The sequence below is a fragment of the Arvicanthis niloticus genome, chromosome 5 (genome assembly GCF_011762505.2).
Source record: "Arvicanthis niloticus isolate mArvNil1 chromosome 5, mArvNil1.pat.X, whole genome shotgun sequence".
In the NCBI taxonomy this organism is placed as follows: Eukaryota; Metazoa; Chordata; class Mammalia; order Rodentia; family Muridae; genus Arvicanthis; species Arvicanthis niloticus.
In genome coordinates this window covers 42,189,502-42,261,590 of record NC_047662.1, presented here as the reverse complement: position 1 = coordinate 42,261,590, position 72,089 = coordinate 42,189,502, and the positions used below count along the sequence as shown (strand labels likewise).

Genomic DNA, 72,089 nt, shown 5'->3' with positions numbered 1-72,089 from the left:
GCATACCAGAACCAGGGTGTGTTAGCCGGCATCAGGCCAAAAGGCCTGGAAAAGAGAAGCAGGCAAGAAAGCCTGGGCAACAGAAGCAGGCCAAAGAGCCTGGCCATAGAAAAGAGTACTCAAGAGGAACAAGGGCTACTGCAGAGTCCATTAAGCTTAAGGAGAGAGAGTGGAATTCGGGGGGCCCCCTGCACCCCACTAAGGAGCTTGCGCCCACAGATCTTAGCAGCTCCGAGGAAGAAAGCATAGAGCAGGAGGCGGGTGCCTATACAAAAAACAACCATGCTGAGATAAGACTAAGAAAGCCAGTGGCTCGCTCAGGCTCCAGGGTCCCCTGCCGTGCTTCTCTGCTCGGGCTGTGGAAACAGAGACGCTGCGACGGGGCCTGGGTCAGACCGGTTGCAGGGGCGTCTGCGCTCTGCTACGTGTGGCGGCTTGCAGCCCGGCAGAGCAAGAGAGCGTGGCGCGAAAGGCAGACAGAGGAGGGAGATAGTCTGCCCTGGGAAGCGCGGCGGGCACACAGGGAGTGCCCCGCGAGCTCAGAGCAAGCAATGCCAGTGATAGAACAGATGATCTTTGAAAATGCCACAGCTGAATGCCGTGCAGCCATTGTCCCTCGTAGGAACAAGAGGCTACAAGATTGGCTAAGGGCCTGCTGTGGCCCGGGAAGGGAAGCTGTTTGTGCTTATTCCACAGGTGAAAACAATTCAATTTGGGTCCCTACGCGGCTGGTGCAGATTGTGAAGAATGAAGCTAGGTTGCAAGATTACAGCTCTGAGTCTCCTGATACTGAAGTTCCATTTGGCGATAAGTATACCACTGTGGGCCATAGTCAGATCTTGAACTGTTCTCTTGCCAGTACATTCAAATGCTGAAGTACTGCCTATTGTTTTCAGCTATTGAGAGTTACTTGGTTGCCCTGACCTCAGGCGCATCTGCCAACAGCCTGGGTCATAAATGCTACAAGTTTTCCATTAGATTTTACACTTTATTTTGTGGCAGCAAAACTTTATAACATAAAGGTAATCCACTTGGTGTTGATTTGAGAGAAAATAATTGCTTACATCGTTAAAGATTGGTTTTTTTGATTTGCCTATGTTTATAGAGAAAAGATACAACACGTGTCTTTTAAAGTTTACAGTTTAAATTTAAGGTTTTAAGTTAAAACCAAAACCACACAATTCGGTGTAGCCAAGCCTCAGAGAGCAGGCAGAGGGAGGTTAAGTGTATTTACATTTGAATTAAGACAATGCAGACTGCAGCTGTAGAAGCTCAGGTGTTAAGCTCCTTTTGTTCTGGGTCTTCAGACCAGGCCCTAGAAATGTGCTTAAGGGAATTTGTCTTTTGTCCTCACTGTTTCTTGTGTGAGGAGGGGTAAACCTAAAACCCAAAGACTTTACAACAGTCTGTGGGCTAAAAGTTATGATTATGCTACAGAGATTAAAATTATGCCTGCTTCCCTCCATGAGTATAACTGTACCTGCTGATAAAATATGGTTCAAATTGTTTTAATTCCTTTAACAATTATTAGAGAATAAAGTTGGCTTTTATCTGATACTTTCATTGGACTAAAAAAGATTGGTTATTAAATTAATCCAAAATAAAGTTCAAATTTAAGATTTATACAACATAACTTGCCTACTCCAGCTGCCATTTCAGTAAATGCTTATATAAAAGATGTTTTATATCATCCCTTTACCTTTCTGGTAAAGGTGAGAAATTTACAGTTAGTAAATTTATTCATAATTTTTAAGAGCCCATGAAGCGATATTTGTTAAAAATAATTGCTTCAGAAAATGGTTAATTGTTTTACATTTTATATATATGTAGATATTGTTGTTGCTTTAATACAAAAAATTAAGAGGTTAAATCTTTTGGTGTGTATTATTCATTGTGTGATACTTTATTAGTAGATTTCTCTAAAGAAATTTTTTCTGCAAGCCATTGCTCCAATATAACGAGCTTTAAAAATTTTTAGAGTACTTGTTACTCAAAAAAAAGGATTCAAAGACAGTGTCTTTCAATATTTGAGACCTCAGTTATATCCTAATCAGATGGGGCTAGAGAAATGGCTCAGCCATTAAAGGCTGGACTTAATTTAAAATATAAAGGCTGAACTCCCAGCAACCACATGGTGGCTCACAACCATTTGTGGTGGGGATCTAACGCCGTCTTCTGGCTTGTGAGTGTACATGCAAAAAGAAAATGGTTTACTTTTAATCTTGATTTGCTCTTAGTGATTTTTAAAAGTTGTTAAGAGATATTATTTGGCTAAAACCTCATCTTAAGCTTACCATAGGAGGATTTAAACCTTTGATATTTTCAAAGGGATGCAAGTCCTAAATTAAATCATATGTGTATTTTCTTGAGTTTACCCTGCTTCAACACAATTAAATTATGGGTTGTAGCCACTGTTTAAAATGCTAAAAAAAAGGGTGTATCTGCCTTTGTCTTGTTGAATGGTGTGCTTCATGAAGTGCAGAATGTTTCGGCTACAAGATCTAATATCTCTAGCAATTTGAATAACATTAAAATTAATAAGGTGTTTAGGAATACATCTGCACAACCGGTGTCGGTGTGTGTGGACCCTCCATTTTTCTTTATGTTATCCAACTTTCAGAATAATTCTGATATCTTGGATTGTAAGAATGTTACATGCCTTTTGGCACAATGCTGGAATGGATCACTAGACATAGCCATGGTTAATCAAGTACAGCAGCTACTGTTGTTAATCAAAACTCAGAAAAGACCTCTAAGGCTTTAACCATTTTACAGAAAGGGATGCATATCAGACATCCTGTTGGTCAATCAGAGAGTTGATTTGCTCCAAGCCCATGTGGAGCAGCTCACGGATGTGGTTCAAATGAGCTGCGTGTCAGCAACCCCACATCCAGGTATTACACCTCTGAGATTTGTGAATGATACATTTACTCAAAGCCATAATCTTTCTGCTTATTTAAAAGGGAAGTGGAAAGGGGAGTTGGACCTGGTGCAGCAGCAATCGCAGATCCAGAGTTCGAGCCTTGATGGAGCGCGGATGGACCCTGTTTCCCCTGGCGATTTTACTTCTTGAATTTCTTCTGCCTTTTCTTTCTTTCTTTCTAAAAGGGGGGATAGGCCTGTTTGATGCAGCCCTATGTTGTGGATTAGTGTTCATGATGGTTGGTCTGTAAGCTCAGAGCCCAATAAAAACATGACAAGGCCGCTATTGCCCAAGCACTCGCAGTCTTGGAGCAAGCATCTCCCCCTGAAAATTGACTATCTAGGCTAAGAAAGTAGCCAATGACTGAGACCCTCAGTCGATGCACCCCAAGGGTTCAGCCCATTGCACTGGGTCGATGAGAGGTCTAAGTCCAGCCAGCCCTTGCCTAAATAATTGTGGTACCTGAATAGTAGGTTGACAGCCCTTGCACTCCTGGGAGCTATACTCCATTGCACAGGGACGAGTGTCAATTCCTCTTTACATCCCCTTAGCCCTTGCACCCAGAGGACTTGTTTCCATTGCACCTGGAAGGGTAAGGGAGAATCTTCGGGCTATAAGCTCTTGATCACTTATTCCCCCAAGATGGAGTTTGCTTGATCGGGCTTGAGTTCAAATCTTGATTGGTGCTGCACTTAATAGGCAAAAGGCTGTTTCATATTAATAATTTAAACAGGGAGAGATGTTGGGAGCCGTAGTGAGTATGTCAGTATGCGCCATTCCAAGATGGCGCTGGCATTGTGTCTTCCCAGTAGTAAACAAGTAACTGCACAGCTGCAAAGGCAGAAAGCCCGCCAAAGTCACTGGCCAATCCCGAGGCGTAATATTGGGTGGTGAGCGAACAGCCAATCAGAAGTGAACATGTCACTCTAGGGTGTATTTAAGCGGGGCCTCTTCCTGTCTTCAGCCCTTCCGCGTCTTTTCACGTCTGTGATACAGAGTAAAGCCTAGTCTGTGGTAACTACCCGAATTCTGCCTCTCGTGTCTCTTTTCCACGGGCGTAAGGGGACATGAGAGGCGCGCGCAACAGAGTTCTGTAAACCTTCATGTCACAGCTAATTGAACTAGGAAAAGAAACAGGAACAAATTGATGATCAAGGAAAACATTCCTTCTAGGCTAGGAATGAAACCAATATCTGGTAACTAAAGGTGCAGGGGATGGTTCCAATGTTTGGATGGGGAATTTGCATGTGAATGCTGGACTTCCAGGTTCCCATAGGCGGGCTAAGAGAGGCAGGAAGAAAAAGAGAATTTGTCATGTTTCCAAGGGAAAGAGAGCCACCAACCATGTGCAATCTCAGATGGAGTGGCCATTGGCTGCTTCCCTGACGGGGCCTGGGGTAGCAGGCAGGAGGTTAGAAACACAACTAAACTGAGGACAGATTCTGAGGTGTTGAGCTGGAAGTGAAGGTAAGGGCACATTAGCTGCGGGAGGCTTAGAGTGCCAGGCCACTGAGCTGGAAAGCATATTAAAAATGAGCTAACGTGTATGTGTCGTTCATCGCAGATCTAAGGGGACCTGGGTGGGGCTGGTACTGAGGTCTGGCCAGAGCTTAAAGCGGGGTAGTAGAAACTACTTGTTACACTCGTGGAACTAGTAATGAAAGAGTTAAAAATTTTTAAACCTTCCACAGATGGAGTCAAGAGTGCAGATCAGCTTGTTCTGCATTCTGGGTCCTAGGAAACTAGCTATCCACAAGACAAAATAGATGATAGATTGAATAGAGTTCAGAGCTGGGAGTTCAAGACAGCGTGACCAAGCGCTATGGGTACCAGGAACTAAAAACTGACCATAAGATAGATTGAATAGGGTTTGAGCTGAGAGTTCAAGTTAGCATGCCTGTGCACCCTGGATACCAGGAGAGTTTGAGTTGTGCACCCTGGATACTAGGAGAGTTTCAGTTGGGAGTTCTCAGCGTGCCTGTACATCCTAGATACCAGAAACTTGGCTGATTACGTACAGGCTTTTAGAGAATAGCCTGTTCCTTGTACCCTGTCACAAACTGAATAATGGGCTGGGACTTTCCACAGGTGCTCTCCAATAGCCCTCCCTTACTCCCCCTGGATTGTGGTTCCCCCCGCCCCCCCCCCTCGTTGTGATTTTGGGCTTTAAATTCTGTCTCCAAAGCCCTGGGGTCAGACCCCACTGCCCCTGCTTAGGCTACAGGTCTTGACCTCAGTATACTGATTAAAATATGCCTCTTGCTGATTACATCAAGTTTGGTGTCTTGCAGTTATTGGGGTAGCCTCAAATTCTCGAGGCTTGGGTGAGGTCCTCCCTTCATGGAGGCCTTACAGTAACAGATAATCATTGTTTAGTCAGGGACTAGTTTTAATGGAAAGATACAAATAATTCTGCTCTAACTTCTTAAGTCTTATCAATTTATGGCATGAACTGTTGACTTAAACTTACTATGAACTTATAGAATGTAAAAATGCTTAGAAAACCATGTGATCAATTATCCTCAGAACGTATAAAAACTAAGAACTATATTAAAGCAACAGTGCAGCTTTCTTCAGGTTCATCCAGTATGTGTGTCTCTGTATGTGTGCCTTTCTTTCCTTCTTCCTTTTCTCTCTGGCTCAGGAAGAGTTAAGGAACTCCAAGCTTCTTGCCTAGCCAGTGAGAGGCCCAAGTCAAACAGAAAGAACCAGGGTTTTAAGACAAAGTAATTAAGTTTCTTTTCCCTTGCTGCTATCAGCAAGAGGTAAATCGGCAGAAGCCAACAGCTTTTTGTTGGAGTATATCTCCAGCTCCAATAAACTCATGCAAAAGCACGTAACTCAGTTACAATTTTTATAAGCTGCACACCTAGATTGGGCAGATTTACCACTACACTACTCTGTTCCCCAGCTATGAGATCCCTTGCTACTTGTATCTTCTCCAGGCCACAAGCTTCTGCTCCATCTTCCTTCTACCTCTTCTTCCTTCACCTTCCTCCTCTCTAGTTCCCTTCTCTTCCCACTCTAAAACCTGGGTGGAAGGTATAGCAGGACTTCCGGGTCCCTGCAGGCAAGAGAACAGAAGCAGGAGAGAGAGGGAGAGTTCACCATGCTTCTGAGGGAGAAAAGGTGACCAGCCCTGTGAGATCTCACAGGCCACTACTAACAGGCTGGAGGCTGGGGCTGTTGAGCTGGGACTGAAGGTGGCAGAGCAACTGAAGTTGAGTGCAGATTTAGGGTGCTGAACTGGGAATTCTGGGAAGGGTACCCTAGCTTCAGGAGTTTAATAATGCCCAGTAATTGAGGCAATAAGGCAAGTTGAAATTGAGCAATGTGTGTGTCTGTACTTTTTATCCCGTGGATTCAAGGGAATCTGGATGGGGGCTGGAAGCACTGTCAATTCTGGAATTTAGGCGGGGTATCGAAAGCTACATGCAACAGCTTTTGGCCACAGAATAGCAAAGAGTTAAAGAAAGAATTGGCTTATGGCCCCCAGATCAGTAAAAAAGAGTTACAAGGCCAGAGGTCATTAGCCTTTGGCCTTCATCCACTGTGTCATGCCTTAGTACCTGAATGCTGGGGTGGGGGTGAGGTGAGAAGGGTGGCATATGTCTTAAGGGAGTGAGGCAGAGTGGTACAAGAAGACACCTCAGCATTGCCCGCTACATGTGCACAGCACCCATACACTAGACATACACCAAAAACAACTTTGAAAGAAGTTTTATTTCATTTTATGTGTTTGAGTGGTTTATCTACTGAAAGAGTTAAAGATGGAGTCAAAATGCAGATCAGCTTGTTCTGTGCTTCGGGTCCTAGGAAACTATCTATCCACAAGATAGATATGATGAGAGATCAGGGTAGCGTGACCAAGTGCTGTGGGTACCAAGAACTAGAAATGGATTAGATAGAGTTTGAGAAGAGTTCAGGTCAACGAGCCCGTGTACCCTGGATACCAGAGAAAAATTGAATAGGGTCTTAAGAGAACAAAAAGATATTCCCCCTGACCATTTGTTGAACCTGTCACGGGAACTGAACACTAGACAGGTACTTTCTATAGATACTTAATCATAACTCCCCTCTCGTCCCCCCTGGGCTGTGGCTTTTCCTTCCTCTGTCCAGAAGGGGTCGTACTTCATTGCTTGCCTCTGTGTAGGACAGGCTAGAAGTGCAACCTCAACGCGTTGATCTGAAATATACCTCTTGCAGTTACATCAAGTTTGGTGTCTTTGCAGTTATTGGGGTGGCCGCGAGTTTCCAGGAACAGGGAAGGAGTTCCTTCCTTCCTGTCAGGCCTTACACTACATTTATCTGTATATTAGTGTACTTGTCCAGAAGAGGGCATCAGATCCCTTGGAACTGGAGATACAGACAGTTATGAGTTGCCATGTGGGTGCCAGGACTTGAGCTCCAGACCTCCCCAAATATATACATGGAGAAAGATCCCATCAATCTGGAGACAAGAGGTCTGACACAGTAAGATCCTGTCTCAAAAACAACAAAAAGATAAACCTATGTGGGGCAATAAAAAACAAAATGTCGCCAGCAGTGGTGGCATGCCTTTAATCCCAGCACTTGGGAGGCAGAGTCGGGCAGATTTCTGAGTTCGAGGTGAGCCTGGTCTACAGAGTGAGTTCCAGGACAGCCAGGACTACACAGAGAAACCCTGTCATGAAAAACCAAAAAAAAAAAAAAAAAAAAAAAAACAGGAAAACAAAAAACAAAACAAAAAAACAAAAACCCCAAAATGTTATTCAATCAATTACTGGACAGATAATATCATGTTAGGAAATATGATTTTAAGAATTATATAGACAAAAAAAAAATGTTCTGCGGGCCTGAGGATGAAGTCAGAGGTAAAACTCGTCCAGTCTATGTAACGCTCTGTGTCCCATACTCAGCCCTGAAAGGAAAATGATATGAGTAGGATCCACATGTGCTGGCACATGCCTGTAATCCCAGGATTAGGTAAGAATATTGTCATGAGTTAAAATCCAGCCTGGGCTACTTAGTGACTTTGAAGCCAGCTTAGGCTATCTAGTTATATAGCTATACACAATCTAAAACTAAACAAGAAATGTTGTAACAGCTGGGCTTGGTGGCATGCATTGACACACCTAGTTTGTTTTTTGTTTTAAGATAGCATCTCACATAACCCAGGCTTGCCTTACATTATATAGCCAAGGATAACCCGGAATTTCCATTCCTCCTGCTTCTACCTCTCCAATAGAGAGAGATTACAGTAATACACACTCAGATTTTCATTCATTCATTTTTTTTATCTATTTATTTGTTTGTTTTTTGTTTTCAAAACAGGGATTCTCTGTGTAGCTATAGCCCTGGCTGTTTTGGAACTTACTCTGTAGACCAGGCTGGCCTTGAACTCAGATCTGCCTGCCTCTGCCTCCTAAATGCTGGGATTAAAGGCATGGATGACCACTGCCTGGCTTGTTTTCTTGGTTTTTTTTTTTTGGGGGGGGGGGGGGATCTGTTGTTGAGTCAGGGTCTCCTTATGTAGCTCTGGCTGTCCTAGAACTCAGTATGGTAGATCAAGCTTGTCTTGAATTCACAGAGAGCTAGCTGCCTGCCTCTTCCCCCAAGTGCTGGAATTAAAGGCATATGCTAACATGTTTGGCATGTTTTTATTTTTAATTATGTATATACATGTTTCTGCCTGGGGTGTATGCATGTAAGTGCAGGTGCCATAAGAGGTCAGAAGAGGGTGCTGGACCACCTGAAGCTGGAATTATAGACTCCCATGAACTGCCTGCAGTGGTGCTGAGAATAATTTCTCTCCAAGAGCAGCCCAAACTTCTGTTGCTGTTTTTTATACATCTCACTGTGTAGCCCCAACTAGTCTTCAATTCAATTAGCAGACTAGACTCGCCTCCAATTCATAAAGATCCAAAACAGTACACATTCTGCCCAATGGTGGTGGCACATACCTTATATCCCAGTATCTAGGAGGCAGAGGCAGGCAGATCTCTTGAGTTTGAAGCTAGTCTGGTATACAAAGTGGGTTCCAAGACATCCAGGACTACACAGAATAACCTGTCTTAAAAATGAGAGAGAAAAGAGAAAAAAGAAAACACTAGTATACATTCTTAACTGCTGATTTCTCTAGCCAGACAGAGCTTTTCTGAATATTAATTTTCTCCTGCTGTACAGGATCTGAGCATCAAACACAGGTTGTCAGGCTTAAAGGCTTTTATTAACTGAGCTGTAACTCCATCCTTGATAATGAACATGTTTTAGTAATTCAGTGATATGCAAACAGTAATGATTCTTTGGCTTGTACTGGGTGCAGGCCTGTGATCCCAGCTACTTGGGAAGCTGAGGCAGAGGGAATTACAAGTTCAGGATCTGCCTTGGGTACAGAGTGAGTTCAAGGCCAACTCGGACAACTTAGTAAGACTCCTGAGACAGTTTCTTTGTGTATGTAGTCTTGGCTGTCCTGGAACTAGCTCTGTAGACCAGGCTGGTCTCAAACTCAAAGAGATCTACCCGTCTCTGCCTCCTGAATGCTGGTATTATAGGCATGCACCACCACTGCCTGGTGAAAAAACTTTAAAAGGATTGGGGTATAGCTAAGTGGTAGATCCCTTTGAACTTCTGATCCTCCTGCATCTACTTCCCAATGCTAGTATTATATGAGCCACCACTGAGTTTTGTTTCCTTTCTTTTAAAAATTGAGAGTGGAGAGTGCCGCATTCTGTAGCACAGGCTGTCCTTGAACACTTGAGTCAAACTACAGCCTCCTAAATGCCAGGATTAAAACTGTGAGCACTCTGCCAGGCTGACTTGTCCTTAGATTCTGTTTATGTGTGTGGGTGTTTTGTTTGTATGGACATCTGTACACCACATGCATGCAGTGGCCATGGAGGCCAGAGACGTATTAGATAGATCCTTGGAGCTCAGAGTTGTGAGACCCCATGTGGGTGTTGGGAATAGAATCCTAGTCCTTTGGAGAAGCCAGTGCTCTTAATCACTGAGCCACTTCTTCAGCTCGAGATCCCAACAGTACCCGAGTAGGAAGGGGGTGCTGCTTTACTGCTGTATCCACTGTTAGCAGCAAACCAAAGTATAATTTTCTCCAGGAATTCTTTTTTTCATTTTTTAAAAGTTTTTTCAAAGTAGGGTTTCTCTAGCCCTGGCTGTCTTTTGAACTTGATTTGTAGATGGTCTCAAACTCAGAGATCAGCCTGCCTCTGCCTCTGGAGTGCTGGGATTAAAGGCGTGCAGTATCGCCCAGCAGGAATTCTTTTTGGACTAAGTGTCCAGTTAGAATTAGGTGTGGTCTTTGTCTTTGATCCCTGTGATAAGCACTATGGACTATTGAAGAGCATTGTTGAATATTATTATTTATTCTTTTACATTAAAATTAAATTCCCTAAAGGCTCTTAAAGCATGTCTGGTGTTCCCTCTACCATTGAGTGATGAATCTAGACCTTTTTATTTAAGGTGGGAAGAGGTCTCACTACATCACACACACTGGCCTTGGACTGGAGCCTCCTGTTTCAGTCTCCCAAAGTGCTGGGATTACAGGTGTGTATGGACTGGCAAGCCTGGTTCTAGCGTAAGTATTTCACTAAGACATGATGTTCTGGGAGACAGACTTCTGCAGATTTCTGAGAGCACAATGAGTTACTAAGGAACATAGAGCATGACTTAATACTAAATCTCAAAGTATCTGAAGTGAAAGTAGACCACACTTTACATACATAAAATTTGTAACATTTATTTAGGCAAAAAAAAATCTCAATCTGTACATACAACATTAATACTTAAATGATGTTCCATCTGAATATACAGCATGATTTACGTGCAGAATACTCCTGTTTACCAGGCCATAACTAGAATACCTTCAGCCCAGACAATCCAGAATTGTATCTGAAACGCACACACATTCAACTTTCTGATAGGTTTTGCATTTCCTGGAAAGAGTTAAATCCCATCAGAATTCAAGCAAAAGACAGCTTCTCACATGCATAAGTCCAGACTTTGACAGAGGAATCCTAAACATCAGAGATTTTGTTTTTAATTTAGTAAATTTTGGATTTTTTCAGACAGGATCTTTTCTGTAGCCCAAGATGGCCTGGACCTCATTTAGTAGCTCAAGCTAGCCTCCCGACTCACAGTCCTTCCACTCTGCCTCTGATGGAGATGTTAAACGTTGATTAAGTTTGTTATGTGTCCTTATCTATTTAACATGAAGGATGAGCATACATGGTGCACACACGGAGCTCAGAGGACAACTGTGAAAGCCAGTTCTCCCCTTCTGCCATGAGGACTCTTACCATAGAAACTGAACTCAGGCTTTGCAGCAAGCACCTTTACCTACTGAGCCAGCTCACTGGCCCACAAGTCAGTGACTTAAAAAAAAAAAGCTTCTGCATGTTATCTGAGAATTCAAATTTTCACATAACACTGATTTTTTTTAGAGGAAAAATGCTATAAAAGATTTCCCTTTATGAAAGTGCCCTAACTTTTCATAAATTAAAAAACATTTTGCTCCAAAGTTGATTAAAGTAAGGTTAAAAGAGCCTGGTGTATTGGTACATGCCTTTAATCCCAGCATTCAGGAGGCAGAGGCAGGCCTGGTCTACATAGCAAGTTCCAAGACAGCAAGAGCTACACACATTTGATTCATATATTTGAGTCTTACTCTGACTCAATAATGAACAAACAAACAAACAACCTTAAAACTCAATTTTTTTTTCCATAAAGTAAGCTCGAAGTCAAGTGTTTACCGTTAATGAAATAGATTTAGGATTTGCCACAAAACAATTTTGACAAATTAAAATAAATATATATATATTCTTCCCCCTAATCGCCAAGACAGGGTTTCTCTTTGCAGCCCAGGCTGTCCTAGAACTCTGTAGACCAGGCTGTCCTCTAACTCAAAGATCCACCTGCCTCTGCTTCCTGAGTGCTGGGATTAAACCATGCACCAGGACATTCAGCTACAATTATATTTTTGAGGCTGGATCATATTATTTTGCCCAGTCTCATTTTAAACTTGTGACTCACTTAAGTCCTCAAATGATCCTCCTGCTTCAGCCTCCTTTGTAGCTGGGAATGTAGGGGGGGTAGCCCAAGATGGTGCAGAAGTCAGGTTCTCCCTGGCCCAACACTGGCACGTTAGGGTTACAAGCATAAGCTACCACACAGCTGGCATACTTGTCATTGGTCTGACTATCACCTAGGCTATGTGTCCTAAAGAGGTACCCTATCAGTACAGTAGTAAGAAACTGCACTCAGTTTTGCATAATTAATTTCTTTTAAAAGTAGAGCAGTGGAAAGGAGGGAGAAAGTTCTTTCTTAGATTATTAGTCATCAGTGTCGGGTTAAGTCTTGGAAACAAACAACTGCATTTCCCACAGTGTGCCACATCACGCCAAGTCCATGAAATGCTAGGGAACACAAGCCATGATGAGCCTAAAACCCAATGCAAACGTCTCCACCATACTCTTATTCCCATCACTGGTGGGTTCTACATCATTACTAAAATGAACACTTTGTGAGTTAACACTGAAAATTAAAACTGTGTCAACACAAAGCAAATGACAAAGACTAAACATCCAATATCTGTGAGATAAACAAAATCATCTGAAATCACTACACTGGGTTTAAGTAGGAAAACAGTTTGCAAACCTCTCTGGAAGCAGTCTCAGAGCAGATCTGACCCAAACAATCTCTCCACATAAATATGTAGATAAAACTGGAAAAGCCCACATCAGCTGAGAGTAGGTATTTAATCTATGTCTGTAGCTTATTAACACTATTTAAAACCCAATTAAAGTCCCATAATAACCAACTAATACAAATGTGCCATTGGAGAGGAGACAGATTACAGGTTACCATTACCAAATGGTTCATTTTTGTTACCTCTTCTCCCCTTTTCAACTTTTAGTATGGTTACACATTGTTCTGGGCTTAGGGGAGGAAGAAGATACATTTTATAACACTAAGCCAAGCCTGGCTTGGTGCATTCCCATAATCCCAACACTCAGAGGTCTGAGGCCAGTATGAAACATATGTCAAGATTTTATCTCAAAAAAAAAAAAAAAAAAAAAAAAAAAAAAAAGCAAAAAATAGCTGGGGATAGTGGCCCATGACTATAGTCCCAGCATAGCATGGGGAGGCAAACAGAGTACAAAGTCATCCTCAGATACATAGTGAGCTTGAGACCAGCTTGGGCTACAAAAGATCCCATCTCAAATAACAAAACGAAACAGAACCAAAACTGAGCCAGATTTACTGTTCCTTAATTTATCCCAATTTGGCACATTAAATGTTTTTATCCCCATGTACCAAAGTGGGGGAACCTATGGTCAAAGAGCATCAAAGACAGACCAGTGTTGTCTTAACACACCTTTAATTTCAGACAATCGCAATGAAGTGACTAAGAAGCTAAGCAGGTGGTGTGCTTGGGGACCCAGACAGGAAGGACGGTTGAGAGTTTTAAGCTAGCTCTGATTTCATGAGACAAACAAAGCAAAAAAGTCAAAACAAATAAAAAGACAAAAATTGACCAGAGACCAGCCTAAAAGGGCTCATTAGTAAGAGAAAATTTCATTAACTGGATTTTTATGATTGATGTGAGGTTTTGTTTTGTTTTTGAGACAAGGTCTCACTATGTGGCCCTGGCTTCCTAGAGCTATGTAGACCAGACCTTGAACTCACACCTGCCTCTGCCTCCCAAGTACTGGATTAAAGGCATGTACCACCAAGCATGGTTGGTTGGTAGTTTTAAAACATGGGTCTTTGATTCTTTAGAAACAAAAAAATATAGAAGCAAACTCCCAAGATAGTTTCATTCATGCTCACTCTGGATAAACCAGAGTACCCTTCCTGCTCAGGTTAATAATAATTATGATCAACTCGTCAACTTGCTGGTCTGATACGATTTTTTAAACCCTCAGGTAAGAGATCAATAGTCACTGTGTCCACCCCTTATTACTTCTTGATTTATGGCTTTATTCATAACTTTTAAAAGAAAACATTAGGGGCTGGAGAGATGGCTCAGTAGTTAAGAGCATTGGCTGTTCTTCCAAAGGACCCTGGTTCAGTTCCCAGCACCACGTGGCTGCTCACAACTGTCTGTAGCTCCAGTTCCTCAACACAGAGATATATACATATGCAGCCAAAACACCAATAAAATTTTTAAAAAATTTAAAAAACATTAAATATCATCTTTTTTCTGATAGTGTAGGAAAGAGCTGAACTCAGCGTGACTCACTCCAGTACTGAGCTGAACTGCACTCTCAACCCAGAAGGAAAACAAACTTCAGAGTACAAAGACCATGGCAAAAAACATTCAGTACACAAAACCCAGATGCTTTGATTTGCTATATTTTGCTTTATTTGACTCCAGTCTTACAAAGTCTAATAATTCCGTTTCCTCTCTGGGAGGGTGCTGGGGACTGAATCTGGGTCCTTGTGCATGTATTTCTTTCAGCAGATCAAAGTCTTGCTATTCCTAACCCAATGACTTATGTCTGAGTAAACTGGTGAGTTGAACAATCTGGTTAGTCTAAACTATGCCTGAAAGCACACCGCTAAGCCAATTGCTTTGGAGGTACCAACCAATTACAAATGGGAGGCCTGTAGAAGCTGGCTGGACATTTGTAATTTATAAATACACACATATGTATTTACTACATTTTAGCTATTTCAGGACTTTATTGAACCATCCAGAGCCAGGCAGTGGTGGTGACACCTTTAATCTCAGCACTCTGGAAGCAAAGGCAAGTACATGTCCTGAGTTCAAGGCCAGCCTGGTCTACAGAGTGAGTTCCAGGACAGCCAAGACTACACAGACAAATCCTGTCTTGAAAAACAAAAACAAACAAAACAAAAAAAGAATCACCCCACAGGCAGACATGGTAGCACATGCCTGGAATCCTACCACCCACTCAGGACTGCCAACTGAATGAGATCAATATAGCCTATAGCCTTGGGTCTACACACAGTGAGACTCTATCTCAAAAACAAAAATACATCACCACCCAACCAAAAAAAAAAAATAAATAAATAAAAAACACAGAGATACTAACATCTTGATTTACTTGGGATACAATCAGTCACTGAGTTTGTGGGGTTTTGTTTTTGGTTTTTGTTTTGTATTTTTAAAGTTTATTTGTAATCTAGCCCTGACTGGTCTGGAAAATATAAATTGAATTGATTTTGAAACCTTCATGTATCAGGTTATTCTGAATCATTCTGTAGGCCTTTTGACCATTTCTTGTTCTGCTTCTCCAGATAGGTTATCAGGTAACCAAAACTGGTTCTGAATTTGCTATGTAGCTTAAGATACTGGGATTACAGGTGTACACTACCAACAGACTTTATTTTTCTGAAACTTTGTAAAAGCAAGGTTAGCAATAGCCTATAAGAACATGTACTCTTGTCCTGACACTTGAAGCTAAAGTTCGCAAATAGTTCAGAAGTGTACTATGAAGGTGTGGCAGGTCAACACCACCAGCTTGCTAGCCATTGCAGACTATATCGTATTGTCAGAATTTTGTCTTAGACATTAAAATTGAGAGGGAAATGTCAACAAAAAGCAAAAACTAAACCTTTGAAAGAATTTTCTTTTCTCTGAAATGTGTTTAACTATGAAAAATGCATCTTTTTGTGGTGGAGGCTGCTGAGACAAGCATCACTAGGGTAGCTGAGGCTAGCCTCAAAATGACAATCTTGTCTCTCCAGTGGTAGATCATGGGTTTGAACAACCATCTTGAAGAAATATGTATCTTATAGCTTTCAGAATTCCTTGAACCAATGAAATAAGAAATAAACCATAGTTTTATATGGCTTTTTGATAATTCTACATGTCTGTTTTCTTTCAGTTTGATTTAGTATGCATCCTTATGAAGGAAGTCGGAAACATTCAAGTCCAAGGAGTGTGACATGAGTCAGACATGTTAGACTATCAATGAGCTTGCTGGTCTCTATTGTAGTCCAGGCTGGCTTAGAACTCATACTCCTCCCACCTTTGTTTTCCAAGCACTAGGGTACAGGTGCACGCCCAGATGCATAGCTTAAGCTAGCTCCTTTCTGCTGAAAACATTTTAGATATGTATGAATGTGGTCAGAAGAGATTTCAGATTAAATCTATTTACAAAACAAGATGTGAGTGTCCTTGTTTGTTTTGAGACAGGGTCTTGCTATCTAGTCCATGCAGACCCTGAAAGCCACCTGCTCCTTAGTGTTTTGAATTAAGGGCAAGTGCCACCAAGACTCCCTTAAAATAAAAAATTTGTTTTGTTTCGTGAGAAAGGGTCTCCCCATGTAGCCCAGGCTAGCTTGCAACTTTGTGGCCTAGCTTACCTCCAACTGTAATGCCTTCTGTCTCACCCTTGCCATTACTGGATTATAGGTCTGAGTTAGTCCCAACTTAAAATTATAGTGGAAATTAAATTTGTTGGTAACTTGCTGCCTCTTGGGTTCATAGGATAACTGATTCTTCATATATCAATTATCTTAAAGGAAAGGCAACTGCCTAATAATCTATCAAGAACATTTCCTTTTACCCTGTCGACTACACATTAAACCAGTCAGCAGCAGCCCAGTCTTCTCTTGTATCTTTTTCTAACATGAACATATAATGAAGACATACTCCATGTCACTCTCTAACACTGGCTGGCCTCAAACTCAAAGCACCCCTCCTGCTCAGTTTCCTGAGTGGTAAGATTGTAGACATGAGCCATTTATGCCTGACAGATATACACACTTGAACAAAAACCTTTAATTTTTTTGTGTGTAGTGCTGAGTATTGAACTGGTACATTCTAAGAACAAACTTTACCACTGAACCACATCCCAACTCAAGGTTAAATTTTTGCAACAAATTTTCTCTTGTCAATTGTATTTTAACTAAGCAAATTAACTCCAAGAATAGTCTCTATTCCATGGAGTAAGAATGACTTTGGAAAAGAAGGAATAGCAATGGTCTGAGCTTCTAGCCTTCAGTGTGGAGAACAGCTCTGCTCCCGCCTTAGTAGAGGGACAGCAGGAGAACCTTTTCCATTTTCAGAGCTATACCACAAAAGCAATTTCTAATTCCTTTTCAACTCTGTCCTTCTTTCATGATCTTTTTTTCTTTTATATTCCTTTGACTGCCATTAGGGCTCCTGACAGCAAGAAGCTTCTAGAAACACAACACCTTCCACTCACACAAAGAAGGGCATCTTGTGAAAGAGACACAGAGAATAGGGGCATTTTTACAGAAGCAATATAAAATTATAGCGAGGCAGGGCTGAAGTCAAGTCAGCACCTCGCTCACCTGAAAGGAAAGTCTGCATAAGAGTGCGTGCAACTTATCGTGAAACCGTAGAATTCAAGCACAGGTTAAGTTCAAACACTGAAAGATTTCCTAAAAAACAATACTAAAGGAAGACCTTTCTTGCTTCATAAGTTAAAAATCACAAAACAAATCAGACCGTTCACATGGGCAGTACTGTACATTACCAATTCCAAGTGGATCACAGGACTCTTACCACAGATAGCCCCCCCCCCATCCCGCCCCCCAAACACCAGAGAGCACGCTATTCCAAATGAACCAACCACAAAAATGCTTCCCATTGTTTGTTCATTACCCAACTATCTATGGCTATCAATTCAGTCGGGCCTGGGGCTGCTTTTTACAGGGAGGGGGCCTTCCATGGCGCACAATATGTTTCTCTAAACTGTCCAGAATGGCCACAGCAATCTGCTGGACGTAGGGATCTGTCTGCTCGTGTTCTTTGATGTTGTACAAATGCTGCAGTCCTCCTTCTTCAATCAGCATGCTGCAATACCTTGAAGCTGAAAGAAACAAGAAAAATGTTTTAAAGTTATCCCATAAACAAGTTCTTCACAGCTTAAAACAAAACAACAAAAAACACATCAAAGGCCATGCATGGTAGTCCATGAAGCAAATCTACATAGTAAGATCCTGCCTCCAAGGCAGTGGTGGCGCACGCCTTTAATCCCAGCACTCGGGAGGCAGAAGTAGGCCGATTTCTGAGTTCAAGGCCAGCCTGGTCTACAGAGTGAGTTCCAGGACAGACAGGGCTACACAGAGAAAGCCTGTCTCAAAAAAACAAAAACAAACAAACAAACAAAGCTCCTGCCTCCATAAGACAAAACAAAAAACTCACAAATCAGGTGTCTCTTATCATCTACGCTTTATTCCCTTGAATTCAGGAATCATTTTTAAAAGTATTTTATGTGTATAAGTGTTTTATATATGTATGTCTATGTACCCCTTGCTTGCCAGAGTCCAGAAAAGGGTATTAAATCCCCTGGAACTAGAGCTTTGGTTAGTTGGAGATGGCTGACCCTGAATAATCCTAGAACCCACATAAAAAGGCATGGCCATGTATGCTGTAACCCAGCATTATGGGACTCAACAATCTTTCACCTCCACAAAATGACTTTCTGTAAAGGAGAATTGAATTTGAAGTATAGTTCTATTTTTGGTACATACGATTCTTGCTGCAAACATGTTGCATGGCCCAAACTGCCCACAGCTGGACTCCAGGAGTCGTAAAACAGCCAAGTAGTGGAAAGAATGGATTAAAGGACCTAAAGGTTAAAAAAAAAATCAAAGTCACAGTTTATATAAAGCATCATTTTCTAGGTAGTAATTATTACAACTTTAAGAAAATACATGCGGGCTGGAGAAATGGCTCAGTGGTTCAGAGCACTGACAGGATCTAATGCCCTCTTCTGGTGTGTCTGAAGACAGCTATAGTGTACTCATACACATAAAATAAATAAAATCTTTAAAAAAGAAAAGACGATAGATGCCATTTCTAGACTGACATGAAGGAGCAACACACTCCTTCACTTTGCACTGCTGATTTCAGAAAGGATTTCACTTAGATACACCTTGGTACACCAGAGATATGTAAAACACTGTATTAAGGTAGGGGAGTGTGGCTCTTTTAAAGCTTTTCTTTTTTCTTTTTTGGTCTTCCCAACTTTGATATCCGAAAAAAGTACATTTTAAAGTCAATCAGAAGAAGCCAGGTGTGATGGCACATCTTTAATTGGGGCAGAGGCAGATGAATCTGTGAGTTTGAGGCCAGCCTGGTCTATGAGATGAGTTCCAGGATGCCAGGGTGATGTAGACAGCCCCTATCTTAAAAACAGGGGCGGGAGACAGAAGAAGTAAAGGCTACCACATATTAATAAAGTGAACAATTCACCAAGGAAATAGAACAATTGTAAACAAATATGCACAAATGCAGCTGGGGCTGTGAGTTCTAGAAAACAGCACAGCCTGAGCCACATAAGATCAAGATCTTAAAAGGTCTTAGAAAAACAGGCAAACCCCAAAGCAGTGCAATAAATAGGGATGACAATTATAAGCATAAAGACTAAAAACAATGCACAGAATCAATCAAATAAGGACTTGCTCCCTAGAAAAATAAAATTGGCATTTCACTTAGCTAAACTAACCAAAAGAAAGAGACCCAATTAATACAATTAGAGGTTAAGGGTGTTGCAACAAATTACAATGAAGTCTAGAGGATTATTAGATACTATTTTGAAAAATGTATTACAGAAAATTGAAAAAAATGGATGTAAAATTCTAAATAACCTACTAAAATTAAGCCAAGGGGACATAGAAAACTTAGATCCATAAGCTAGATGGTGGTGGTGCACACCTTTAATTCCAGCACTCAGGAGGCAGCAGTAGGAGAATCTTGGTGAGTTCAAGGCCAGCCTAGTCAACAGAATCCAAGATGGACAAGGCTAAACCGGGAAATTGTGTCTTGAAAAACACACACCAAAACTAAAGCCAAACCAAAAAACCTAGATCCATAACCTAACATCCATAACAAGCAAATCCATAACAAGCAAAAAAGATTTCAAGTCTAGAGGATGGGAGGACGCTGGGCACAGTAGTACCTTTAATCTCAACAACCAGAAGGCAGATGCAGCTCACTGAGCTAAAGGTCTACGCAATGAGTTCTAGGTCAGCTAGGGCTACATAATGAACCCTGTCTAAAACAAAAACCAACCAATCACCAAAACACAACAAATTTAAGAGTACGTTTAGAAGTTTAGAAGATCATGCAACCAAGCTGGGTTCATTTCCAGGGATTCCGGACAGCTTAACATATGCACATGAAAATGTCATAAAGTACATAAATTGACTTGAGGCCTTTACAAAGTTTAGTTTTCATGACAGAAGTCTGAAGAAACTAGGCTGATACAAGCCTACAGCTCACATTATACCAAATGCCCCCACCCAAGTATTTCCTTCAAAACTAGGATTGAGACAAGGGTGTCTATTTCTCCATTTATATTGGCACTCTGTTAACTAGAGAAATAAGACAAGAAAGTAAAATAAATAGAGCATAAGGGGAAGGAGAAAGTCAAATTATTCCTATTTGCAGATAATTCTTTTTTTTAAGATTTATTTATTTACTTATTGTATGTGAGTACATTGTAGCTACCTTCAGACACACCAGAAGAGGACACCATTGCAGATCTCATTACAGATGGCTGTGAGCCACCATGTGGTTGCTAGGAATTGAACTCAGATCCTCTGGAAGAGTAGTCAGTGCTCTTAACCACTGAGCCACCTCTCCAGCCCCTGCAGATAATTCTTAACAGTTTCAACAAAATAGCAGCATAAAACTCCAACATCTTCAAATCAGTAGCCTTTCTATAGAATTTGCAAAAATTGTTGAGAAATAATTCAAGGAAGAAAATTCCATGCACAATAGCTTCATAAAAGGTAAAATGCTCAGAAATAATCCTAGCCAGGGAACTAAAAATGTCTAGGATGAAGACCACAGGAAACTGAAAAAGACATTGAAGGTTGGAAGACTTCCAAACTCATGGATCGGAATTAATATTGTAAAGATGGTCACATTACTGAACGCTACCTACCTACAGATTAAGTGTAAGCTCTATGAAAAATCCAATGAGATTCTTCACAGACCTAGAAAAACAACCCTTACATTCTCATGAAAATACAGGAGTAGGCCTATGACATGACCTCTAGGGTAAACACTAACAGTCCAAGCCTGATGAGAAAGTTTAGCTCCAAACCTAGGACAGAAGACACCAGACTTCCCAAGGTTTTCTTCTGACTATCTAATGTACATCGTGGCATATGGGCAAGAACACATAATGTAGAGGGTGGTTCTGATGCTAAGGTCCTATTCCCCAATGGGTTCCTGATAGATCAATAAAGATGGCAGGGGCCAATTGCTAGGTGAAAGGAAGCTAAGAGGTGCACATGTTGAGCTATCCTCAGAGGCAGGCTGAGACATAGGGCAGGGAGAAAAGGTGACCAGTCATGTGATATCACAGGCGCAGTGGCCTTAGGCCAGTTCCCCAGAGATTAGAAACATAATTAAGCTGAGGGCAGGTTTAGAGAACTGAATGAGAACTGAGCAACTAAAGCTATGGGCAGATTTAGGGTGCTGAGCTAAGAGTATTGGGAAGGACGAGCTAGCAGTGGGAGATTAGAGGTGCCCAACAATTGAGCCAATAAGGCAGATTGAAAAATAAGATAATGTATATGTCTTTTATTTATGGACCCGAAGGAACTTGGGTGGGGCTGGTATCTCGGTCAGCCAGAGATTAAAGCTGGGTAGCAAAAACTTCACACTACAACATAACACACACAAATAATAATCTACTTTTAAAAAGAAACAAAAAGATCCTGAAGGTCAAAGCAATCTAAGCAGAATGAGCTATGCTGGAGACAGCAGACTCTCTCACCTCAGAGTGTATCATAGACCCATTAACAGCAAAACAGCACAGTACAGGCATAAAACCAGACATGCAGGCCCATGGAATAAAACAGAAAGATTCAGAAATAAAGCTACAAAACTATAGCTACCACCATTGATAATGGTAACAAAGACAAATATTAGAGGGGACTAGAGAGATGGCTCAGCAGTTATGAGCATCAGCTGCTCTTTCAGAGGCCTTGGGTTCATTTCCCAGCAACACACAAATAATAATCTACTTTTAAAAAGAAACAAAAAGATCCTGAAGGTCAAAGCAATCTAAGCAGAATGGGGATCTGATACCCTCCTGTGGCATTCAGGTGTATATACAGACAGAACATTCATTATAAATCTTAAAAAACAAAAACAACAACAACAAAAGAAAGAAAGAAACAAAACCACATACATTGAGAAAAATAAGTCTCAAAAAAAAAAAAAAATGGTGCTGAGAAAACTGGATCTCCACATGAAAAAGAATGAACTCAGAGCCCCTGAGATGCCTTAATGTGGAAGTGGTTGCACCAAGCCTGATAACATGAGTTTGTCCCCAAACCCACATGGTTGTCCTCTGACATCTACACATGTGCTGTGACATATACACTAAATAAAATGTAAAAATAAAAACAAAACATTTCCCCATGACAGGGTCTCTCTATGTAGCTCTGTCTGGCCTGGAACTTGTTGTGTAGATCAGAATAAAGGCAAATACCACCATACCCAACCCTAAAACAATTTTTAAAAGAGCTTCTGCACAGCAAAGGAAACAATGAGCAGAGTTGAATGGACAGCCTATAAAATAGGAAAAAATTTTGCTGACTATATATGCCACAGTTATAGAGTCCGTGAAACCTTAAAAAATTAAAGACAAGGGAGAGCAGGGATAATAAAGACATCAGTCAGTGAAGCAAACAGTTTTCTTTTCTATTCTTTTAGTTTCCTCCTTTCTCTTCTGGTTTTTTAGATAGGGTCTCATACAGCCCAGGCTGGCCTCAAATAAACCACATAGATGAGAATGACTTAAATTCCTAATCCTCCTGCCTCTATCTGCCTGGTCTGGGGTTGTAGTATGCTACCATGCCTGATTTTACCTGTTGCTAGGGTTTCATGTTCACTAGAAAAGGACTCCATAAGTAAATACCCAGATAAAGAACAAATAATTCTCAAAGGAAGAAATATAAATGGATAATAAATGAGAAAATATTCAACTTTCTTAGCCATGAAAGAAATGCAATGGCCTGCCACACAGTTTACATGGAGACAGGGATCCCAAACTCAGGATTCTATGAATGACAGACAGCATCCTACCAGGCGTAGACCCCAGCCCTCTGGGTCCTCTCTAAATGTAAAGAGCAGCTGTGCTTCAGAGACCCATCTGCCTTCAGTAACATGGAATAAAGGGATGATGAATGAATAGTAGAAACTAAGTCAAAACATTTTTTTTAATCCACCTTGAGATAGGGTCTTGTCCTATAACCCAGACTAAACTGAAACTTGGCAGTCCTGCCTCAGCCTCTACAGTGCAGAGATTATAAGCAGGCACCACAATGAGCAACTATTTTACTGAAAAGCAGTACTATGAGATTGTACTTGAAGTAAAGATTATAAGAAAAGTGACCAGATTACTTAATAATCATGCTAATTACCTGTATGCTACCATCTCACACTCTGGAGTTGGCCATTTCAAAATAGCTGAATGCTAGAAGACACAAGACATAGGATATGTTACAATATTTATTTTTTAACTATTACTACGTTATGAAGCTTTCATATTTAACCATTACAAATGTAGTTTGTATCATTCCAGAAAACACCAAATGACTCTATACCAAATCATCAAGAAGAGAATTCCTCTGGCTTCGGCTCAAGGTCCACGCTTGTTCCCCTCTGGATATTAAGTGGGCGATAATTCCAGCTGCAAAGTAACTGACTTCTACTTCAACACTGTGCAGGAGACTGCTGATGTGGTCTATAAAATCCTTCCACATTAGCTCAGAATGCAGCTCTTGTACTTCGGCTATATTGTTCTGGGAGAAAAAGAAGGTATAAAAGTTAAGTCTTCCACGAAGGAAGCAGCTATCAGAGCACTAATGGTGCTCTCTGACAAAGCATGCAAGCCGGGCAGTCTGCAACTAAAGTAAGAGAAATCATGGTAGCTTGAGAGACAAATGTCTCCCATAGTCTTAAGACACTTGAACACTTGATGAACAACTAATGAAGCTGTCAGAAGGCTGAGGAAGTATCGCCTTGCTGGAGAAGCTTGTCACTGGGAGCACACTCACGAGGTTTCAAAGCTTTGCACCATTCTAGTGTGCCCCTTCTGTGTTGTACTTCCAATTCAAGATGTGAATTCTCAACTCCTGTTCCTGACGCCATCTTGACACTGGCTGCCATCACAGACTCTTTTAAAAACATTTTTTTTGAGATTTTTCAGACTTTTTTTTTTTTTAATATGAGCACCTGAATCTGTATCTATTATGCACAAGATGTGAGAGTATCTACAGATGCCAGAAAAGGGCATCAGATTCCCTGGGACCAGAGTTACAGATACTTGTAATTCTCCATGTGGATATATCTGGAAGAGCAACCAATACTATTAATGGCTTAGCAAATCACCATGTATCACAAGATTCTGAATGTCTAATCCTCCTGTATCCACCTTCCCACTGCTGGCATCATGTGCTACTAGACACTTTTTTCTTTTTGTGGTTTTTCAAGACAGGGTTCCTCTGGGTAGGCCTCCCTGCCCTGAAATTTGTTCTGCAGACCAGGCTGGCCTCAAACTCAGAGATCTGCCTACCTCTGCTTCCCAAGGTCCGGGATTAAAAGTGTGAGCAACCATTGCCTGACCACATGCATTTTATACAGTGCTAAAGATCAACCCAGGGCTTTATGCATGTTAGGCAGACTCATCACACTGAGCTACATCTTCACCTCCTTTGTTTTTTATCATAGTCTTCCTAGGTAGTGTAGGCTAGACTTGAACAAATGATGTAACCCAGGTTTGCCTTGAACTATGATCTTCCAACCTCAGCATCTTGATTTCTGGAATTACAGAGGCATGAGGCCATGTCCCATTTTATTTATTGGTTTCTTTATTTTGAGACAAGGACTTACTACATACTCCTGGCTGCTTTGGAACTTACTATGTAGGCTGGTCTCAAACTCATAGAGACATGCTGACTCCTGAATGCCAAGATTAAAGGCTTGCACCATCACATCAAGTTTATCTTTTTAATTTAATAATTATATTTTGTGGGGTTTTGTTGTAGTTGTTGTTGTGTGTTTGTTTGTTTTGGAGACAGGGTTTCTCTGTGTAGCTCTGGTTGTCCTGGAACTTGATCTGTAAACCAAACTGGTCTTGAATTCATAGAGATCTGCTTGCCTCTAAAGGCATACACAGCTATTACCTGGCTTTTCCTTTTTTTTCTTTTTGAGATAAAGTATCATGTAATCTTGGCTTTGCATCGGAGGATGCTTTGAACTTCTGATTCTCCTGTCCCTACTCTTTACCTCCTGGGTACTGAGATAATAATAATAATAATAATAATAATAATAATAATAATAATAATAATAATATATTTATATTTAGATTTATATTTTATATAAACATCCAACTTTATATGCTACAGAGACTAGAACCAGGTTTTCCATGCATGCTAGGCAAGCACTCTACCAACTGACCTATATCCCCATTTATTCATCTATCTACAGAGAGAGAGAGAGCAAGTGTGTGTCTGTGTGTGTATCTTACATGTAGAGTCAAAAAACATATTGCAGTGTGTTTTTAATTTCCATCACATAAATTCTAGGATCAACTCCTATCCTCAGGCTCAGCAAGAAGGCTCTTTACCCACTGAACAGTCCTGCCTAAGCAACGACTTCTGATGCACATACACACTCAGAAAGTAATGGTTTGGAATTTATCAGGAAAGGTTTATATCTTACCAAAAGTCCTAGAACTTTTTGTTGAATGGATGACTCAGTTGGGAAAGACTACAAAAGAAAGAGAAATGCATAACTATCTAAATAGACAAATATAATAAAGAAATGCCTAAAGAAACTGTCCAAATTATTAGGTAAATTTCCATTCTAACCTCTAGAACCCTCATGAAGAGTTCCAGCCCTTGATTTTCAATGAAGTGTCTGCACGTCGTTGGGGATTCATCTGTGAGGTTCCAAAGTGCACTCAAAGTAAATTTCAATGTAGTGTCCACGGAATTTTGATTTGTTTTCTGCTTCACTATTTGAAGAAGTTGCTAAAAGGAAGAAAAATGAATTAATTTTTCATTATTGAATTGTTCTAATTTGAGATTACCAATAATCACAAATCCATGAGGACTAGTTTCCTAACTTAAAGCATTCCCTATAATGGTTCTAAAAAATGTAAGTATGTGAAGCACATCCATGCCAGAGGTGTGTAGAGGTCTGAACAATTTACAGGAGTTGGCTTTCTTTCCACTATGTGGGTCCTAGGGACTGAACTTGTGTCACGGTTGGCAGGAAGCACCACTTTTTTCTGAGCCATCTTGATAGCCCCAGTTTGGTTTTGTATTGTTTAAGACAGTGCTGCCATTACAACCCAGGGCTAATCAACCTGACACAAGCTACAGGCACTTTGGAAGAGGGACTCTCAACTAAGAAGAAGCCTCTGTAAGATTTGCCTGTAGGCAATTCTGTAGTGCATTTCCTCCACTGGCGACTGCTGAGAGGACCCACTGTGGATGGTGCACCTACTGAACAGGCAGTACTAGGGACGGAGAAGAAAGCAGGCTGACCAAGTATTCCTGCAGGCCTCTGCATCAGCCCCTGGCTTTCCTGCATGACAGACTGTAAGCTGTAAAGTGAAATAAACTTTCTTCTCCAAGCTGATTTTGGTCATGGTGTTTTCCACAGAAACAGAAACCCTAAGACAGCAGCAAACGCTATCCTCTAAGTCAAGATCTTTCCGCCTCAGCCAACAATCCCTTAGTTTGGACCTTCATTTTTCCTTCCTATTCATCCTTTCATTTCTCTTTGCCTTTCCGTAAAGAATACTTGTTTAAAAAAAAAACAACTTGTTTGTTCATTGTATGGAGCACCAAACTGAACTATATAGACAAGGAGAATGCTTTTTCTGTCCTCTTGCCTTCTCTCTCTCTCTCTCTCTCTCTCTCTCTCTCTCTGAGTACGGTCTCATGTAGCCTCAAATACACCAAGGATGACTCTGAACATCTGTCCTTCAGCTTCAACCTCTCAAGTGCTACAATACAGGCATGCACTACCACACGGCTTCACATGGTACTGAGGATGCAAGTATTCTTCAATCACTGAGCTACACCCCTAGTCTTCTGCTTGTTTCCTTTTCTTCCTTCATGTGTGCATGTGTGTGTCTCTGTGCATGTGAGTACATGCACACACAGGCACACAGGCACACACACACACACACACACACACAATGAATGTATGAAACACTGAGCTTCTCTGTTCAGAAGAGAATTTGCAGAAGACAGTTCTCTGGTTCTTTTCGTCTACCATTAAGTCCCAGGGATTGAACTCAGGTTATCAGGTTTGGTGGCAGTTGCTTTACTGCTGAGCCATCACACTGGCCTTGAACCAAGTATCCTAATTAGTCATGGCATACCATTATAATAAAATCTGGAACTTAAAAAAGGAAGAGGGAGCAGGGCAGTGGTGGAACACGCCTTTAATCCCAGTGTTTGTGAGGCAGAGGCAGTAGGATCTCTGAGCAGGAGGCCAACCTGGTCTACACAAGTTCAGAACAGCCAAGGCTACACAGAGACATCCTGTCTGCAAAAACTAAAAGCAAAACAAATAAAAATAAAAAAGGAAGGGGGAGTGAAGAAAGACAAAACTATTTATTAACACACAGCAAATAATACTTATAACAAGTATCATTTTCCAGGAATGTAAATTTAATCTAAGAAATATGAAGTAATTTGGTCATTATCAACTCAATAAAAGAATTAGAAGGACTAATTCTAACAAAGTTGTCTTTAAGAAAAGAAGGAAAGGCTGGGCATGGTAATTCACCCCTGTACCACTGCTGTGGCAGGAGAACTGTGTGCCTCTTGGGACACACAATGATGACAGAATTAAAGTCTACACTGAGTATTAAGATAATAATGGCTTTGACTATCTCAAAGCTATGTCTATCATAACTAGTTTAAGAAGTGCAGTCTTCGAGAAAGGGCATGCCTTTACTCCCAGCTCTCGAGAATAACATGCATCAGGCTCTGGGTTCAATCTCAAAACAACAAAAGTAGCTATTATCATCATTACTATTGACTCTGGTTATATGAAACATATTAAGTAGACCACTTTCTTAAAATCTTTTAACATACTTTCAGCCAAAATTACTGGGATAATATCTACATAGTTCTTAAAAGCCCTCTGCGTTTTTAGACAAGATCTCATTAAGTAGCCCTGGCTAGTCTAGAATTCACTATGTAGCCTAGTCTGGCCTTAACTAGAGAGATCCACTTGCCTCTGTCTTCCAAGTGCTGGGATTAAAGACATGGTACCACCAGGCCTGGCTCCAAAAATGGCTCTTTTTATTGTTATTTACAATAAAACTAATTTTATTTTATATACACATGTGTGTGTATCTGAGTATATAAATGTGTACCATGTGTGAGTGGCTGTCCACAGAGGCTGGAAGAATACTGAATCCCCTGGAAGTAGAACTGAGGTGATTGTAGACCACTCAGGGTGGGAGCTTGAACCTGATCCCAGGTCCTCTGCAAGAGCAGCAAGGTCTTGATCCCTGAGCTCAGGACTGACTACTAGTTCATGGCTGTGTGCATCTTTCAAAAACTAAAGTTGCACTAAAAAAATAAATAAATAAATAAATAAATAAATAAATAAATAATACATTTGGGTCTAGAGAAATAGCTCAATGGTTAAAGAATATTTGTTGTTCTGCAGAATGCCTGGATTTGACTCTCAGCATCCACATGGTGGCTCACAACACCTATAACTCCAGTTTCAGAGTATCTGCCATCTGCTGACCTCTGCAGGTACCAGGCATTCCCATGGTACATAGTCATACATGTGGACAAAATACTCATACACATAAAAATTAAATACATAAATGTATAAAATACAAGGTTCAGTGGTGAAACATCTGCCTGGCATATGCACCAACACCTAGCTCTACAAATAAATTTTTTAAAAAGTTGAATACTTTCATTTAGAAAACGTGAAGGGGCTGGAAAGATGGCTGAGCAGTTAAGAGTACTGGCTGCTCTTCCAGAGGTTCTAAGTCCAGTTCTCAGCACTCACAATGGTGGCTCACAACCATCTGTAACTGTAGTCCCATGAGATCTGATGCCCTCTTCTGGTATGCAAATATACATACAGACAAAACACTCATGCACATAAACCACACAAACAAATAAATAGAAAAAGTAAATTAATGACAATATATAGAGAGAGATAGGCTGGAACAGGGTGGTGGAGAGGAAAGGGAACTAAACTACTAGGGCTGGAGGGATGGCTCAGTGACTAAGAGCACTTGCTGGTCTTCAAGAGGACCTGAGTTCAGTTCTCAGCACCCACATGGCAGCTCACAATCATCTGTAACTTTAGTTCCATGGAATTCAATGCTCTTTTCTGGACTCCACAAGCACCAGGCCACTTCTATACGTTACACAGATACACATGGAAGCAAAGCACCCACATATAGAAAACAAATTTACTTAAAAATTAAAAACAAAGAAACACTATGTAGTGTCCTAGAACAAAGGACAGTAAACTTACCCTGACAATGAAGAGCTCAGCACCCAGCTGTGCGGTTTGTTCTGTGGAAAGCTGGAAGCAAATACAAGATAAAGTAAGTGTCTGAGAATAAACCCCTGTGAGTTTACTACAGCTCACCATAACAGGCTCCACGGCCAGACTGAAAGCTCATCAACCTCCAATTCTGCAACATTTAACACAGTTAACAGGGAGGCTAGCAAAGAGGTGCACTAGCTTTTCTGGCACACAATGTGGGCGGAAGTCACTGTAATGAGAAACAGCTGCCTTTAGGAAATCATTCAGCAAAGTTCAGGTACCTTGGCAGCCAGGATGGAAATAATAGCAACTGCCATTCTTTGCATGTTCTGATCTTCGTGGTTGCAAAGCCACTGCATGACAAGCTTGGCTGCTTCAAACCTGAAAATACAAGAGGGTTTCCTCAATCGTGGAGATCCAGGAATGATTTCAGGGAGCCATATGTGGGTGTTGGTACAACCTAATAAAGGGAAGCTTCCTCTTAATGAAAAAGACTACAAATCACCTGTTAAGTGTTTGAGAAACTTTGTTGCCTTTCTAGTTTCTATCCTGTGCTGGGGATTGGACCCAGGGCCTTGTTTAGGCCAAAGCTCTACCACAGAGCTATATCCCTAGCCCTTCATCTTATTTTATTTACTTACATTATTTTTTTATTTTACTTGCTAGTGGTGTGTGTTTGTCTATCATGTACATGGGTGTGTGCATGCTATATTGTGGCAATCAGAGGACAATGTCTGAGAATGAGTTCTTTCCTGCCTCTGTGGGTTCTAGAGTTTGAACTCAAGTGTTCAGGCTTTTCTGGAAACTTTTACCAGTTAAGCCATCTTGCCCGCCCTCATCTGTCTTTTTTTTGAGATAGAACCGCATGTACCTCAGGCTGTCCCCAAATATTCTGTATGACCAAAGCCGACTCTGCGCTGTGGTCTTCTGCCTCCCTCTTCCCTGTACCGGGGTTACCGGCATTTGCTACCACACCTGGCCCTTTGTTTTTATTTTGAGACAGAGTCTTGCTAAATTTCCAAGCAGACTTTAACCTTCTGATTTTCCTACTGAGATTCCAGGCCTGCACCACTGTGCTCATCAGAATGAGAGCAATGGTGGAGGCACCGGAGCATGGGGGCTGACAAGAAAGCTCAGCTGGTAGAGCACTCGCTGTGCAAGCATGAGGTCCTGAGCAAATCCCCAGCGACCATCAACAGAGCTCTCGGCATGGCAGTGCATACCTGGAATCTTAACTCTGGGGAGGCAGAGACAGGAGGATTCCTGGGACTTGATGGCTAGCCAGTCTAGCCCACTTCGTGAACTCCAGGTTCAGTGAGAGACCCTGTCTCAGAAAAATAAAGTGAGGAGCGATTGAGGAAGACACCCAATGTCAACCTCTGGTTTTCACATTGATAACACATGCATGTTGTGCAAACATGTATTAACTAACACACACGTACTCGCACAGACGCACACACGCGCATGTAGAAATACTGGCATTTTATATTCAACAGTGAGAACACTTTAGTATTTCTACATCACCATTTTAAGCACAGTCTGTTAAAACCTTTTAAAATCAAATATCTAAATGTGAGTGTGCACAGACAAGCACACTCTCACACAGCATGCATGTGGACCTTAGAGGATAATTTGAAGGAATCACCTCTCTTTCTATCATGTGGGTCTCAGGATTGAACTCAGGTTGTTAAGCTATTACTTGCCTGTTAAATGGAACATCTTGAAGAATCCGGTCACTGCAAAGTGAGAGGAGGCAATTCTTCTGTAACTAAAGGATAAAAAGGAGGAAGGAGGTGGGAGGGGAGAGAGAACAACCTGAATAGAACATCATTCTGTTATCTTTTAGCCAAAATCAAAAAAAGTTTTTTAAATATGTTTAAATGTGTGTGAGGAAGGTGTGTACACGCTAAGTGCAAAAGATTGAACTCAGGATTCATGATTGCAAGGCAAATCCAACTAAGCTCCAGTTTCTGTTTTTAAACCTTGAAAAACACAAATTTTACTGGGCAATGGTGGCGCACGCCTCTAATCCCAGCGCTTGGGAGGCAGAGGCAGGCAGATTTCTGAGTTCAAGGCCAGCCTGGTCTACAAAGTGAGTTCCAGGACAGCAAGGCTATACAGAGAAACCCCGTCTAAAAAAAAAAAAAAAAAAAAAAAAAAAAAAAAAAAAAAAAAAAAAAAAAAAAAAAAAAAAAAAAAAAAAAAAAAAAACAAAGAAAAACACAATTTTTTAATTTGGTTTCATACAAAAATCTCTATATTATATAGCTTTGGCTGTCCAGGAACTTGCTATGTAGGCCAGGCTGGCCTCGAATTATCAGAGATCAATCTGTCTCTGCCTCCCAAGTGCTAAGATTAAAAGTGTTTACTGTCACGCTTAACCAAAATTTTGTTTTGTTTTGTTTTTTTTAAGATTTTATTTACTTATTTTATATCTATGACGAGTACACTGTAGCTATCTTCAGACACACCAGAAGAGGGCATTAGTTCCTGTTACAGATGTTTGTGAACCATCATGTGGTTGCTGGGAATTGAACTCAGGACCTCTGGAAGAACAGTCAGTGCTCTTAACCGCTGAACCATCTCTCCAGCCCCAAAATTTTGTTCTTTAAGTCAGTTTTTTATAATTGCAATCAAGAATAAATTGATTATTTTAGAAAAAACTATATACTTTTAAACATGGTAATTCAGTTCAGGTTTTATATCAATACATTAAATTATGATCTTTGAAAACCCTTTAGCTTTAAAAAAAATATGTATTTATTTTTATTTTATGAGTGTTTTGCCTCTGTGTATGTGTGTGTGTGTGTGTGTGTGTATATATATATATATATATATATATATATATATATATATATATATATATATATATTTACATCTCTCAGAAAGCCTGCCTGGTTTTTAACTGTCCTAATGGCCTCTCTTGAGCACAGAAAACAGACTTCAGAGCTCTTAGTATAAGGCAAGGTTTCAAAGAGCAAGTTATGTTGGAGGCAACATCTTGAAACATGGTTAAGAAAACCAGCAGGCCTATTGTGGGAACAGAAAGGCCATTCTAAGGCCAAGTGGCTTGTCACCAGAGTGTAGGCTGGACAAGCATTAAGATTTGGGAACACTGGCATGGACTTTACCAGTTGAACAGAACAAATATAAAAATTCAAGCTCTGAAATGTCATGTGTACCATGTATGTGCAATGATCAGAAGAGGATATCAGATTCCCCATGAAGCTGGAGTTACAGGTGATTGCTGGCTGCTACGCAGGTGCTGGGAACTCAACTAGGTCCTCTGAAAGAGCAGCAAGTGATCTTAAACACTAGCCCCATAAACTGAGCAAATGTTCTCATTTAAAACAGTTTATTTGTGGAGTGTTTGTGTGGTATGGTGTGTGAGTCTGTGGAAGCCAGAGGGACACTGGTAATCTGCTATTAGTCTTCACATTATTTGTTGAGACAAAGTCACAGGGTCTCTTACTATGAGTTAATTGTTAATTTGATGAGGAATGGGCCTCTGAGCATCTCTGAGGGGTTATCTTGATTAGGTTAACTGAGGTGAGAAGAGCCACGCACTGTGGGTGGTACTATCCCCTAAACTAGGATCCTGGACTGTATAAATGAAAAAGGTACTCTAAATATTAGAAACCACCATTACTTGAGTACTGATGCACTGTAACCAGCCAGTCCTCTGCTCCTGCTGCTGTAATATTCCCACAACAATGGACTGTAACCTCAATGTATAAGCCACAGTAAGCCCTTCTTTTCTTTCAGTTGCTCTTGACAGAATATTTTATCACAGACTGGAAAAGTAACCAATATACGAGACTCAGCTAGAACTCCCAGGATCCTCCTGCCTCTGCCCCTGCAATGGAGTTACAGGTGTGTGTTCAGCTCTTACACAAGAGCTGGAGATCTGAACTCAGGTACTCATGATTATTCAGCAAGAAGGTTACTCAATGTCCGAATATTATTAAATAAATACAAAAATGATAAAATGTATGTTATAGGGCAGTGCTTCTCAATCTTTAATAGATAGACACACCAATGACCCAAGACTGGCTTGAAGTCACCACTCAGTCAAGGATGACTGTGGACCCTGATCTTCCAGCTTTACTTCCCAAGTGCTTAAGTTATAGGAATTTACCACTTTTAAATACATTTAAAAGTCTTTAATTTGGAAAAAAATCATTATACTTTATGTATCCATCTGTGTTTTTGGGGGGAACCAGAGGACAACTTGAGGACCTCATCAGTTATCTCCTCCTTTCTCTCTATGGGTCCTAGACGGTGAACTCAGGCTGTCAGCCTTGGTGGCAAATGTCCTTACCTGCTAAGTGGTATCACTATGAGTGGTATCACTATGAGTGGTATCACTAGGCCTTTTTGCCGTCCTAATATTTTGTTTTGTGTTGTTGTTCTTGTTGTTAATGGTGGTGGTGCGCTGCATGCGTGCGTGCGTGCGTGTCTGTGTGTGTAGGTACACATGTGCCAGACAGGGCACATGGTCATGTGTGAAAGTCAGAGGACAACTCACAGGAGTCAGTTCTCTCCTGTCACCTTGTAGAATTAGGATGAATCAAATTCAAGTCATTAGACTTAAGTGCAAGAGCCTCTACTCACTGAGCCATCTTGTCAGTCCAATAACTTGTATTTCTATGTTTAAATGACATTGGATAAAACAGGGTATGATTCATAGGTCTGCCTGTGACCCCAACATTAAGAAAAGGCAGAAAGATCAGTTCAAGGCCAATCTGGGCCCCTTCTCAACAGAAATACTAGTAATTAACATACTGGTTAACTTGGAGTTTCTTAAGTGAATTCATGAAATCATGTATGTTCACGTCTGCAGAGACTGATCAAGGTTGTGGTCAGTAAGCTGTAGTTGACAGTTTCCTGCTGAAAGACTACACTTTTCAACTTCCCTTGCAGACTACAGAAGTCACTTCTCCCCATACAGGGATGCATCCCATCTTCCTCTGTAGGCATTTTGGCTATCTGTACATGTGGCTGACAAAATGCCCTCCTTGCTGTGAATATACATGGTCTCACCTAGGACCAGACCAGGAAGACCTCTCTTTCCAACTTCATCTCAACAGCTGCTTTTATAATCTAATAGTAATTGACTCTTCTCTCACTACTGTGTGTGTTTATGTTTCATTTGAAGTGGGGTCTCACTATGTAGCCCTGGCTGTCCTGGAACTTACAGAGATCTGCCTTTCTGTTCCTCCTAAGTGCTGGGATCACTGGGATTAAAGATGCAATCATCCATGCCCAGCCATTCATTACTGTTTTTAAGTACTCTGTTGTATGACTACCTCCAGACTGATACATATTTGATACTTGTAATTTGTCATATTACATAGTATTTATATTGGTTCTTTTTTAATGAGCATAGTATTTACACAGGTTCTTTTGAACTATGATACAGATTTATCAAGATATAATTCACATAATATACAGTTCCCCTGTTATGTGTAATTTTTAGCCTATGCGCAGAGTTACATGTCTGTCACCAGTTAGTTTTATTACAGTTCCTTTTTTTTTTTTTTTTTTTTTTAAGTTTCCTACAGTCCAGCTGAGCCTTAAACCTGCTATACAGGTGAACATGACCTTGAACTCCTGCTCCCACATCCTGGGTGCTGGAAATAAAGGGATGCACCACCATACCCAGTTGTATTCAGTGCTGGGAATTAAATCCAGAGCTTTGTGTATGCTAGACAAACATCCTACCAATTGAGCTACATCTCTTGCCAGTTTTAGCATGCTTTGCTATTTCCTAAAGAAACCCAGCCGAGGTTGCAGCTGAGTGTCAGAGTGCTTGCTTGCCTAACACTGGCAGGGCCTGGGTTTGATTCTTAGCACATATTTTCCAGACCTTTATTTCCTAATCTTTTATTCTGAAATTTTTTCCCCAGTTTTCCTTTGTGAAATACACCAACGTGTTTTGGTTTTGTTTGTTTTGATTTTTAGATTTATTTATTGTATGTATATGAGTACACTATCACTGTCTACAGACACACCAGAAGAGGGCATCAGATCCCACTATAGATGGTTGTGAGCCACCATGTGGTTGCTGGGAATTGAATTCAGGACCTCTGGAAGAGCAGTCAGTGCTCTTAACCACTGAGCAATGTTTCCAGACCTTGGTTTTGTTTTCTCTATATAGCTCTGGCTGTTCTGAGACCAGGATACCTCAAACTTATAGAAATTAACCAGCCTCTCTGACTTTCAAGTGCTAGGATTAAAGGCAAAAAACATCTTGCCTAGAACCCCAGTAAGTTTTAATTCTGGCATGGTGATATATGCCTCATCTCAGGACTTTGGAAGTGAATTTGAGAGGATCTGGAGTTCAAGAACATCTTGGGCTACATGAGACCCTGCCTCGACAAAAGACCTGGTTTATTAAACTTAACTATGCAGAAGCAGGAGGCAGTAAAGAAGACCCCAGGACCACCTGAGTGGGAATTCAAGGGTGCTTACCTGCTGGTGATTAGGAAAATGTTCCATGGCCTTGAGCAGCAAATGGGTCACATCAGCAAGGAGCCGGACAGGCATGCCTAAAGCAAGGTCCTGTTTAGTTAGGTTGAACACACAGGCACTTGCAGCCAGCTGTACAGGCAAATTCATAGGATGGTTTCTCATCCCAGTAACCACAAGCTGAAAAAACAAAAAGACAATTAGTCCTTTTGATTCACCTAATACAAACCCTCATCATAGAACGAGCTGCTTTGTGATTACTCTAGAGTAACTTCAAAAGCATGTTGGTATGTAAAGAGCCTAGGACACTATCACTCTCAGTTCCCAGTCCCTTCCTTGACAGTGCTGCCAGTTAGAAGCAATAAAACACATCCTCTCCCCGACTAGAAAACTATTGTCTTCTTTCCCCTCTAAAGCTCTCACCATTCTTCAGTTCAGCTAAAAACTTAGCTTTCTTAAAATTTATTTTATAGCTGGGCAGTGGTGAGAGATTTCCCCTTTAATCCCAGCACTCAAGAAAAGGCAGGCTGATCTCTGTGAGCTTAAGGCCAGATTGGTCTACAGACTGAGTTCAAGGACAGCCAGGGCTACACAGGGAAGCCCTTTCTCTAAAACAAACAAACAAACAAACAAACAAACCCCAGATTTTTTTGTGTGTGTGTGTGTGTGTGTGTGTGTGTGCCCACAGAAGCCAGAAGAGGGTATTGGATCCCTTGGAACTTAAGTTACAGGCAGTTGTGAGATACCGGTAAATGCTCTTAATTAATCACCGAGCCCTCTCTCCAACCCTGGAAAACCTAGCTTTCAACCACACTAAGAAAACTGAACTAACCAGACAAAACTTCAGATTCTAACTACCCCATGTATTCTCCTTACAGGATACAGACAAGAACTTCAGATTCTAACTACCCCGTGTATTCTCCTTACCAGGATACAGACATACATGTCACCTTGCCCACCCATAAATGATCTTCTGTAATCCTCTCTACAGTTGATTTCTCCATGGATATACCAGATCATTTCCTTGTCTGTCTCCTCAAGGAAATGATTACTTCTATGTCATTTTTAAACTCCTAGATTAGAAAGATCAGCATACTTAAAACACTACTCTTTTACCTATTTTTAAAAAGGAGCGGGGCCTGCACTTCCAGCACTGAGTCTGAGGCCAAGCTGGATGACATAGAAAGATCCAATCTAAAAAACCCAAAACTGTCCCTTAATTATAATTCCTTAATTAACTGCCATTTTTCCTCTTAGCTTTCTTTTACAGCAAAACTTCTATGAATGAGTTTTAATCTTTAATCTCCAAATAAATGAATGGATATTTCAAATCAGGGCTGGAGATCTAGTCCTTTGTGCTCAGTTTTATAAAAATCAAAGCTGGAGCTGATTTAATCCTAGCTTTTAGCCCCAGCACTCAGGAGGCAGAGGCAGGTGGATCTCTGAGAGGGGGAGAGGAGGGGAGGGGAGGGGAGGGGAGGGGAGGGGAGGGGAGGGGAGGGGAGGGGAGGGGAGGGGAGGGGAGGGATAAGAAAAGACAAAGCAAGCAGCAGCGTCTTCTGGTTTATATGGAGTGACAGGTATTAGTGACAAAAATAACATGTTACTGAGCACTCCATTGGGAAATTTAAGATATTTAGGAGATCAAATCAGTTCTGGCTCTGCCACTGACTTATTGTTTCTTAACCTCATAGGCCCTCAGTTTCACCATCTGTAAAATGGAAGATAAAACCCACCTCTTCGATTGTGGCCACTAAATGAAATACAAAATAAAGTCTTACACTCACTAGATTTCAAAACTGAATCTACCTAAGACATAGATATAGAAAAGATATAGATCCCTAGGTCCATGTAACCTTATCAAACCTTATCAAATCAAATTTCTTTCATTCATAAATATGTTGGTTATTATTAGTTATGAATATTTGTGCTAGAGATCAACACAAGTGAGATCAACACTAAGAGATCAACACTAAGCTATACACTGGGCGCGGCAAATATGCTTTTCTAACTGCCCAACCATCTCTTTCTTGAGACAGGGTCTCACTCCGTAGCCCTGGCCAGCCTACAACTCAATCTGTAGACCAAGCTGGCATCAAACTCAAAGAAATCTGCTTGCCGCTGCCTCACAAGTGCCAGGGTTAATGGCAAACACCCACACCTGACTTTAAAGTTTCATTAAGATAAGGACTCACTTTTCTTTTTAAAGTTTGGGCTTATTTTACTTTTGTGTGTATGGGATGTTCACCCTGCATGCATGTATGTGCAGCACATGACCTGGAACTAGAGCTATGGATGGCTGTGAGCCATCATGTGGTTGCTCTTAACTGCTGAGCCCTCTGCCAGCCTCAAAGCTCTCCTTAGGAAGCCTAGACTGTTCTCATACTTTTTATGTAGCTCACTTGGGGTCTAACTGGTAATCCTTCTGCCTCAGCCTCCTGAAGTTATAGCTTGACACTCCCATGTTCAGCTGAATATACCTCTGTGTGTGTGTGTGTGTGTGTGTGTGTGTGTGTGTGTGTGTAGGTGGTGTGTGTGTGTGTGTGTAATGTGTGGTTGTAAGTGTGTGGGTGGGTGCTGTACAGTTGTGTTGTGGATGTGTAGTTGTATTGTGTGTGGTAGGTGTGGTGTGTGTGTGGTTTTTTTTTTGTTTTGTTTTGTTTTTTGTTTTGTTTTTTTTTGTTTGTTTGTTTGTTTTTTGTTTTTTCGAGACGGGGTTTCTCTGTGTAGCCCTGGCTGTCCTGGAACTCACTCTGTAGACCAGGCTGGCCTCGAACTCAGAAATCTGCCTGCCTCTGCCTCCCAAGTGCTGGGATTAAGGGCGTGTGCCACCACCACCCGGCGTGTGTGTGTGTGTGTGTGTGTGTGTGTGTGTGTTTATGTGTGGATGTGGGTGTGTTGTGGGGTAGGTATGTTATGGGGGGGTGGAGATAGTGTGTGTGTGTGTGTGTGTGTATGTGTGTGTGTGTATGTGTGTGTGTGTATGTGTGTGTATGCATACATGTGTGTACCTAGACACCAGAGTACAACTTTTGGCAGTCAGTTCTCTCCTTCTACCATGTTGAGTTCTGGGGACTAAACTCAGTTCCTCAGGCTTGGCAGCAAGCTCCTTTCCTGCGGAGCCAGCTCACTGCTCCCCCCACAGCACTCCTGTTTTTGTGTCATACTAGGGATTGAGCCCAGGACCACACATATACAAGGCAGGACTGTTAATAGTAGGTTACATAGCCATATCTATATTAATGGAACTTTTTTTTTTGAGACAAGGTCTCACCATGTAGCTCTGGCTGACCAAAAATTCACTATGCAGACTAGGGTGGCTCCAAATTTGCAAAGATCCACCAACTTCTGCTTCCTGAGTGTTGGGATCAAAAGGTATGTGTTGTACCTAGCTTAATGGGTATTTTTCCCTAAACAAGGTCACACATAGCAGAGGCTTTCTTTCAATTTACTATACAGTCAAGGATGCCCTTGAACTTCTGATTCTCCTTGTTCCCATATCCCAAGTACTGGAACTACAGGCATATGCCACTATGCACAGTTATACAGTGTTAGGGATTAAAACTATGGTGTCATGCATTGTGGGCAAGACTCTACCAGTTGAGATACCTTTATTTTGGGGATGTGTGTAGTATGTGTGTGAGTGGTGTATGTGCATATGTGTACATAGATATGGAGACATGGAGACTAGAGGACAGCATTGGTTGCCCCACTGTGTCACATTCTGCCTTATGGACCTACCCTGGTGTCAGCAAGCCCTAGTACTCTCCTGTCCCCACCTGTCCCAGCACAGGAAATACAGGCATATGAAAACCAATGCTTTGTTAAATGTGGTGCTATGATTTAATCTCTGATCTTCATGCTTGTCTATTAAATTCTCTTTCCCAGTGAGCCATCTCTTTAGCTGCCCTACCTTACAGAGTTCTAGTATTGTATCTGTAAAGCTGTTCTGAGTGGGAAGCCATCCAAGGCTGGCACACAGAGCAGTACACTGAGCCCATCCTATACTTCCATGTTCTTGTAATAAAACATCACAGGAGATACTACTGGTCTAAAATAATTACATAGCACTGAAAAGCATTACTTAATGAGACTATTATAAATTTCAGTAATGATATGCAATTAACCTCTTATTCATAACAAATAACTGGAACTGGGATCATCAATCCTATTAAAAACAAAAACAAAAAAATAAAAATCAAAGACTAAATACATAAAATCTACTAGAACAGTAATTTCAAATTTTTTCATCACCAGTTTCTTTTTCTTACCTTTAAAATATCTGGCTTCGTTTTTTCCATCACATGAGTCAGGCTAAAAAGATGAAACAAAGCCTCCCGGACAAAAAACGCCCGTTCACTGTACCGTCTTAACGCTTCTGCAATTTGGGTTTCATTGGCTTCTCCAGACACCTGTGAACGTTTAGATGAGCGTTTAGACTTCTTCTCACCCTCTCTACCTTTCCCCATCTTAGCATCAGCTGTAAATGACACTCAGCATAACCAAGTAAGGCATGAAATAGTCGGGAATGGTTACTTCCTAACCCACTGCAGCCATCATCCTTCAAAGACACAAGCCTGTGGGTAACATTTTCTACACAGCCTAGAATAAATCTCAAGACACTTAACACTGTACAAGCCTTACTGTCTCAGCTTTTAGGCTGCCTCTTAGAGTAAATTCTTTCCCTTAAATAGTCACACTATCAGCATTGCTGGCCTTTCCCCTGATCCTTCAGTAAGCCAAGCTCTATCTCAGCAGAAGGCCATCACATACAATGACCATTCCAAAATGTTCTCTCTTTGCATCACTAGTTTGTATTTATACTTCCTAAGTCAAGTCAAGCCCATCTTTAGAGAAAGCCTTTCCTGACACACCAATTTAAATCAGGTTCCCCCAAATCTCTTTTTTCTAGTTTTGATGATCCTCCACTTACTGACCCATGTAGTGTAGTATGGTGACCACTCACTGGAGGCCGACAGTGACAGCAGAACACTTAGCACATATTCATCAAACAGATCTGTTCATTTCCCCGACCTATCGAGCTCCCTAAAAGGGTTTATTCAAAAGTAAATCTAAGTTAATTTACACAAGCTAATATAATTATGTTAAACTGTGGTTCAGGGACCACTGTGCAACCAAACACAGATAATGAAAAGTGACTACAAAGTTATCAAACTAGCAAGTGAAAAAGGAATATTTAAGGTATACAGCTGGTGAGATGGCTCAGTGGGTGAAAATGTTTGCCAGGCATATCTGGGGACCTGAGTTTGATCCCTGACACTCAAGTGTGTTGAGGGCCGACTTTTAGCAGAAAGCAGCTATCAGCTTTGCAGCCATCTTGAGCCATATACCCTGACATGAGACTTGGATTACAATAGCCTACAACAGCTGAGCACACTCCGATAATCTTGGTTTAGATACCTTGAGATTAAAGGTGCATGAGATTAAAGGTGTGTGAGATTAAAAGTGTGTGACTTAAGAGTATGATTTAGAAGTGTAGAGATCAGATTTAGAGACAAGACCTAAGGGCATGATTAAAGGTGTAACTTAGAGGCGTGGCTTAGAAGTGAGACATATAAAAGGTAGAGGCAGACGGAGAGAATCAGACTGAGATCAGAGAATCAGACTATAGAGGGAGAATCATAGACACATCAGACATTAGGTAGAAGACACTTGGCTCCAGACAGAATCAGACACAGCAGACAGAGGAGACAGAGAAGGAGACAGAGAGAGACTGAAGAATAAACGGGATTGAATCACACCCTGTCTGGTCTCCATTCTTCGAGTCTGCCCTCACCCTCGCTCTTGCTGAACCCCGACACGCAGACCGGAGCGGCAGCTTGGGCCGGGATACAGTGGCTGCCCAAACGTGGGTCAGCCTGGGCCTCAACATTTTGCCTGGGCTGCGACGTTTTTTGGCTGCCCCAACGTGGGGCTAGTATGGACCCCAACATTTTGGTGCCCAACGTGGGGCTAGTGTGGACCCCAATATTATTTTGGCCGCCCAAAGTGGGACTCCAGCTTAGGCCCCAACATTATTTTGGCCGCCCAAAGTGGGACTCCAGCTTAGGCCCCAACACAAGTGAAGGTTGTAGGGGAGAGTCTTTTGACAAAGGTGTTCTCTGACACCTACACCATTTCCAGGGTCCATGCATATACACACATATCATACATGTACAGACACACATACAATAACCAAGACATCATAATGATCTCCAATGAATGACCAGATCTAGGTATTATACAATCCCCAGTGCATTAGTAATCTAATTCTAAATATCAATAACTGATGGCTTTACAGGAATGTAAGCCTAGACATTATGTACAGCGCAGCCAAAGAATACAATACGTAAGGGTCTTTCCAAAAATTTAATTAAACTCCAAACCTAGCCAGTAATTTGTAGAAATATAGGGATGGTGGCTCACAAGTGAATCTCAACATTTAGGAGGTTGAGGCAGGAGAATTCTAATTTTAAAACCAGCCTGGACTACAAAGTAAGTTCCAGGCCAATGTGAGATACAGCAATACCCTATTTATCCCATCTCCTATCCCCCAACTCACCCAAAAAGAAGTATGAACTACATGGGTAACCAAAACAAAAACAAAAACAAAAAAGGCAAAGCACCTGCCATCAAGTATGAAAACCTGAATTCCATTCCTGGGACACACATAGAAGAACAGACTTTTGCAACTCGTCCTATGATCTTCACATGTAAACATGTAAACTATGGCACATACATATAAATGTAATAATTTCTTAATTTAAAAAAAAAAAAAGAAAGAGAGGGTTGGCTAGGCAGTGGTGGCTCATGCCTTTAATCCCAGAAGCAGAGGCATGAGGATCTCTGTGAGTTAAAGGCCAGCCTGGTCTACAGAGCAAAATCTAGGACAGCCAAAAGTATAGAAAGAAACCATCTTGACCACCTGCCCCCCCCCCAAAAAAAAAAGGAAGGATGGGAGGGAGGGAGTAATGGAAGGAGGGGAGGAGAGAGGAAGAGAGAGAGAGAGGGTTGCTCGGTGTGGGACATGCCTATAAGCCCAGTAACAAGAAGCGTGGAAGATCACTGAGTCCCGGCTAAGGAGTTCCAAGCAAGTCAGGAACCACAGTGATACCCTGTCTCAAAAAAAAAAGGGGGGGGGGGAGCTGTGAAGAGTGGGTACAATGTTATATGCCTTTAATTCTAGCACATGGGAGGCAGGTGGACCTCTGAGTTTGAGGCCAGCCAAGACTACCTAGTGAGATCCTGACTCAAAAGAAAAAAAGGGAACAGAGCTGGGAGAAGGCTTAGTGGTTTTGAGGACTTGATTTGTAGGGTACCTGAGTTTGATTCGTAGCACCACACATAAAATTTGAAAATCTAAAAAACAAAAAGGAAAGGGAAGAGAAAGAGGAACCTATAAACTACAAGATGCTGCAAAGACACCCAACCCCAAAGGTGACCAGCTGCCTTGGAGGTTAAGAGAGCTAGCTTATTGCTCTTGCAGAGGATTGGAGTTTGATTCCCATCACCCACCCACACTGATCAGCTCACAAGCTCCATGGGAAATCCAGAGCCTTTAGTTTTCAGTCAAGTGTCTGTCTGTCTGTCTGTCTGTCTCTCTCTCTCTCTCTCTCTCTCTCTCTCGCACACACACACACACACAGAGAGACCAATTTTTTTTGTTTTTGTTTTTTTTGTGACAGAATTTCTCTGTTTCTCTGTGTAGCCCTGGATATCCTGAAACTCACTTTATAGACCAGGTTCACCTCAAACTCAAGGATCTGCCTGCCTCTGCCTCCCAAGTTCAGAGATTAAAGGTACATGCCATGCCACTGGGCCCCACCTAAAATAAATCTTTAAAAAGACATTCCAAAAGAAATGTTTTTACCTTTATTTATTAAGGGTATGTGTGGCTCATGTGTGGAGGCTAGAGGGCAATTTGAAGGAGTCTAAGGACCTCTACACACATACAGAAGCATGCACATCTCTCCCCAATAAATACATAAATGTAATCAAAGTCAAGACATTAAAAAGCATACAAAATAAAGTACAATAAGCAGAACTAAAGTAAAAGAATAATGGCTTCTCAGCCCTTTTCAGTAAGGTTAATTATAGAAACAAAATAAAACACAAATTTGCAGGACTATGGCATGGAAGGTTTCAACAGCAGAAGCCTTAAAAAATGAGGGAAATCACGGCAAAAGAAAACGAAAAGCAACAGAACAAGGAAGATAAAATAAAACAAGGCAAGTGTGATATCTAGAAGCTAAGAAGAGTATTCCAAGGAGGAAAGCAACAGTACCTCTAGGATGAAGCCTGAGAATTCACACTGATTAAGCAGATTTCCAGGAATTCTTAAGGGTTCAGAGCGACAGCCTGGTTGATAAAGCAGCAGCAGGAGCAAGGTGGCCAACAAACGGAAGAACTGGACTTGGAAAGTACAAGACTGAGGAGACTAATGGTGATAAAAACCACAGGAGGGATTCTGAAACCAGCTGTGGGGTTGAAACCAAGGAAAAGCCAAACCAAGACCTATTCAATAGAGGTCAGAGTGTGGTGGGAAGCACAGGAGCTTTAGATTCTAACAGTCTGAGGCAGAGGGCAGGTACTAAGATGATCTGGCTGTGACCCTTAAGATATGTGTGGCATTTCTGAGGCTGGAGAGATGGCTCTGCTGTTAAGATCCTTGGCTACTCTTCAAGAGAGGATTTGAGTTCAACTCCCAACACCCACATGACAGCTCACAACTGTATGGAATTCCAGTCCCAAGGGATCTGACGCCCTTTTCACGCACACAAATGGTACGCATACATCCAAGCAAAACATTTGCACACACAAAATCAACTAAACTAAAGAGAACATCTTTTGGGACAGATTATAGAGGCACACACCTTTAATCCCAGCACTCTAGAGATAAAGGCTAAAGGATCACTTCAAACTCAAGGCCAGCCTCCTACACAGGCAAGGTCCCATGCCAGGCAGTGCCACACAGTGACGAGACCCAATCTTTAAAATGGAAAAAGGAAAGAAGGAAGGAAGGAGGGAAGGGAAGGAGGGAAGAAAGAAGGCAGGCCATCCTTTCTTTCTTTCTTTCTTTCTTTCTTTCTTTCTTTCTTTCTTTCTTTTAATGCATTGGTGTTTTGCTTGCAATGTCTGTGTGAAGAGTTGGATCCCCAGAAACTAGAGCTACAGTCAGTTGTGAGCTGCCATTTGAAACTGGTACTAGGAATTGAACCCAAGTCCTCTAGAAGAGTAGACAGTACTCTAAACTGCTGAACCATCTCTCCAGCCCCCAACCATTTTCTTAAATTAGGTATGGTGGCTCACATCTGTAATCCAGCACTCAGGAATCTGAGGCCAGAGAACTATGGAGATACCAAAGCAAGTAGTGCTTATGAAAGTATAGACGCCTGCCCCACATAAATACTAGGAAATTATATTAGCTGTTTTTTGCATCTAATATTGTGGCCTATGAACAAGCACATAAAGCCAAAAGTAAACCTAAACTCATCACAACACATTACTGAGATAATCATTTCAGACACCATTTTTACCAATTACACTAAATTGAATAATTCTAACAAAAGAGAAAGGCAATCTCAGCATGCTTCCTTCAACCTGAGCTGTCAAATCAGTGGCTAAAGAAATATCAACCTTTATACATATTTGAATTAAAAAATTCTAATGGTCCTTTCTTGTTTGTTTTGAGACAGGTCCTTATTAGGTAGACTTGACTACATGGTCCTTGCTATATAGCCTAGGTTGGCATTAAACCCTCCTGTCTCAGTCTTCTAAGCTATGAAGACTCCATGCTTAGATCACTTTTTAAAATACATCTTACTTACTTATTTATGTGTATGGTTTTGTCTACATGTATGTCTGTTCAGTTCATGTGTGCCTAGTACCTGTGAATACTAGAAGAAGGAAGGCATCAGATCCCCTGGGACTAGTTACCCATGGTTGTGAGCTACCATGTGGTTGTGCTGGGGGTTGAACCCAGGCCCGGTCCTCTGGAAGTACAGCCAACACTTTTAACTGCTGAGCCACTTATCTCTCCAACCCAAATATTATTATCATCATTACTATTAATATTATTTGAGAGAGGGTTTCACTGTGTAGCCCTGGCTGATCTGAAGCTGGCTATCTACACCAGGCTATGTACACACAGAAACTTATCTTTGTCTGCCTCCATGAGTGCTTGGATTAAAAGCATTCACCATGCTTGGTCCCACAGGGCTTATATTGGTATTATTATCCTAATGCAAGCCTTTCCACTAGACAATCATTTCCATATGTCGTATCATAGTGTTTCATATATTACACATTCACCCTAATGCAGTCTTGAGGAACTAAAAAAAAAAAAAACGACCAAACAAAATATAATTTAAAATCTAACCTTCAAGTGTCCCTTGCCCGTAAGGAATTCAGAGTATCCAGCATCTGTGGCCAGCAAACCTACAAACTGCATGCTAGGCCGCTGCTGTATAAAGGCTTCCACAGCTTTATCTGTCACATGCTTTCTCCCTGAAACATCCAGGGAGACAAGATTGGGCAAGATGTCCTTTTGCTCTAATAATCGAAGGGCTATGTCTGATGTGAACTGTTTATCATCTGAGATGTCAAGATGATTCAGATGCTTTAGTTCACGAACAACATCCAGGATCTGGGTAGTAGTCATTTTTAAACATTTTAGATGATGCATGGTGAGAGACTTGAGTCTGTCTTTGCAGGCCAGCAGGGCAGTGATATCTGTGATTGAGGTGTTGGAAATATCCAGGCTCTCTAGTCTAGGCAACGAAGCCACTTCAGCCAGATCTTCATTGTAAAAGAGCACATTAGTGATGCTCAGAGCTCGCAGACCAGAAAGCCGGCTGAAGCACCGCTCGTACGGATCCTCGAGGGACAGAGTTAATGAGTTTAGTACTAAGCACTGAAGATTTTGCTGGATCCACTTGTTACTGCCAAGGCCACTTATGATGTCTGTGATAGTGATGTCAGCATTCACACCCGTGGCATCAAGTTCTACTAGCTTGTGGTGGCAAAAGGCTTTCCGGAAAGCAACAGCTGAAATCTTTGCTTTGCGAATGCAAGCTCGCTTTAGGCGCATCTGGTTACCTCGGAAAATTCCCACAGTTCCATCATTCAGGAGACCTGGGGAGAAATAAGCAGCATTTTAACTTAAAAAAAAAAAAAGACTAGTGAAAATTCCATCACACACTAACATACTCCCATGAGGCCAGCCGTATTTTACTTGTTTGATACAATTTGGTGAGATGAAGATATTATTGCCTAGACTAAGACCCAAAAGAAAACTTTCCAAGATGGAGCTAGTAACAGAATCAGAATGGGCCAGCCATTGTGGAGACTCAACCTATTAGATACACAGGCAGCCATACTTCCCAGCGCTTCCTTACAGTTAGATAGGACCATGTGCCAGTTAGAGCTAAGGGGCTATAGGCTCAGGCACCTGAGAGCCAACTGTGATTCCCCGTGCTCTCTTCTCCTTCTGTGACAAGTTCTAGAGATGTGGTGTTATGGAGGGCTGGCCTCCATCAATCTGGACACCAAGTGACCATGGAAGAGAATCCTCAACAGACTTTGCACAGTTTATGCAAAGTGAGGTTTAAACTTTACAGCAATATATTGATACCAATATATTTCTAATTTAAGTTCACAATACAGTATTACATATATAAACATATTTAGACACTATATATAGTTAGTAGATATAATAGTTAGAATTCATTATTAAACCACTAGCCACATACCTTTTATCCCAGGACCGAGAAGGCAGAGACAGGCAGATCTTTGTAAGTTCAAGGCCAGCCTCACCTTCACAGCCAGCTCTAGGACAGCCAGAACTACATAGAGACCCTGTGTCAATAAATAAACAGCAAACAAACAGCCAGATCTGAAACCATTTTATTTTGGTTTAGTTTTATTGTTTGGTTGGTTTGGTCATATAGATAGGGTTTCCCTGTTTGCCCTAGCTGTCCTGGAACTTGCTTTGTAGACCAGGCTGGCCTCAAACCACACCTGGCTTTAGTTTTCTAATTTTTAAAAATTTGTATTTAATTATTTATGTGTATGCACATGTGCGCTCATGGCATGGTATGGGGGTCAGAGGACAACTCTATGGAGTTAGTTCTTTCCTCCCACCAAAAGGATCCCTAAAATGAAACTCAAGTCTTAGGCTTGGCAGCAACCCTATTTATCCAGTAAGCTATATCAGCAGCCTCTGCTGGGTTTTGTTTGTTTGTTTGTTTGGTTTGGTTTTTTTCGAGACAGGGTTTCTCTGTGTAGCCCTGGCTGTCCTGGAACTCACTCTGTAGACCAGGCTGGCCTGGAACTCAGAAATCTGCCTGCCTCTGCCTCCCAAGTGCTGGGATTAAAGGCGTGTGCCACCCCTGCCCATCTTTTTTTTTTTTTTTTTTTTTTTTGGTTGTTTGTTTTTAAGACATGGTCTCACCTTGTGTCTCTGATTGGCCAGTGCTTGAAACCTTACTGAAATGGTTTAGCATCTAGGCATAAGTACTCACTGTAACTCCAGCACTAAAGGGACTGAAGCAAAAAGATCACTGTGAGCTCACTATATAGTTAAACACTGTTTGTCTGCCTGCCCCCACCCCATTCATTCTCTCTCTCTCTCTCTCTCTCTCTCTCTCTCTCACACACACACACACACACACACACACACACACACACACACACGAAAGTAGAATAAGTAGGGTTTTTTTTTTTTTTTTCCTTTAAAAAGAGGGAAAAGGCTGGGCGGTGGTGGCACATGCCTTTAATTCCAACACTCGGGAGGCAGAGGCAGGCAGATTTCTGAGTTTGAGGTCAGCCTGGTCTACAGAATGAGTTCCAGGACAGCCAGGGCTATACAGAGAAACTCTGTCTCGAAAAACCAAAAAAATAAAAATAAATAAATAAAATAAAAAATTCTTTAAAAAGAGGGAAAAAAACCAAGGGGGGGGGGAACCACCAGGCAGTTAGTTATAGGTTGTAGATCTTCTGTGTAGGACAAATGAAATGAAATGAGTAAGGTAAATGAAAAGTCACTCAGACACGACCTATAAGACAACAGGGCTGCAAGTATGGGACACTGTGGAGCCAGGTCTCAAAAAGTATTACACACCAGAAAACACCTACTAAGGAAGAAATCATAGCTGGACCTATAAAATGTCCTCTAAGACCAGTTTGTGGTGTGAACATTTGGGTTAAGATAAGTAAATACTATGAAGTTAAAGGAAGGATTTTTACTGTCATCTCAACTAGTCCATATTAACAATGCCATTCAAGCTGGCAGATAGCCAATATCAAATCAGAACTAAGGCATTTTTTGGTCTGAGAGCTGTAGTTAAGTGGTGGAGCACTTACACAGCATGCTTAAAGCTTAAGTACCATTAGACATTTAAAAATCTTCATGAAACTTGTAGGGAACAAAAACTGAGTGAAGCAAGCAGAGGGAATAGCTTAGCAACCAACTCTGGACACACAGAGTTGCAATAACACAGCCCTTTCTTAACAACGCACCTTGCAACCTGTTGGCACCCTGAGACCCTACACTCACCTGCACTTAGCTGCATGTATGCCTGCTTTAACAATGAAAACAAGTTATTCATTTTAGCAATCCCCTGACAACACCCTGTTTCTATTCAAACATATTCTATGTCAAACAGTACCTGGGCCAATGCAATACTGCCTGAACAGATTGAAGGGACATGAACATCAGGGCAAACTGTGGTTTCTGAGAATTCTTGTTTGTTTTTTGAGACAGGGTTGGTCAGTATAACCACTCTGGATATCCAGAAACTCATTCTGTACACCAGGCTAATCTCACACTCACAGAGATCCACCTGCCTCTGCCTCCCAAGTGCTGAACTTAAAGCTGGCAGATACTCTTACAGATCTTTTAGAAAGAATACCTGACTTACTATCTTATGTTTATGCATAATTGGACATACATATGATTAAAAACAGTTGCATCATGGTAAAGAACATGTGTAGTAGAGAAAAGGTTTTAACACCCAAACCTGTCGTTCAAAACAATGAACCATCCATCCTCATTAACATCAGCTATAACCAGCTCCTCCTTCCACCGAACTCCATAAAGTAAAGCCCCAAATAATAACCGAGGCCCTTCAGTACTTTCCCAGTCAGGTGGTCCCGTCTCTCTCGGTAATGTATCCAAATCCTAAACTTTTGTTTTGTTCTAAATGAATCTTACCCTTTACTATTTGTGTGTGCATCGTGTGTGTGTGTTTGTGTGTATCTTTTCCAAGTTATGTGAACAAGGTGCTGCAAAGTGGCCAAAATAATTATGCTAGGGCTAGAGAAATGCCTCAGTGGGTTAAGAGGACTTGCTCTTGCAGAAGACCTAGATTCAATACCCAGTACCCACACAGTAGCTCACAACTATCTATAACTGCAGTTCTAGGGATACCAATATCCTCTTCTGGCCTCTGCAGGCATCAGACATACATGTGATAAGCAGCAACAGAAAAGCCGGCACACACCTTTAATGCCAGCACTCAGGAGGTAGAGATAGGTGCATCTCTGAGTTTGAGGCCAGCCTGGTCTATAGTGAGTTCCAGGACAGCCAGAGCTACATAGAGAAACCCCGTCTCAAAACAAAACAAAACAAAAACAAAAACAAAACCAACATCAGCACCAGTAACAAAAAAGGAACTAATATAACACCTAACTGAATTTTTTTGAGCTAGGTTTTCATGTACTACAGACTGAATTTAAAGTCACTCCGTGGCTAAGGATGACCTTCAACTCTTGAGTCTCTTGCCTCAGCCTTCCAAGTGTTGGTATTCCAGGTATGTGCTGATACACCCAGCTTTTATTTACTTTTTTGGAATGTGTATGTATGTGTATGTATGCGTGCCACACTGCACATGTGGAGGTCAGACTACAACTTCTAAGTCAAGTTTTTCCTTTTACCATGTGGATCTGTGGGACTCAACTATCTTATCAGCCTTGGGGCAGCAGGCACCTCTACCCACTGAGGTACTTCACAAGCCCATCACTCCTGCTTTTTCACTAGGAGATGTTGGTATTACTTAAACTGTTGTACAGCTTTGTAAGTGACCTACTTTTAGCATATATGCTACTTACTATAGTCATCCTAGTTCCTGTGTCAGGATGTGACTTTAGCAATTCAGTGAAAACAGAGGGATAGAGTGGTTTTCTTTTCTAATTTAAAGAACTCAATTATAGCTCCATTTCCTCTATTCTTTGGGATGCATAATCTGCATTCACACCTAACAGTATTTTTCTTTATTTCCTTCTTTACATTTAATATGGATGGAGTGGGAAGGTACATACAATGTCCTCCTCTACTGTTCTTAGTTGTCTTCCAGATGTAACTTAGTTGGTGAAGTACCTGCCTAACATAAACAAAACCCTGGATTCAAGTCCCAACATTGAACAAAACAGTATAGGGAACTGGAGAGATGGCTCAGTGGTTAAGAACACTGACTGGTCTTCCGGAAGTCCTGAGTTCAATTCCCGGCAACCACATGGTGGCTCACAACCATCTGTAATAGGATCTGAAGCCCTTTTCTGGTGTGTCTGAAGGCAGCAACACTATACTCACATAAATAAAAAAATAAAAACAATAAATCTTAAAAAAAAAATAGTATAAACCATAATACCAGCAACTTAAAATTTTGTAGCTGCAATGGGATCAGGCGTTCCATCTTCATTGACATAGTGAGTTTGAGGCTATCAAGGGATACACGAGACTATCTTAAATGTTTTAGAACACATGTAAAATTATCTGTAATATCTCACTTTAAAAGTCAAGAACAGAAACCAGTATTTTCTTTTTTTTTATTTTATTTTATATTTTATTTACATTTAAGATGAAGAAACCAGTATTTTCAAGGTTAGTGTTGCTTTCTAAACAGAAGTGCTATAGTTAAGAGAAGTTCCTTGTGACCTAAGAATCATTTTTAGTCTTGAAAAGATGGCTTAGTGGTTAAGAGTGTTTGCTGTTCTTGTAGAGGGCCAGGGTTCAGATCCCAGTATCCACAAATGGTTTGCAACCATCCCTAACTCCAGTTCAAAGGGACCTGGCACCTTCTGGTCTCCATAGACACCAGGGACACACAGGGTGCATATATATACATGCAGGCAAAACACTCATCCATATAATATAAATAAATCTAAATGTGTGTGTGTGTGTCTTTTAAAGAATTGTTTCTCAGCCAGGCAGTGGTGGCGCACGCCTTTAATCCCAGCACTCGGGAGGCAGAGGCAGGCAGATTTCTGAGTTCGAGGCTAGCCTGGTCTACAGAGTGAGTTCCAGGACAGCCAGGACTACACAGAGAAACCCTGTCTCAAAAAAAAAAAAAAAAGAAGAAAGAAAGAAAGAAAGAAAGAAAAATAGTTTTTGCCTTAACTGGAAAGGGAAGCAAAACAAGTAAAAAATGCCTGAATTCCTGTTCGTAGAACCAGATTCTTCTGACTTTTTCTATTATTTCTAAGAAAATAATTAAATAAGCCCCGGCAGTACTTTAAAATCCAGTACTAACTAACAGCACACAATTTATCGCTCCCGTATTTTATCATTTACCATGAAATGCTATGGTCTGAAGAAGTCGATCAGCCACCTCCTGTGGAAACACTCCAGGCTCCTGCAGACACAACGTGCCATCTTGTCTTGCTGAACAGAACTTCTCAAGGTTGGTGGTCAGGAAACTCAAGCAGATGTCAAGTAAGGAATAGGGAGATGCTTCCTCCTTGGAACACGAGAAGAAACATAAAAGGAACACACACACATAAAAAAAAAAAAAATGAACAGATTAGTTTCCAGAAAAGCAGAGACTAAACCAGTTATTTACTCATTCATCAACTATTTGCTGCCTGGAGACAGACAGTGAATACTGTGATCTCATTGATCCACCTGCTTCTGTCTCTGGAGAACTAAGTTAAAGTTGAGCTCTACCAGGTGCAGTCACAAAGACAAAATTCTTAAACTATTGATTTTTACATCTGAATCCTTCTCTGCTGGCTAGTCTTAGATCAACCTGACACACAAACTAGAGTTAGCTGAAAGCACAGAACCTTAATTGAGAAAATACCTATGGAAGATCCAGCTGCAAGGCATTTTCTAAATTAGTGACGAATGAGAGAGGGCCCAGCCCACTGTGGGCGGTACCATACCTGGGCTGGTGGTCCTGGGTTCTATAAGGAACAAGGCCGAGCAAGCTACAGGGAGCCCACCAGGAAGCAGCAGCCCTCTACATCAGCTCCTGCCCTATTTGGGTTCCTGACTTCTTCAATGATAAACAGCAAACTCAAAGTGTAAGCCAAAGAAACCCTTTACTTCCCAACTTGCCTTTTGGTCATAATGTTTCCTTACAGCAATAGAAACCCTAGCTTAGACACCTTCCAAATCGTAATCTTACTTTACTTTTCAACTTAATTTCCTACAAAATTCTCACTAAAATCTGATATGATTAAGTTATATATAAAATGATTTGAGTCAAACATGGTGGCTCACGCCTGTGAATCCAGCACCTGAGAAGCAGAAGCAAGGAAGAACATCAGAGTTCTACTGTAAGCCTCTGTTTCCAAAAAACCAAACTGAACAAAATGGAGCCAATGTGATGTGCATGCTTGAAATCCCATCAAGGGGCAAGGGCTTGGAAATCAGCAATTCAAGGTCATCCTCAGCTACACAGTCTGAAGCCAGCCTGGACTACATGAGATTCTGTTTCAAACAAACAAAACAGGGAGTTTAGTACCTGTGTTATATACCATCAAAACCAAAAGTACATTTATTTAAGTTTTGTTTTGGGGGAGGCTGTTTGTTTACTTGAGACAGAGTCTCATGTGTCTTAGACTGACTTTGAACCCCTGATCTTCCTACCACTACAGGTGAGTGCTATCATTCTAGATTAAAAAAAATAATAAAAAGTTTAACCAAGTTGTTCTATAGTCTGCCAAAAATCAGAATAAAGTACAAGGACTTTAGTAACAGAAGTAAACTCTTAAAATGTCCCCAATAATAATATTAAAATATAAGTACAGTTATCCATCTATTAGGTACTTTCTGTTCAATTGTGCCATTTTATAATAATTAACCATTATTTTCTTTATTCTTCACCCTAACTTAAAAAACCTTTTTACAGTATTTATTCTATATGTATATAAGTTTACTTTATATTCCTTTGTGTGTATGACATGGTGTGTAGGTAGAAGTCAGAAGACAATTTGCTACAAACATCAGGTATTAAGAGTAACAAAACTGCTCTAAGTCTTCAGTGACAGACCTGGTGACTTCAGACTCTATAAGTAATGAGGTCTCTGCTTCTGTCAAGTGCAAGAAGTGCCCTTCAGGAGTGATGCTCAACACCCACAGCACAGTCTCAGAAGGAGCACACTGCATTCAGATCCTTGGTTCACTTGTTACACAAGCCTGATGAAGTAAGTGGTAAAATCAAATACATCTTACAAATGAGGAAGCAACTTCTACACAGGTACTGACTAGGGTTGTCGAGTAAGACCAGGACTAGACTAAATCTGAACTGTAATCATATCATACTAAGCAATTCAACTAGTTATTCTGACCTCAGCTGCACACTCTCTCTGCAGGACAGGATAACATTAATACTTAGAATGTTGCTGTCAGGATGAGCAGTTTAAATGCTTGCTACAGGCCACTCAGTAATAAAAGCCCAAATCTCAGACACAGCAGACAACAGGTCTACCCAGCAGAGGTGATGCTCTTTTATCTCAGCACTTAGGAAGCAGAGGCAGGTGGATTTCTGAGTTCAAGGTCGGCCTGGTATACGGCGTGAGTTCCAGGACAGCCAGGGCTACACGAGAAACCCTGTCTCGAACCCCCCCCCCCCAATTTTTTTTGTTGTGTTTTGTTTTTAAGAAGTACTTTTATAAGCCCTTAATTCTAGCACGCAGGACACAGAGGCAGACAGCTGAGTTTTAAGGCCAGCCTGAACTACAGAGCAAGTACCAGTACAGCCAAAGATACATGGAGAAGCCCTGTCTCAAAACACACATGCCAAGTCTTTTTATTACATTTTTATTTAATTACTGTGCATGGTGCATATGCCGAAGTGCACACACAGAGGTCAGAACCTTCTGTCTTAGTCCTTGTCCTACTGCAGTAGAGACACCATGACCAAGGCAACTCTTACAAAGAAAAGCATTGAATGGGGGCTGGCTTACAGTTTCAGAGGTCAGTCCATTATCATCATGGTGGGGAACATAGGAGCATGAAGGACAACTTTATGATAGAAATTATTAATTTATTATTTTAGAGACTGATCTCACTATATTAAGACTGGCCTAGGGGCCAGAAAGATGACTCAGCAGGTAAAAGGTACTTGCCACAAAGTCTGATAATATGAGTTTAATCCCTGGAAACCATGTGATAGCAGAGAGCTGACTCCTGCCACACTGTACTCTGACCTCCATATTCCCACTGGTAAGGTACCCCTCATTCCAACTAACTAAATAAATGATTTTTTAAAAATCATTGTTTTAACTTTTAATTTTTAAAAAATTTCCTCTTTTTTATATTTGTCTTTATGTGTGTGTTTTGTCTGCATGCATGACATGTATGCTTCATGCCCACAGAGATCAGAAGAGGGCACTAGATCCCTTAGAATGGAATTACAGGTTGTGAGCCACCGTGTGGGTACTGGGAACTGAACCTCGTTCTCCACAAGAGTAGCTAGTGCTTAATTGCTAAGCCATCTCTCTAATCCTAAAATTGCATTTTCCAAATATTTATTTATTCACTTATTCATTTATTGAGAGAGAATGAGAAAGAGGGAAGGAAAGAGAAAGAGGAAGGGAGGGAGGGAGGGAGGAAGAAACAGAGAGAGAAAGAGAGAGAGAGTGTGTGTGTGTCAGGAAAGTGGATCAGATCCCTGCAGCTGGAGTCCAGGGTTGTGAGCTGTCTGACATGGATGCTGGGAACCAACTGTGGTCCTCTGCAGGAGCAGTGAGTGCTCTTAACCTCTGGCCTTCTTTCTAGCACATGTATACAGGTGCTCTTGCCTCATTTTTTTTTAATTTTAGAGATTTATTTTATGTTTGTGGACATGTATGTGTCTGTCTGAATGTGTCACGTGTTCATGGACACCTGAGAAAGTCACAAGCCTGTGTTTGAGCTAAAACTACAGTTAACTGTCAGCGGCCTGATCTGAGTGCTGGGGGTGGAACTTGGGTCCTCTAGACTCCTATCTTCTCTGAGCCATCTCTTCATCCCACACTTCATTTAATTAAAAAAAAAAAAAAAATGGCCCAGAACATTCTATGCAGCTCAAGCTGGCCTCACTTTCAATCTCCCTGCTTCAGTTTCTGAGTCCTATAAGTATGTATCATTACATCTGGCTGTGAAATACATTTTTTATTAATATCTTTTTGAAGGACTGGGTAATATCCTGAACTCCAGATGTCTGAATTAAAATGCCATTTACAAAACTTAAATGCCATTTACAAAACTATATACATTTATTAGGCAATAAATTCATTAGAACTTAGTCTTGCTGTACTTCAGTCCTTGATCTAAAAAAAATGCAGAAAATAACAGCACCTACCTCATGGGACTGTTGTCAGAATAACTACACTCTAAATACAGAACTCTTGAAGGAATGCCAGCATGCTAACCGCTGAGTCAATGCTACACTTATTATAGAATGTAAGTTCCACCAGAAAAAAAAAATGTTCTGTTCACTGATACAGTCATAAGCCTAAAATAACACCTACTACATCATAACCACAAATGTGTATTAAACAAGCGAGCTGTCCAGCACAAATTTACTGTAAGGTGTACTTCACTCATTGAAAAAAGAGACAACGTGCCAAGAGAGAAATATTAAGTCTCCAGGTTAGAGCTGAAATGAAGAATGGACCTGAAGAACACACAAGCATCACCTCTGTACTCACAGACCCACCATGACTCCCAACCACCCAAGAGAGCACCTCCTGGGTTATGGATATTTGCTTCTCTTGCACTGCCAGGAATTACACAAGCACAGTGTCCCTGAGCTACAGCCCTACCCACCCCCATTATTTTCTACCACTGATTCCACCAACTCAGACTTCTAGAAATGAGCATCTGAGACCAGATGCAATCAAACCTCTCCTCACTATTCCTTCCCAACATCTCACAAATGAAGAAGATCAATAAAGTTGTCTCAAGGACACAGATGGTATCATCCTCCAGAATACAAATATTAGGGGCTGGAGAGATGGCACTAGCTACTCTTTCAAAGGACCCAGGTTTAATTCCCAGCATCCACATGGCAGCTCACAACTGTAACTCCAGTTCCAGTGAATACTATACCATCACACGACATGCATTCAGGGAAAACACCAGTGCACATTTAATAAAAATACAGATATTATGAACTACTGGACAAATGGGGGGGGATTGTTTGTGTTTTTATGCTGGGGCTCAAACCCAAGTCTTTTGCTTGTTTGTTTGTTTGAGATAGATCTCACTACATACCACAGGCAAACTTGAACTCAGAGAGATCCCCCTGCCTCTGCTTCTCTGAGTACTAGAATTACAGGAACCATAATACCTGGCCTAACTACACCCAGGGTCTTGTTTTGTCCACACTACTCGAGTGCTCTATTGCTAAGCTACATCCTCAGCTGCTTTACTTTAAAAAAAAATAACTGATTACTATTCAGAAACTCCTAGATGCCAAGTGAAAAAGCAGGTAAAGCAGGTTTTCTGCATGTATCACTTCAAAACCTAGCCAATATGGCAAGTTGTTGTGTGCTAAAGGGCAGGGAGCTAGAGTTCTATTTTTAAAAGACCAAGGTCTCAAATGGAAAATAAATCTCTTGGCCTCTTTCTTAGCTCATGTAATAAAGCTATTCTAGGAAACAAAAGTTTAGGTCAGTAATCACTGAGCACTTACGGATTGTAGATCGGTAACAGAGACGCCTCAGCACTGTTTCCCTCTTAGCTACAAGCTTGAGTTTTGAATATAGTTCACAGATACAGGTTTAATAATATAAAGTGCAGTTCCGGGCTTAGAGTCTCCTGGCTTTGTTACTTACTAACCTTTGTAGTCCAAGGACAAGCAATCTCGGTTTCCTGATCTGAAAAGGTGAAGCTAGACTATCTTGACTATCTCCTAAGACAGTAGTAAGGAATCTATGGAGTGTGGGTGAAAACCAGTTCTAAAATACTAAAGTAAGCTAAGTGTCATGGCACATACCTGTAATCTCAGCACTGTGAGACAGAAAGACTGCCAATGATATACATGTATTGGTCTGCCTTACACTGCGGAACTGAGCTGCATTTGTCAGACTCCATAAAGAAACGCACCAAAAAAAAAAAAAAAAAAAAAAAAAAAAACCTACTTCTGGTGGTATGCTGCACTTTCTTGCTGCTTCTACAGACTCAGGCTGATTAGCAGAGTGATATTAGCTGAGGCAAGACCCAGAGGACACATGATGTTTGGAGGGTATAAATAAGACTCGCCTGGCTTGCTTATAGAGCTAGCTGTGCAATGCTGGTGGGTCTTGAGTTTTCACTGATCGTCACTTCACTGAGAGAGAACTTCTGGTATCCCTCCAGGTCCCTCCTGCTGACTAGAGCTGAGGCCTGGCTGTCTCTGCTAGGTCGTTGCTGATTCATGTTTGCTATTCCAACTCTACTGAACTGAACTGCTGATGTACCTGTGAAGTGTTTGCAAATGAATCAAGCTGCTACTGCTAATCTGTGAACTAAACTACCTGTTTCCAGAAAACACAGACAGGAGTTGCTCCAAAGAACCTTTCTAAGCAGGTCCACTCCCTCCACACCCTCGTATCCTTTCTTTTCTACTACCTCCGTTGGATGGTGGGCTAAAAGGGAGGTTAAAGCACTTAAGAACCATCATTAAAAGTAGGTTTTGAGCCAGGCAGTGGTGGCACACACCTTTAATCCCAGCACTGGGGAGGCAGAGGCAGGCGGATTTCTGAGTTCAAAGCCAGCCTGGTCTACAGAGTGAGCTCCAGGACAACAAGGACTACACAGAGAAACCCTGTCTCTAAAAACAAAAATAAATAAATAAATAAATAAATAGATAGATAAATAAATAAATAAATAAATAGGTTTTGAAAAATTAAAGTTACACTACAATGTGGAAGGGAACAAGCCATATTAACTAAGGATTTCACAGTGGAAGTAAGCTTAAGGGGATACCTGACGGTTTACTATTAACAACTAGAACATCATTCTAGATAAAAAGAACATAGTAAATTTTGTGAATAGAACTTAGAGGCAAAGAACTAGCATTATACACAGGGTCCAGCATTGTGGTACCATGCATAATACTTTATTCAACTATTTGCTGAGTCCTACCATACATGAAACACTATCAAACACAGTTACTCCTTTGTAAACCCGCTACTGCTGATGTAAACAGATCACATCCTAACTTGTGCAATACAATTTCGTGGTTGGAAAAGCCATGAGATCAAGCTGCAGGACCCAGCCCACAGATTCCATGTGGATCAGAGGAGTTCACAAATTTACATGTATCCTCTGCTACAATACCAGCACTTGGGAGGTGAAGGGAAGAGGACCAGGAAAGAGTTCAGCTGTCCTTGGTTACATAAAGAGTTCAAGTCCAGCCTGGGCTATGTGAGATCTTGTCTCCAGAGAGTAGTGGGGAAGGGGTTGTGGGGTACTAGCAAGATGACTGAGCGGTTAAAGACACTTGCTGTGTAAGACTGAGATCAGAGATGTATCCCTAGAGCCCACATAAAGGTAAATGGAGAGAACTGACTTCATGAAGTTGTTCTCTGACTTCCACATCCACACTATAGTATATATGTACCCCAATAATAATAAATGAAATAAAGTGTTTTAAAGAAAATGTATAGAATCAAGTGTCATTCAACAACATTACTTAATTCCTACTAGCTTTTCTTCCTACTCACAATGAGGTAGATTTTCTTGAAAGTTGTCACGTTTCTTGAAGGTTTTCAGTAACCAAAGATATATATTCTTGGGATCCACTGCCTCAGAAAACAACAGGGAAGAACAACAACAAAATCTGAGCAGGAAAGACAACATCTCATTCTTATTTTCCTTTTTCATGTTTGTGTTCACATGCGGAGGTGTACATGTGTGCAGACACATGTGTGTGTTTGTATGCATAAAAGCCCAAGGCTGATTAGCAGGAGTCTTCCTCAAATGGTCTCCACCTTATTCTTTAAGCAGTGTCTCCCGACAAGCCTATAGCTCACTGATAAGAGGAGTCTGATTAGCCAGACTGCTGTGGGGATCTTCTGTCCTCTATCTTTTGAAGCTGGGATTGCAGGTGAGCCATCACACCCACCCAGCACTTATGTGGGTTCTAGAAATCCAAACTGGTCCTCTTGCTTACATGTCAAGTGTTCTAAGGACTGAGCTTTTCCCAGTCTTTCTCTCTTTCTACCTTTTCAGTTACTGTAGGATAATTTCTATAGGCGTAACAGTCTTCATCACAATTAGTATAAAAGCATCAGCTTGCCAATGAAAATTTGCGTGCGTGCGTGCGTGCGTGCGTGCGTGTGTGTGTGTGTGTGTGTGTGTACAGAGGTTAACATTGAGTATCTTCCTTGATCCCTCCTCTTCATCTTATGTTTTGAGACAGGGTTCTCACTAACAAACAAGCCTAACAAACATCAACTTGCAGGTCAGGTGATAGTGGCACATGCCTTTAATCTCAGCATGTGGGAAGGAGAGAAAGGTAGATCTCCAAGTTCAAAGCCAACCTGGTCTACAGAACAAGTTCCAGGACAGCCAGGGCTGTTACCCAAAGAAACCCTACCTCGGAAAAACAAAAACACAACAAAACAGCCATCAACTTGCTAGACTGGCTGGTCAATAAGCTTCAAGGGATCTGCCCATCTCCTCCCACAGGTACCAGGGTTACAAACCAAAGCACCATGCCCAGCTATTGACATGGGTGCTAAGTACTCAAGCCCCCATGCTTACAAAGCAGACCCTTTCCCCACTGAGCCATCTTCCGAGTTCCCAAAGAAATATTTAAAAGCTAAAAGCATACATACTCTCCTTCAAAATGCTTTATGAAAGGTATTTATCAGCATAAATCAAGAACCATAAAGCTTTTATATACCTATCCTTTGTAAACAATGTGTTGTTGTTTTTAAAGGTAGGGACTCACTATGTATTCCTGGCTATCCTGGATCTCTCTATTGAAGACCAAGGACCTCAAACCCTTAAATATCTGTCTGCCTCTGCATGCCTCGCACTGGGATTAAAGGTGTGTGCTACTACACCTACCAAAACCTTTGGGTTTTGTTGGTTTTATTGTTTGTTTGTTTTTTAAAAGAAGTATTTATTTTATGTATAGGAGTACACTGTAGCTGCCTTCAGAAGAGGGTATCAGATCCTATTACAGATGGCTGTGAGCCACGATGTGGTTGCTGGGAATTGAACTCAGGACTTCTGAAAGAGTAATCAGTGCTCTTAACTGCTGAGCCATCTCTCCAGCCCCGGTTTTGTTGTTCTGGGGGCAGGTGTGCACCATCACACCTGGTTTATTAAGTGCTAGGAAGTCTAACTCAAAACTTCCTACAGGTTAGGCACTCTTCCAACCAACCCACATCAGCCTGTTGTTATTGTTGGGTATTCTCAATGGTAAATGGAGTGGAAATGGCTGTGCCATGTTTCCTTTCACCTTTACACGGGTTCCTGGGATCCAACACAGATTTCCAAGTTTGCATGCAAGTGCCTTGACCAGTTAAGTCTTACCAGACAGTGTTGTTGTTAGAAAAAGCTCTATGTAGCCCTGACTTGCCTAGAACTCACCATATGAGTCCCAGGGACTGGACTGAGGTCATCTGGCTCAGTGGCAAGTACCTTACTTAATGAATCCTCTCACTGTCTCTTTCTTGGAAATCTTTTTTCCTTCCCTTAAATCTTAAATCTTTTAAATCTTTTATTCAATAAAACTCCATGTTTTAAAAACCCCACTTAAAAAGTCCACCACCTTATTTAAAAAAAAAAAAAAAAAAGTCTCTCACTGAATCTAGAGCCCACCCATTCAGATAGATGCCCTTACCAGAGGCCTGGTGATCCTCCTACTTCCACTTCCCCAGGACCAGTATAGCAGGTGCTAGCCATGGTGTCCAGCTTTTCAGATGAAGAAAAGAAGAAAGAAAGAGAGAGAAAGAGAGAGAGAGAGAAAGAGAGAGAGAAAGAGAGAGAGAGAGAGAGAGAGAGAGAGAGAGAGAGAAAGAGAAAGAGAGAGAGAGAAAAAAGAAGGGCTGGAGAGGTGGCTCAGCAGTTAAGAGCACTGACTTCCAGGTCCTGAGTTCAATTCCCAGCAACCACATAGTGGCTCACAACTATCTGTAATGGGATCCAATGCCCTCTTCTGGTAGGTCTGAAGATAGTTACAGTATGGATGGATGGATAGATAGATAGATAGATAGATAGATAGATAGATAGAGATATATAATAAATTTTTAAAAAAGAAAAAGGAATTCGCAGGCAATAGCCCAGTGGTTAAGAGTACTTACTGCTTTTCTAAATACCTGAGCTTATTCCCTAGTACCTATACTGAGCAGCTCACAACCACTGTAGCTCCAGGAAATCTGCACATCTTCTTCTGACCTCCTCATGTACCTGTCCACACCCTGCTACTCTATTCCAAATAAACAAAAGTTAAATAAATAAATTATTTAAAAGAACACTATAGCCAGCCAGTGTTGGCGCATGCCTTTGATCCCAGCACTTGGGAGACAGAGGCAGGTGGATTTCTGAGTTTGAGGCCAGCCTGGTCTACAGAGTGAGTTCCAGGACAGCCAGGGCTACACAGAGAAACCCTGTCTCAAAAAACCAAAAAAACAAAAAACAAAAAAAACAAAAAAAAAAAACAAAAAAAAAAAAAAAGGAAAAAAGAACACACGGTTAAGCTGGGTGGTGGTGGAGTGCATCCTCATCTTAGTACTTGGGAGTCAGAGGCAGGTAGGTCGATCTTTGTGTTTCAGGACAGCCAGGGCTAAGAGAACATTGTTAAAATTATCCTTAGCTTCCGAAGTGTGATTTATCTGTACATTTTTTTTACAGGATGATTAGTATTTCATATAATCTATACTCAGCTATTATAGGACAATAAAGATGTTATCAGCAATCCATGAGACAGGAACATGGCTTTGAGCTAGAACACCTGCCTTGGAACAAAGTTGAGTTCAATATTCTTTTTTTTTTTTTTTTTTTTTTTTGATGAACATACACTTTAATGAGAACAGTTCCTCAGTAAGTGCATCTATGAGCTGAAGCTGTGTGGCATCAGGACTTTGCTTCCTGCTCCACAGGCTTCAGATGCCACTGCAGAATCACCTCCCCAGTGCTCTTGAGGCACGTGCTGGACATGGTCTCTTCTGTGGGAAGTCCCTAGGGCAGCTTCAGGGCTGGATACTTAGCAAGTGCTTAACCACTTTCAGCTTTGCGTTCACCGATGAGATGTTCTTGTGAATCTGAGGGCTGTGTGCCTTCTGTAGTCCAACCATCTTGATTGTATCTTTTTCCCAGTATGAATGCCTCTTTGTACTTCTTATTCTTGTAACAATGGATAGTTTATGAGGGTTCTGGGGGTCCCCACCATATTTTTCATGATCTTCAGGTCTAGGCTGAAACACTTTATCTGGAATTCTTGATCTGGTAAATGTGTGACGAATCCATTCTGTACCAATGAGAGATTCTGCACCTTCAGTCTGTAGTCTGCCTGGAGGCTTCTAAAATACTGAGGGCAGCACCCCAGCCATAAGTATGGTAATTCTTCTCTTTAGAGGTTGTGAACACAACGTTCACTCCGAATGTCCCCGCAGCCGGAAGGATGAGTTTAATATTCAATGTAACAAAACTTTTTTAAAAAAATTTTTATTTTGAGACAGGGTAGCTCTGTGTAGCTCTGGCTGGCCTAGAACTCAATATGTTGCCCAGGCTTGTCTCAAATTCACACAAATTCCTGTCTGCCTCTGCCTGCAAGAATGCTGTGTGCCCAGCTACCAAAAAAAAAATCTTTAAAATCTTTAAAAGCAAACAAGAATGTAGTAAAGCTTAGGAAACGCTAATACTCTCTAATACATGACTTCTGCAAAAACTCTAATGAATATAGGACTTTAATAAATTTATCATTTGTTGTTTTGTGGGCCTGGGGAGTCTAACACCAGGCCTTGTACATGCTGACCAAGTGCTCTAAAACTGAGCAATACTCCAAACCTTGATTTTTTTTTTTTTTTTTTTGAGACATGGTTCACTATGTAGTCCAGACTGACCTGAAACTCAAGATCCTCTTGTACTTTCCAAATACCGAAATTAAAGGTGTGCTATTTTTAATAATTTAATAAATCCCTAAAGGCAGTTTATAAGAAACTGAGAATTAGTAAGCAAAATTCTAACAGTATTAGTGATCTGCCCTCCTCACCAATGCCATAGTGAGGTCACTACAGAAAATACACTTAGCCAACAAGTGGTATGCTAGATCCTTGCACTTTATTCTTCTTACATGCTTTCCTCCAATTTTAACCACTAAGGAAAAGCACTTGCTGAAAGACTTACAACCTTTGTCCCCAAGGACCTGAGTTTGGCTCCCGAGGTCAATTCCCAAGCTCCAATGGTGGGAGAAAAGGACTACTGTAAGCTGTCATTTGACCTCCAGACACACACTCAACACAATATAATTTAAAAATAAGTAATTTCAATAAATCGCTATTATAACATGGTGAGAGTGAGAGTTTATACACTTACCTCAACTGAACACAGCTGTCCCCATTCCATCCCATGTTTCATAATTTATCTCAAATGTGACACTACTCCACGGTCTTTCCACCTGGGTACAGTGGCCTGCACCTCTAGTCCTAGCACTTAAGAGAGGGTGAGGCAGAGGATCACCTGAGTCTACTATTGCCAGTCCGGCCTGGACAATACAGCAAGAGCCCATCTTTAAAAGGTAGCGAACAACAAGAAGCTTTCCAAGATAGCAGGGGTCTTTAACAGGACTCAAGGTCTCCTCAGTCTGATCATAGATGTTTGTTTCATCTAGCACACCCTCGCTGCCAAACTCAGTTTCTAGAACATACTCTACCTAGCCTACATGCCCTTTAGTGACTTTTGTTATTTTGTTTTGCTTTTTGAGAGAGGGTCTTCTGTAGCATAGGCTGACCTCAAAAATGATCAAGGATGACTTTGAACTCCTAATCCTCTGCTGTCATCTGAGACTAAGGCATGCACCAATCCCTAGCTCCTCCCCTTATTAGTCTTTCTTATCCCCTTCCCACAAATCCCCTTCCTCTTCCTCATTAGCCCCTCTTCTATTTTCATGTCAGGGCAGGCCAGGACCCATGAGCTTCTCTCTTCTCCATGGCAGATGTACTGATGAGCCCAATCCTGAACAGATCTTGTAACTCAAGTACTCAGAGTTAGCATGAGCTTAGGAATACATAAACTGTGTCTGGACCCTCTGCCCTGTTTACATTCAGCGTTTTCTGTAGTCCTGACTTTTCTCATCATAGTGCTAGAGCTACCTGATAAAAACAGCTAAAGCGAAGGATTTACTCTGGCTCACAGTCATCTATTCCTCCATCGTGGGAATGGCATGTCAGTGAAAGTGAGGCAGTTGGTTACATCCCATCAATCCCACCAGCAGTTGGACAGCAGAGGGCTAAGGCTTGAGCCAGGTCAGTTAACTTCAAACACAAGAGTACGTGGAAGACATTTCACATTCAAGCTACCATATTGTTGTTTCTAGAGTATTTTAAATTATGTGTGTCCATCTGTGAATATGAGGTTGTGAGTGCAAATGCCTAGAGCAGCCAGAGGCCAGAAGAGGGCATCATATCCTCTGGAGCTGGAGTTACAGAAGACTGTGAGCCATAAGATGTGGATTCTAAGGACCAAACTCAGGTCCTCTGAAGCACTCAAAAGCATTCTGAGCCATTAAGTGATTTCTTCCCAGTATCCTTTAAGGAACTATTATACTTGTAGTTTTGCTTGGCCCTCCCTCCACTCTCTCTATTCCCCATCCCTATCTTTCTTCCTCCCAATATCTCCTCTTCTTTTTTAAGATTTATTTTTATCTCTAATGACATATGTCAGTGTGAGTATGTGCATGTAACTGTTGTTGTCTGTAGAGACCAGACGTATTCCCTGGAGCTGAGGCTACAGTGGCTTTGAGCCACCCAATATGGGTGCTAGGCACTGAACTTGAGTCCACTGGAAGAACAGCAAGTACTCTTCACTCTATTCCCTCCCTCGAGCAGCTTTTGTTTTTGAGATAGGGTCTTCCTATGTAGTTCTGACTGCCCTGGAACTCGGTATGCAGATCACACTGGCCATGAACTCGAAGAGATCCTCCTGCCTCTGCCTCCGGAGTGCTGGGATTAACTGTAACCAAAGTGCCTATACAATATTGTCCAGCTCTTAGCAGCGGCCAAAACCCATCTCTGGATCAATGTGTTGTATACTCTAAAGATGAGACAGACTCTAACCAATAGTAACAGCTAGAAATACAAAAAGATGGCTCCTGAGATATATTCTGTGAGCTGCTAACAGAGATGGGTGTGGCCCAGGAGTTTTTGTTGTTATTTTGTTTTTCATCTTTTGAGGAGTAGGCAGGACCATCAGGATTTCCCTGAATCTCTTGGAAGGAAAGTCAAATGCACATGTGGTTGTTCCTAACTATACTAGTCTCTTCACAACAGAACTCTCATAATTTAATTCCTCAATTCTCGCCTTTAATCCCAGCACTTGGGAGGCAGAGGCAGGCAGATTTCTGAGTTCCAGGCCAGCCTGGTCTACAGAGTGAGTTCCAGGACAGCCAGGACTACACAGAGAAACCCTGTCTCGAAAACCAAAAAAAAAAAAAAAGAAAAAAGAAAAAGAAAAGAAAAACCCTCAATTCTCCACTTGAAACAAGGATCCTCTCCAAAATCACCCCAGACTATCACTTCCCATGATGCTCCCATGTCTGTCTTAGCACATTTTTAAGTATATTAAAACCATTCACATTTAAAACTACTCTACATACATAAAGATATGAGAAGGCAGGGGCCACACCTGTTTTGTAGTCTACCATATTCCCAGTGTAAACAGAGTCAGATGGCACTCCAGAAACATTGTTGGATGAGTGAAAGGTCAGGGTTGCATCTTAAATATGGAGTATCAGCATTACAAGAGTTCTTGAGAGAAACTCAACTCTCAGGCTCAACCCAAACTTAATAAATCAAACTCTAGAGGTAGACAGCCCAGCAGGCCCTCCCTGATTCACAGTACACTTTGAGAACCTCTGCCTTAAATATATCAAGTATTCAAAATGCACCATAACACTTGAAAAATATATAATACAAAGCTTTGTAACAATCATCCAATTATTTACTAAATATATTAAACTACTGTGCAAGAAAAATAAAAAAGTAGCCCCTGCTGGTAATCTCCAGCTCACAATGGGCCAGTATTCTCCCTCTTCACCCTTCCCACATACTTGCATATGTGTGTACATATTTAACAAGCAAGAACAAACTCTAGTTAGTTGAATATGAAGTTTAAAACACAATAATGCCCAATTATCTGCTGTGGTCTGAATGTCTTTCTCCCAAATTCACATGTTGAATACCTATTCTAGCCTGTCAGATGATGTGTAAGGAGGCGGGGCCTTCGGAAAAGTGGTTAGATCAACTAGGCAGAATTGTCTGAATGAGACTAGTGCTTTTATATAAAAGAAACCCCAGGGAACAGCCTTACTCCTCCATCACAGGAGATACAGGAAAAACATGCCATCTATGAACCAGGCTAAAAATTCCCTCTAGACACTGGGCATGGTGGTGCATGCCAGCACTCAGGAGGCTTGTGGCAGTAAGACACCTTCAGCCACTACTACATGACAAGCTAGAGCTATGTAACAAGACTATCATAAACAAAAAAGGGGGACTCCGGGTATCTCTGCTGACAGAGTCCTTGCCTAACATGCACAAGGGTCTGGGTTCAATATACAGCTCTACATAAACCAGGTATTGTGGCACATACCTAAAATCTCAGCACTAGAGAGGCTGAGATAGGTGGATCAGGAGTTCAAGACCAGCCTCCACTACATAGTGAGTTTTAAACCAGCCTGCACTGAGGCTGTTGTAGGGGAGTAGAAAAAGGAGGGGCTGGGGAAATGATAGGATAAATGCCATCCCTGAAAGCATGAGGATCCTCAGTACACACACAAAAACACTCAGTATGGCAACGTGTGCCTGGAATCCTGGTGCTGGGAGGCAGGGCCAGGCAGACTCCCGGAGCGCACTGACCAGGCCAGTTTAGTCAAACAGACAAGCTTCAGAGTCAGAGTCAGTAAAGGATCCTGTCTCAATAATTACATAGATAATGGGAGTTGGAGAGCTGGCTCAGCAGTTAAGCACACTTGTTGCTCTTTCAAAGAACCACGGCTCAATTCCCAATAACCAAATAATGGCTTACAACCATGCATAACTCCAGTTCCAAGGGACCTGACACCCTCTTCTGACCTCCACAGGCACCAGGAACACATATCATGCACATCATATACACAGGCAAATCACTCATACATATTTTGTAACACCCCCCCCCAAAAAAAAACCTCTGGCCTCCACATAGATACACATGCATGCATACATACACATGTGCATGAGCATATATATATGTTTATATATTTATGTGTGTATATATATCCACACACACTTGAAGAAAAAAAAAAAAAAAAAAGAAAGAAAGCCCCTTTCAGACAATGAATGTGCTGATCCCTGTCCCTGAATTTTCTATGCTCCAAAGCTCATAAAAATTTCTGTTTATAAGCTAGCCAGCTGATGGTATTTTGTTATAACAACCTAAATGAACTAAGACAATATCTTTCTCACACCACATTTCCTATTACACATCCTATTTCTTCCATCCTTCCAGGTAGTAAACACATAATCCTTCACTACAAATCTTTTCCCCCCCCAGAGACACAGTTTCTCTGTGTAGTCCTGGCTCTTCTGGAACTCTATACACCAGGGTGACCCCAGGGATCCATCCAACTGCCTCTGCTTCCCCAGTGCTGGGACTACAAGAGCACCCAACTTTCACAACATATCTTAAATTTCTTCCTGTTCACACTTAACATGAAGTTTTCTTCTTTCCCAAATGATCCATATAAATTCTATTCATGTTTTAGCTCCAGCTCAAATGACTCTTCTGACTCCCAATCCTCTCTGGATACTCATTCAGCCTTGGTGGAAAGGCCTGCATTTCCAACAGTCTAACAGCCTGGTGTCCTCCCCAGCAAAATGGCTCTCTAGTCTGAAACGAGTCATCAGTCATGGCTACATCTTACTCTACTCCTTTCTGCACCTAAAGATGCTTCAACTCACCCTGAGCAGTCTGCCAAGTGCTTCAAATCTCAGTGGCAGACTACATTTGTCAGGTGGGGAAATGAGATCATAAATCAAATCATTCAAGTGTCTACTTGACCTGAGCACTGAGAATAAAGGAAATTAAGTAAGGCCCAGTTGTTTTCAGACTCTAACGCTCCTTGGAAAGGAACAGATCAGCATACAGAGGCAGGGATACAAATGAGAGGCAGTCACTGGGGAAAAACAATGGAGGAGGGGCAGAGTGAGTCGGGTGAGTCAGGGAGTCTTTCCCGGTTAAATGACCAGATAGTAAGTTACCTTCCTAAAAATCAGATGGAGGGAAATACAACCTGGGAAACTATGATAAGCAAGAAGTCTTTTTGACTAGAATGTATTATTCCTCCCAGAGATCAAAAATTAGCTTATTGTATATGATGAAACAATGCTTTCAACATATACACTGCAAAACACGGGTAACTCACTTAAAAGGGGACTGTAGTCACAGCCATTTTGAAGCAGAGGAAAGGGCAGAAAGGGCAGAACAAATGCAACCTTTAGAAGGAAGGTACTCGAAAGACTATTACAATCTGACTGTCAAGCTGATATTCAGACCTCAAATGCCCTTGGTCTCTGTCTAAAAAAAACAAATCATGTGCTCTGAGCAACAACTGTCAAGCCTGCAAATTACAAAAGATTTTTCATTTCCCAAACAGTAACTCCACATGAAAACACATTCAAAATAAAAATCTCACAACCTTTTAAACTCTCTGTCAAAAGGCCTGACGATCGCATAAGGCTACAAGATGTACTCTGTAACACACCTCACTCAGGTTTTTGCAATGACACTAGGTAGTAAAGCTTCCAGACTCTTCTTCCATACCGCCAATCTCCCCTCTCTTCCCTCACTCCAAAACAGAAAGGGGAAAGAAAGGCTACAAATCTGTACGTGCCCGCCCAACAGCTCCCGGGAAGCAATTGCCTTCAAATTGCTCCTGCTTAGCCCCCTGAAGCCTGCAGAAGGAAATGGGGACAGATACAGACGTGTGAGCCGGCGACGGAGGACATCCGACAAGGGGCAGAGGAAATGCGGATGGTCGAGGACCATGGGGAAGAGGGGACGCCGGAGATAAAATGGTGAAGGGGGTCGAGGAGGGAAAGGAAGCAAAGTGCGGGAACGAAAAGTGTGGGGTGGGGGGGAAGGGAGGGGGTGACTAAAGACCATAGAGGAGAAAGGTAAAATGGTTGAGGAGAAAGGGGAGGGTTAAGGACGCGGAAGGGGACGAGGAGAATACGAAGGAGGCTGTCACCGGGGGACAAAAGGGTATTATCGGAGAGGAGGGAAATTAGGGAATGTCTCCTAAAGGGGTTTGCTTCTACTGGTGGATGGGGAACGGGAGCCGGAGAAGACAGAGGACGAGGGTGCAGGGAGAAGGGTGAGACCGCTGCCCGGCGTCCTCGGGCCACCCTGCGGGGGGGGGGGGGGTGCCGGGGGGAAGGCCGCGCTAGCTCACCATGGCTGCGTGGGCCTGGTCCTCCGGCATGCAGCCTCGGTCCTGCGTGCGGTGGCAGGCCGAGCCCGAGCCCGCAGCTAAGATCAGCCGGGGCGGGGGCTCCAGGAGGCTCCGGTCAGACAGGGGCTCCGGGCTGGGCCCAGGCCTTGGCCTCGCTCTTCTGAACTACAGCAACCCTGCCGCAGCCTGACCGAAACACAGACTCCGCCTCGCTCGCCGCGCCTGCTGCGCCCCGCCCCGCCCCGCGAGGTCCCGCCCCTCTCGCCAAGCCTACCGCGCCCTGCCCCCTAGAAGTCCCGCCCCTCTCCCCGTGCCTGTCTCTCCCCGCCCCCAGGTGGTCCCGCCCCCTGCAGACTCTGCCCTGTCCCATCGTAGACTCCTTTCGCCCAACGCCAACCCTTAAAGGGGCCAACGCCTTCTCAGAAGGATATAGTTTTTTTGCTTGGAAGAGCTTTAAAGCTTACCTCCAGGAGACTGCAGTGCTTACCCTCATTCTTCACATTTTAACTTCTGATTCATAGTCATTTATTTTTGTTGTCATCGTTCTTAGTGATTTCAGCATTCTGTTACATGATTTTGTTTTGTTGTTTTTGTTTTGTTCTGTTGAGACAGAGTCCCTCTGCATAGTATATGTAATAGGCCAGTGTTCTGCCTGCCACTGAGTCACACCCTCAGGCCCCACAATCCCTGCTCTTCTGCCTTCCTTTCATTATTCCTCACAGTTCTTTCATCATCTCGTTTTTAAAGTCCATTTAGGGCCTGTTGCCCATGATGAAAATCATTCCCAGTATTCACTTTCTCCATCTCTTCTCTCTTTCCTTTTTACTATCAAAAAGAGCTACAGGGACTGAAAGATGGCTCGGCAGTTAAGAGCACTGACTGCTCTTCCAGAGGACCCAGGTTCAGTTCCCAGCACCTACATAGAGGCTCGAAACCATAACTACAATTCCAGGGGGTCTGACACCCTCTTCAAGCCTCTGAGGGCACCAGGCACATATGTTCAGCAAGGCAAAACACTCATACACATAAAATGAGTTAAAATGTGTTTTAAAGCTCTGATTCTGAGCCTGCAATGAAGCCACGGCTCAGGGGAAAGCCCCAAAGCATACTGTCGGTTTGAATGCTTCTCCTTTGTTTGATCTTATGTTCAGATGATGATTGGCTAACCTGTACTTTTCCACCCTCTAGATAGCTACTTCAAGCCCTCTTCTCAGGCCTCCCATACTTCCTTCCTCATGTTCATTTAACTAATAACTTTTGCTTTCAAATCACTGACAAATTAAATGGACAAAAGAGAACATCTATATAAGTTTCCATCACTGACTAC

At 41.7% G+C, this 72,089-nt stretch overlaps 1 protein-coding gene and 1 pseudogene across 1 annotated transcript; both read right to left on the bottom strand.

Annotated features, from left to right (window-relative positions):
* Positions 1-14,572: 14,572 nt before the first annotated feature.
* Zyg11b (zyg-11 family member B, cell cycle regulator) lies at positions 14,573-71,043 on the bottom strand. The gene is made up of 14 exons (XM_034503435.2): positions 70,763-71,043; positions 52,480-52,645; positions 46,288-47,042; positions 40,181-40,321; positions 35,913-36,089; positions 31,142-31,206; positions 29,720-29,819; positions 29,424-29,474; positions 25,760-25,921; positions 25,611-25,658; positions 23,492-23,689; positions 23,309-23,361; positions 18,395-18,492; positions 14,573-17,730 (listed from the first exon to the last, which is right to left on the bottom strand). Exons 1-14 carry the CDS (start codon positions 70,790-70,792, stop codon positions 17,540-17,542), a joined length of 2,235 nt encoding a protein of 744 aa, XP_034359326.1. The 5' UTR covers positions 70,793-71,043; the 3' UTR covers positions 14,573-17,539.
* Positions 62,856-63,765, bottom strand: LOC117709212 (large ribosomal subunit protein uL30m pseudogene; annotated as a pseudogene).
* Positions 71,044-72,089: the final 1,046 nt, after the last annotated feature.

Coding starts and splice junctions, on each gene's coding strand:
- Zyg11b (XM_034503435.2), bottom strand. CDS start 70,792: ATGCCGGAGGACCAGGCCCACGCAGCCATG. Junction 36,090..40,180: donor CGAAGCCAGATATTTTAAAG/GTAAGAAAAAGA, acceptor TTGTTTTTTCAG/CTTGTGGTTACTGGGATGAG. Junction 17,731..18,394: donor ACATGTTTGCAGCAAGAATC/GTATGTACCAAA, acceptor TGTTTCTTTCAG/CTTCAAGGTATTGCAGCATG.